At 45.3% G+C, this 72,089-nt stretch overlaps 2 protein-coding genes across 3 annotated transcripts; both read right to left on the minus strand.

Annotated features, from left to right (window-relative positions):
* Nucleotides 1–10,566: 10,566 nt before the first annotated feature.
* On the minus strand, nt 10,567–38,061 carry LOC140207634 (uncharacterized). Of its 2 annotated transcripts, none has more exons than XM_072276189.1 (14): nt 38,033–38,061; nt 35,452–35,544; nt 33,686–33,778; nt 32,418–32,510; nt 30,405–30,497; nt 29,069–29,161; nt 27,374–27,466; nt 26,145–26,237; nt 23,079–23,171; nt 21,737–21,829; nt 16,687–16,782; nt 15,605–15,682; nt 14,854–14,960; nt 10,567–10,644 (listed from the first exon to the last, which is right to left on the minus strand). In XM_072276189.1, the coding sequence occupies exons 1-14, from the start codon at nt 38,052–38,054 to the stop codon at nt 10,603–10,605; spliced, it is 1,182 nt and encodes a 393-aa protein (XP_072132290.1). In that variant the 5' UTR covers nt 38,055–38,061; the 3' UTR covers nt 10,567–10,602. The 2 variants fall into 2 exon arrangements, with proteins under 2 accessions (XP_072132290.1, XP_072132289.1); XM_072276188.1 differs by lacking the exon at nt 10,567–10,644 and adding an exon at nt 10,790–10,996.
* A 5,294-nt stretch (nt 38,062–43,355) lies between these two features.
* Nucleotides 43,356–67,969, minus strand: LOC140207963 (pancreatic secretory granule membrane major glycoprotein GP2-like). The gene is made up of 6 exons (XM_072276497.1): nt 67,908–67,969; nt 64,288–64,494; nt 50,708–50,843; nt 47,852–47,928; nt 46,177–46,341; nt 43,356–43,372 (listed from the first exon to the last, which is right to left on the minus strand). The coding sequence occupies exons 2-6, from the start codon at nt 64,460–64,462 to the stop codon at nt 43,356–43,358; spliced, it is 570 nt and encodes a 189-aa protein (XP_072132598.1). The 5' UTR covers nt 64,463–64,494; nt 67,908–67,969.
* Between the last annotated feature and the right edge of the window lie 4,120 nt (nt 67,970–72,089).

Genomic DNA, 72,089 nt, shown 5'->3' on the forward strand with positions numbered 1-72,089 from the left:
GAATAGGGACATGAAAGCAGCTGGATTGTACTACTGCACAGCATTTATTTATATCATTTAATGAGTTTCAAAATCCATTTCAGTGGGTATATCACCGCATTCTTGAGGTCCTCTCGGAATTTGCTCTGAGTCAGGGCGTAAATACACGTGTTAGTGCAGGAACAGATGATCTGCAGCATTCCCGATGTCTCTTCTACAATGTAAACGGGATTCATGACAGAATAATAAACAAAACTCATTGAAATCCGTTGATAGATATAAAATACCAAATTTGTTCCCCACAACAATATGAAACTACCGGTTATGCTGAAGAGCAAAACGATGGATTTGCGTCGGTTCTCCATCTCCCGGTCCTTGTCATTCTCTCCACTCTTTTGTCCCCGGAGCCTCCTGCGGGCTCGACTGGCCGCTAGAATCCGCCTGGCTGTCAGAATATTGAACAACAAAATCAGAAAGAATGGGACACAAGGGGTAAAAATGCGGTGAAGCATCTCAAATACCGCCCAAGAAGAAGAGTATTTGTAGCTCGATGTAGGAACACAATACCAAGGAACACCATCAATTATTACAAGAGGTTCAGAAGTAAAGCCCCAGGGGACACTCTCCAAACAGACCAGCACACTCACTGTCCCGATAACCACAGCCGCCGTTCTCTCGGTGCAATATTTTGTTTTTAGCTTCTCACAGCAAATAGCCACAAATCGATCGACGGTGAAAGCGACAGTCAGCCAGACAGAGGCCGCGGTGCTCGCAAAAATCAACCATCTGGCGAGACTGCACACAGGAGTAATGAACAGGAATGATCGGCGAAAGTAAATCCAAGCAGTCCACGTCAGCAGCGGTTCCGAGATAACGACCAGGAGATCGGCCGCTGCCATTCCCACCAGGTAGCGAGTGACACATTTGGAGAGACCGCACTTTCCACGGGAGAGGATCGCAATCGCCACCAAGTTCGCTGGAAGAGAGACAGAAAATAGCAAATTGAGAAAAAACTGAGCAGAACCCAATGCAGCAGTTTTCGGGCATCATCTAATATTTGGACTTTAATGCTGCATTTAAGGGTAGAAAGTTGAAGAGAGGTCCAAGAGCTGACTGAGTTTATACATTAAAATAAAGCCAAATGATTTGAATTTGGACTCCTTTCTGATGACCAAAATGTGAAGAGGCAGCGGAAAGATAAAGCTAGGTAACCTCACAGTCAGTACTGGTTGGAACATTTTCTATCGGCTTCATCCGTGTCTGATATGAATGAAATTAATAAATCTGGACGCTGATGGCGGGATTCTTGCATTAGACAATCATCAACTTCCATGCAACTCCCTGTCAGCGACAGAATAGCCGAAGGATGAAACAGAAATAGGAAATCCCAGAACCACTCATCCAGGCAAAATAGAATATGTGGGAAAGCAGTTAGCGTGTATTTTGTTGGAACTGTTTACAAAGAGCCCCTATGACACGACTTTCTCTTTCTATAGATGCTACTTTGTGCCTCTAGCATTCCCCGTGTTTGTTCCCTATTCCAGCATTTCTCACCTCGCTGATTTTACAACAGAACATTGTCCGAGGCAGCAGTCACAGCGAGGTCTGATACAGCCTCACAGATATACTCGAAGCCTCCGACTGAATCCATCACAGCGAAGCCGGGGAGAGGGATTCAACGTCCAGTAGCAGACCCGGTGACGCAGTGGAATGTCTGTAGAGGGGTCAGATGTGGATATGATAGAATACACTTCACAGTATTGATCAGCAGCGACGTCACTATGTTGTCCAACAACTGTTTTATTTTCTGTCACACCGCACACATTTACTAAAAATCCTCAAGTTCCATGCTGCAACATGGAACTCATCACATTTCCTAAATCGTTATCACTAATCGATGGTTTGATCATTACACGTGGCTCACACGACCGCTGACATACCAATGCAGACAAGCAATTGTTAAAATCTCCACAGCAGTATAAACACAATATTGGCAAATGCAGTGTAGCTGCTTCGAGACCAAAAGCACAGAGACCCGAGCATTACATCATTGAAACACAAACCGCTGGAAGAAATCCGCCTGCCCCACTGAGGTCCACCGATGATTTCTACAGCGTTTTATTTTTAGATCCAGACATCAGAATCCACAGTGGCTGGTTTCGATTCCATTCCGAGAATGCCGAACACTAGGACTGAGCATGTGACCGTGGAAACCAGCGACAGAAACGATCACTACGTTGGCATTTAACTTCAATTCCCACCAACGGCAGCTGATACGGCGGCTTACCGGGAATTCCAAAGGCTGAAATAAATGGATAGTAAACTTCTCCTATCCGTAAAAGGACTGGATACCCCATTTCAGGAATAATCTGCCAATTGTCTTGCTTCTGAACTCACAGCTCCTTCAGCAACTCTGAGCTAATGCATTCAAACCGGCTCTGATTTATACAAAGGATCAGTCTCCAGAGATACGGTTATGCCGCTGACGAACTGACAACAGTCACTTGAATAAACATGGTAATTCAACACCATTCATTGTCTCTGATGTCAATATTCAGCCGACTGAAGACAAGCACTTCTAAATTCCTAGGCATTACCTCAGCAGTTACTCACCTCGGGAAAGGAAATCTGCGTGACCCACTGAGGTCTATCGATGAATCCTACAGCGGTTTATTTTTAGATCCAGATTTCAGAATCCACAGAGGCTGGTTTCGATTCCATTCCGAGAATGCTGAATACCAGGACTGGACATGTGGCAGTGGAAACAACCCTGCTGACTCTCACAGCTATCTGGACTATTCCTCTTCTCACCCTGTCTCTTCTCGCAATTCCTCCGTCTCCGCCGCATCTCCTCTCAGGATAAGGTTTTTCATTCCAGGACGAAGGAGATGTCCTCCTTTTTTAAAGAAAGAGGGTTCCCTTCCTCCACCATCAACTCTGCTCTCAAACGCATCTCCCCCATTTCACACACATTTGCTCTCACTCCATCTTCCCTCCACCCAACTAGGAATAGGGTTCCCCTGGTCCTTACCTGCCACCCCACCAGCCTCCACGTCCAACATATAATTCTCCGTAACTTCCGCCACCTCCGACGGGATCCCAACACTAAGCACATCTTTCCCTCCCCCCCCGCCCCCGCCTCCACTCTCTGCTTTCTGCAGGGACCGCTCCCTACACGACTCCCTTATCCATTCGTCCCCCCACCCCCACCCTGGCCCCCATCCGCCCCCACGATATCCCTCCTGACACTTATCCTTGTAAGCAGAACAAGTGCTACACATGCCCTTACACTTCCTCCCTCACTACAATTCAGGGCCCCAGACAGTCCTTCCAGGTGAGGCGACACTTCACCTGTGAGTCGGCTGGGGTCATATACTGCGTCCGGTGCTCCCGATGCGGCCTTCTATATGTTGGCGAGACCCGACGCAGACTGGGAGATCGTTTCGCTGAACACCTACGCTCTGTCCACCAGAGAAAGCTGGAGTTCCCAGTGGCCACACATTTTAATTCCACGTCCCATTCCCATTCTGATATGTCTAACCCCAGCCTCCTCTACTGTAAAGATGAAGCCATACTCAGGTTGGAGGAACAACACCTTATATTTCGTCTGGGTAGCCTCCAACCTGATGGCATGAACATTGACTTCTCAAACTTCTGCTAATCCCCTACTTCTCCCTAGTACCCCGTCCGTTATTTATCTATTTATATACACACATTATTTTTCTCTCTCTCTCCTTTTTCCCCCTCTGTCCCTCTCACTATACCTCTTGCCCATCCTCTGGGCTTCCCCCTCCCCCATTTCTTTCTCCCTAGGCCTCCTGTCCCATGATCCTCTCATATCTGCTTTGCCAATCACCTGTCCAGCTCTTGGCTCCATCCCTCCCCCTCCTGTCTTCTCCTATCATTTTGGATCTCCCCCTCCCTCCCCCTCCAACTTTCAAATCTCTTACTCACTCTTCCTTCAGTTAGTCCTGACGAAGGGTCTCGGTCTGAAACGTCGACTGTACCTCTTCCTAGAGATGCTGCCTGGCCAGCTGCATTCACCAGCAACTTTGATGTGTGTTCTATTGAAAAGAATGTCGGAGTTCTATTGACAAAGACCTGAAGCAGCCACATTTACAGATTTCAATTTTATCTTCGCTAATTATCCATTTGTAAACAGAGTTCAACGACACGTCCGACTCCCAACTTCTGTCCCTGCGGTTTTGCACGTTCAACATCATCCTGGCCACACACACACACACACACACACACACACACACACACACACACACACATACACGGGATGGCAGTGATCAGATGATCACGATGCTGATGTACAAAACATGAGATAACCTACAGATGCTGGAAATTCAAGGCAACACACAGAAAGTGCTGGCAAAGCTCTGCGGAGAATTTTGACATGTTACTGATGTAATAGGCGTTTAAGAACATCTCAAACCTGCAAGAGATCAAACGAAAATTACAAAGAAATGCTTCGATCGGCAAAGGAATGCGAAGACCGCTTAAATATTAAAAACAGGACTCTAAATTCTGATTTGATGGAGACGGACGTGAAAGCACAGGGGAACATCTGGAGAAATTTCAGAAGCGCTCGCTCGCTGCTGTCGTTACGGCGCGGTCGGGAATCTTCCGGAGGGATGGCCTCAAAATCCCCGGCTTTGCCTGCTGTTGGCAACCGAGATTGAGGTCGAATCGTTCGTACAGAGATGGCGCTCAGTACTTGGTGTCGGAGAGCTGATTCGGAGGCTCGAAGCTTTCGGATGACTCAGAGACGGATTGTGATCGGGCATGGCAGGGAGAGTTTTTCTTCCTTCTCCCGTCTGCGTGAGATGAGGGACATTTGAGAGACTTTGAACTTTTACTGTGCACATGGGCTTCTTCATCAAGTTACAGTATTGTTGCACTGTTGTAACTATATGTTATAATTATGTAGTTTTGTCAGTTTTTTTCAGTCTTGGCTTGTCCTGTGTTTTGTGATATCACACCGGAGGAAATATTGTATCATTTCTTAATGCATGCATTACTAAATGACAGTAGAAGAGGACTGCATGTCTTCATAATCTAACAAATTGGGAGGTGAATTGATGCAGGATAGCTGAACGTGAATGAAAGAAAGACAAGCATCAGATGCAATGTTATATATGTGTGAAAGAGAGAGAGAGAGTCAGACCGACAGATTGACAATGGCACAGGCTGCAACGGCCGCTTCACAGAACCACATGACATTTACCTCTCCCTCACTGACCGAGTTTCTTTCTCGTACCCACTGGAAAAACAAACTGCAATCAACTACCATATTCCCTCCTGTCGAGGCACCAGATCAGCCGCTCCTGTCTGACACACAAGGTATGTTACAGAGCACAGAGACACTGACAGCTCATCAGTTCCACAGTTTCAGACAGCAGAGATATTCAGATTCAGTCCCACACTGAACCCAAGACCCCGACACAGGTCACCAATACAACGGTTACACTGAACCACAGATGGGTAATATTCCCATTGAATTCTGTATCAGTATCTTACAGGTAGAGACACAGACCAAGTCCCCAAATACTCACTGGGGCTAGCAGAGTCAGTGTGGATTCAGGATTGGACAAACAGACGTTTAATTGAGAACTGATGAATGTGGTATTGGAAGAACCGAAGAAAGGATCGGATAAGCACATGGGGTTCGGGACACTATGCCTGTGTGAGAATTAGTCAGCAGGTGAAGGTCAGATAGAGGAAGTAAATGGAACACGTTCAACATTTAGGTGACTCAGGATTTGTGGCTGAGACCCCAGCTGTTCATAGTCTACATTGGCGATTTGGATGTGAGGACCAACTTTATTATATCCCTGTTGGCTGTTGTACAGAGCTGAAAGGCAAGGTTTGAGAAGGACGCAGCGAGAGTTTGGGGATGCAGACAGAAGTGACGGAGTGAAGATGTGGCAGACAGACAGAATATGGGGGAATGCGAGGCCATTCATTCCCAGAGGAACAAACTAGAAAATCCACATTTACATGGGGACAGAGTGACCGGTTCATAGGGACCCGACAGTCCTTGTCAACAAATCACTAATAGTTAACATTCAGGTATCGCAAATAATTAGGGAGCCAAATGATATTCTGTGCCGTGATACAGGAGGATTGGAGAGGAGGTATAGAGATGTCTGACTGGGAGGGGTCCTACAGGGTGTGGTGAGAATGTGCGTTGAATATTAGTTCCAGGTTTTGTCGCATTTCCTTGGGAAAGTTATCCCTATTGAAGAGAGGGTGCCGAGACTATTCCTCACACTGACAGGTCTCGTTCCTGGGAGGGCACACTTGCTGCGTGCGGGGAGAGTGAGTCTGTATTCTCCGGAATTGTGAGCAGAATTGCTGGGTTATTTCAGGTCATTCAGACCAATTGCAGGGAGAATGTTTCCCCTGAATGATAACTTTAATACCATGTGTCACAGTCCCAGAATGAAGGAACGGATATTCAGGAAGGAGTGGAAAACAAATGTCCTTAATCAGTGATTCTTTCTCCAGTTAAAACATACAACACTGCAGGAAAGGAGAAGGCTATTTGGTCTGTGATGTTGGGCTGATGTAATTAAGCCTCATTAAACTAATCCCTCTGCCTGAATGCACATTGAATATTATTTCCAGGTCTAATCACAGTTCCTCACACTGACTTGACTGCTTCAAGAGATAGCAAGCTGTCTGTCTGAGGGGAGAGTGAATGAGCTAGGCCTGTATTTTCTGGAATTGTGAGGAGAATTGATGGATTCTTCCAGATAATTCGGACCGATGGCTGGGAGGACGTTTCCCCTGAATGAGAATTCTATTACCATCGGTCACAGACTCAGAATGAAGGAACTGATATTCACGATGAAGTGGAAAAGACATTTCCCTCATCAGTGATTATTTCTCCAGTTAGACATTGTAGGACAGGAAGAGACAATCCAGTCTGTGATGTTGGGTTGATATGATTTAGCCGATGATGCCTAATTATACTAATCACCCTGCCTGCGTGTTGTCTATATCCATCCTTTCTCTGTGTGTTTGTTTGTCTATCACAGAATCTGAAACACACCACTGCCTTCACTACCAAGCTAGAAATACATTCCAGAAACCGCAACTCTCGGCTTTGTTTTATATTAAACATTTCTCCGCAGACCTCCTTTGAACATTTTCCTCTCTCACCTTAACTGCGTGTCCTCTGTTATACGGTATTTTGATATTGTGAGAAAGATCACAGTTGCCTACCGCATTTATGACTCTTATAGGCCTCTCTATCTCCCCTTGGTAGCTGCCATTCTGGAAAGAATAACACAAGTTCTTGCAAATCCTCCTTATAGATCTCCTCCCTATAAACCTCTTCTTTCCCCTCTCCAAAGCCTTGGCCTCCTTCTTGTAATGGGGTGACTGCAAACTCCAGATGCAACCTAACCAGAGATTGATAAAGCTGTAACATCACTTCCTTTTATGACAATAATGATCCTCTCAGTTCTCCCCTTGGCTCCCACCACTCCGGAAAGAACAATCCAACTTTGTGCAACTCCACCTTCTAGATCTCCTCCTAAAGGTCCTCCTTACAACCTCTTCTATGCCTTTTCCAAATCCTCGGCATTCATCTGATATGGAGCGACCGAAACTAAATGCAATACCCCACGTGAAATCTGACCAGAGTTCTATAGAAAACCAGAGTTTTCCGGTCAAGAGGAACCTACGGGTGGGCTGAGTCTGCGATGTCCCGACAAGCAATAGGTGGGAGAACTGCTGGAGGATGCTTGTTCTGCACCCGGACTGGTGGATACAGTGATCAGCCGAAGTGAACGGCCACTGCACTTCCTCCCTCGAACACAAGGAGCTGGACTCCCGTCGTGGACTGAGAGGTTCATACACAGAGCCAGACGTAAGATCACCCACCTCTCCACCACAGGCCATGGAGAAATCTGTGGGACCACATCGCGATTTCCTCCCCCTATCCAGACAGGTAAATGTGGCAGCCCACACCCCTGTAGCCACGTCCACCTTGACCTTGGCGGAAAGCATCCTGATATCATGGCTTGGTACAGCAAAATACTCCTCCTGTGACTGTGAGAAACTGCAGAGGGTTACGACCACATCTCAGCATGTCACGGAAACCAACCTCCCCTCCGTGGACTCTGTCTTCACTTCCCACTGCCTTGTAGAGCAGCCAGTATAATCACTCACCCCAGACATCCTGTCTCCCCTCTAACCGGACAGAAGATACCAAAGCCTGAAAGCTGACACTGCCAGGCTCATGGACAGTCTGTTATAAGGACAATGATTATGTTTTATAATATTCTTATGCGATAAGAATATCCCTACTATAACGAGATGGACTCAACCTCAATGTACTGGATTAGCATCTTGCACCTTATTGTCCATCTGGCCAGTGATGTAGTGGCATCCGCACTGGACTTCGGGGGAGGAATGATCCTGGATTAGAATCCAACCATCTTCTTCCAAAACAGACACAAATGCTGGAGAAACGCTCTCTCGGTCGACATCTCTCTCATAGGACACGAATATATATATATTTTTTACTTCTTTTATGTCTGTTTTTTTTTTATCTTTAATGTGTTTCTGGGACAGGTAAAGGTTGTGATTTACAGCCTGGAGATGGTTTGAGTGATCCAGCGCTTTGCTGGCTCCGAGAAGATTCTGTGACAAGATCGCGCACACGGACGACCTCGATGAGAAGAAACTTTGAGTCGTGGCGGGAACTGCTGTTCGAGTCCGTATTGCCGTTTAACAAGTTGCCGTCCGGTGCGCCACAATATCGTTATTGTTTAACTGCACTGCACTTTATCTCTTTGTCTGAGGCAGTTATACTCGATTCTGCGTTCTGTTATTGATTTACCTTGTTCTACCGTAGAGCACAGTGTAGTGTTCTGATTGTTGTGTACGGTACTCAAGACAAGACTGTCACTGTCCCTCGGTACAGGTGTCAACAATAAACCAATCTTGCAAGGTACATCAAGGCGCATTGATCTTCTTGTCTGCCATTGCTGGTTTATTCCAGATTATTTAGAAGCTCGGGATTAATAGACTGTTATCCGCTACCCTCCCAGATGTTTAAGCACATGTATCCCACTGCCTCACTGCCAGGACTGTGAGTGGTGACAGGAGTGGCTGACGAAACAAAGATCCTTCCTACAACACCTGAGCCTGAACCCCTAAACTTGAACCCCACAAGGGTAGTACACAAACTTCTTCCTGATGTGCTCCTTCCCTTCTCTAGTCTGCAGGTCACCCTTGGACAACGAGTAGCAGATGCTTAACCTACCCCACCCCCTCCACCATGGGAGCATTCCCCAAAAAAGGGAGACAGCATGGTCTCCGTCGTCCATCCATCCTGATTGGTTCATCCTCATTCAATCAGTTTTCTGGTGCCCCACCTTATTTACAATCAAATTCCGGATTTACTACCCCATTAAATATTTAACGACCATGCAGGAAGAGTTCAGTTTGATTTTAGAATAGGTTAAAAGTGAACAGAAGTATGCAAGTCAACAAAATGGCGAAGGCCTGTTTTTATTGACACGCCTGTTGTTATTGGTTGGAGGTCAACAGCAGCTCCATGAAACGTTCCGGTTTCCACTTGGAATACAATTGTGCAATTCCAATCTCCCTAAGGTGACTTTCAAAATGTACAGGTAAGATTTACCAGGATGCTGCCTGTCCCAAGGTTTATAAACAGAGTTTAGAGTTTCAACAATCATGGGCTTTTATTGGTATGTTCGGGGCTGAGGGGAATCTTGATAGAACTTGATAAAATTATGGAGAAATTATCATGTAGACCAGGGTTGCCAACTTCTTTTTTCTTAACAGCCAAAACCATTAACCAAGGAGTCTGTGATCATGCAGGGGATGGGAGGGAGAGTTCAAGAAGAGTGGGGCAAGTTTTTCTGTCGATTTTCCCCAGTAATCAATATCATCCTGTAACCCAAGACTATCCTACCGATGGACATGGCCACCATATATTATGTTATCTGCAATCTATTTAGATTGGTTCCTATTGTCATAAAGTTATCTGGAAACATTTGTGCATTATTCTGTGTCTTTAGTACATTGACTTTCACAACGTAGATAAATGAGCATAATGTCACACTGAAGTAAAACGGGAACATATACCTTGTATCAACAGATGCAGACACAATTACTGAAACAGATAAGAATATCATGAATGTATCTGTCCTTGCATTCCATCATTGACAACTTACTGGCCTTTGCAGAATGGAAACACCTATGTACTTGAACAAAAAATCCTACAAAAAGTAAAGGATACAGCCTAATCAGTCAGCGATAAAGGCCTCCCAGCTATTCTGCACATCTACATGAAGTGCTATGGCAGGAAAGCTGCCGCTGTCAACAGGAACACCTAACATCAAGGACAGGTTCAGAAACAGTTACCACCCTTCAACCATCAGGCTCTTGCACCAAAGGGGATAACTTTACTCAACATCACCTCCTCCATCAGTGAAATGTTTCCTGAACCAATTGATACATTTTCAAGGGCTCTTCATCTCATGTTTTCAATATTCAGCACATTTTTATTTATTATGATCATCTCTTCATTTTGTATTTACACAGTTTGTTGTCTTCTGCACTCTGGTGAACACCTTAGTTGGGCGGTCTTTCATTGATTTGGTTATGATTGTTATTCTATTGATATGCAAGAAAGTAAATCTCAGGATTGTTTATGGTAATATATATGTGGTTTAATAATAGAATTTACTTTAAAATTGGAAAAGAATAACTTGTTTATCAAGAAGATGTAGGAAATGCAGAAGAAAGACTGCTTGGATAATTATGCATTTTTTACTTAGATTACCCCACTGTCCCACCACCATCCCTACCCCATCAATACATTGAATAGAATAATACATTCATGACCATAATCCAGTATCTTCTGTATCAACTCTTTTCCATCTTCCTGCTTTCTCTGTTCTGTTTATCTTCTGCACTTAGACAGGAAGTACTTACAGGGTGTCTGCTCTATCAGCATCTCACGTATCTGTGGATCAGGGCAATTGATGATGAGAAATGGGTGAAGAAACCCATGGGTGAAGAAACATGGTTAATTTGCACTCGTGGGCTCATGACCCCCAGCCAGACAGCAGGGAGCTTCCCTCCACTCACCATCATCCACAGAAATCCATCACTTAACACCAAGACAATCCCCTTCCTTCACACCAAGACCCACATCCCCAAAACACTGCGAGACTTAATTGCTTCCAAATCAGATTATTCATGTTCCTCATTAATCACCAACCAACTTTTCCCTCACCAGAGCAAATCACCTTCCAAAACACTAGAGAACACCCCTCCCTCACGGTTCATGGAAATCTCCCTGTGTGTACACCAGGGGAATCAACTTCCACATCACACCAAGGAATCCTGTTTTCCAAACCTGTGAAGATCCCTCACTCTGCATACAAGACTATCCTTTCCTCTGTAATCAGACACAAATCTTTGTTGGAACAAACCAATTCACACAAATAGTACCTAAAATAATTCACTAAATTAATCACAATCTGTCAGTGCAGGGATTACACTCGTGTGATGTAATGGCTTGTTCAAAATCTTTATTTTTAAATCTGTTGAAATCTGTCACTTTGGAGTGGCTAAGTGGTATTTCAAATCACAGACAATATTTTATTCATAGAGATCGTCTGTGGTGTCTGGGGTCAAATCACTGGATGGACAAAATGTCTGAAATGTGGGTTAGGTACGGCACTGTGCAGAAAATATTGTACACGGTCATTGCCGTCACTGGAGTTCCTGGTGAGTGAGCAGAGCAAGTCATGTTTGGGGTGTCTGTGTGTTAGATGGAGGAAACCTGTTTATAATAATTTTAAAAACTAGATGTAATTTAACTCCTTCTTACGGAATACGTATTCCAATTTCCCTTGACTCAGGAGAAAACAGATCTCCATCTCAAACCAATTATTCAGGAAAAAAAACAAGGGAGTATTTCCTACTCCCTCAATATAGCATATTCCATAAACCTCCTCCCCAGAAAAAAAAAACAAGGGAGTATTTCCTACTCCCTTAATATAGGATATTCCATAAGCCCCTCCAGACAGGTAAATTAATTTTCCTACATCAGACTGCCTTTCTCATTGCAATGTATTCTCGTCTCTCAAATAGAGCCACACTTGTCTTCCCCATACTTTCCTGTTTCCTTTATACTTCCAACAAAGGTTCTTTGAGATGAAGCATTAAGTCTGGTTGTCCTTCCCAGTGTTGCCTGTTCTGAAGGGTGTTTCCAGTTTTTTTTTTTTTTGTGTGCATTCTCACCCATCTTTCTACACCACAGGAAATCCAAAATTCAAAAGAGTTGGATTCCCATCAATAGCCCACCCATAACTGCATATTGCATTTGCAAATCCAGTAGAACTGTAATTTCCTTTACACAAATTGGGAGATAATTGTCCCTCCAAAATTGAAGGAAACACTTCAACTAGTACACGGATAACCTCCTACTCTGCAAATCAGAGGAACCTAATCTGCTCAAAGTGAAGGGAAAACCATGCCATTAAACACCAGAAAAGTTATAAAGTGGTCACTACCAACACCAAACTATGGCAACCGGAGCTGAGTCGAGATATCATTGGCAGAAATGTGAAGGGAAACTCTGCGGTATCAGGGAATGAGGAAGCAGGACTGACCCTGGAATGGAAAACTCTGAATATGTGGGAAGGTTAACCACAATAATGGAGAACTGAAGTAATTACTGAAGGAAATTAAGAGCAACATCTGTCTTCACAGAGTAAGGCAGGTAGCATTCTGAAAAGCATTGGGGTTCACTGGTCACCGGGCACTCTCTGCAATTGGCAGAACGAAAGAACAATTGGTTTAACAATAACTTCGAGAGAATGCAAAAGCTAAACGGATAATCATACAATTTCAGCTTATATTTCTCACTATCATCCCAGATTTCCTGCCACAGTACCACATCATCAGCAACAGCTCCCATTGTCCAGTGATACATTGAATGATCGTAATTCAGGATCCAGAGTATCAATTCTTTTCCTTCTGTTCTGTGTAACCTTTGCACTTGGACAAGACAGACCTACTCTCTCGGCATCTAACCTATTGACGAGGGCAGTCGATGGTGAGGAACAGATGAAGAAACAGAGTTAGACAGCACTATGTGGGGATGATGACTCAGAGACACCCCTCACACCCCCCCCCCATCACCCACAGACTCTGTCACCGAACATCAGGAGATTGCTTCCCCTTCACACCAGGAACCATATCCACTGTACCCTGGCAGGAATCCACTCCTTCTGAATAGGACTGATCACATTCCTCATCAATCAATATACAAATCCACCCCTACCAGGGGAAATCCACATTCACTGTACCCTGGCAGAAATCCATTCCTTCGGAATTGGACTGTTCACATTCCTCATCAATCAATATACAAATCTATCCCTAGCAGGGGAAATCCACATCCATTGTACCCTGGCAGAAATCCATTCCTTCTGAATTGGACTGTTCACATTCCTTGTCAATCAATATACAAATCTACCCCTACCAGAGGAAATTCCTTCCCACTAAAGGACACCCTTTGCTGAGGATTTATGGAAATCTCCATGGAAATCACCAGGAGAATGATTTTTCCTGTCACACCCCGGCATCTCTTCTTCCAAAACATTGAAGGCCCCACGCTGGACACATGCAGGAGATTTCCCCTCCTCCAAAAGCGTGGCAGTCTCTGCTCCATACTAGGGGTAATGCCTTCCTCTTAAATAAGGATTACATTGTCCTTTAACTGGACAGAAGAAAATTTCTATTTCAGTCCTCATATTCAAACCCTAGCCCCTTCTTCCTCAGATGGAATGCTGCCTCCAACCAAAGAAACCAGGGAATACTTTTCACCTCCCTCAGTCTAGCTCAAGTGTCCTCAACCTGTGGTCCATTGATTCCTCGATTAATGTTGAGAATTCTTATCTTAAAAAAATGGGAGCTCTTTATTGAGATGATTCCACTCACCATCATCATCATGCCAGTTCATGATCATGATTGTGTAATAGTTCAGTATGTGATGATCTATGCAACCTGAAAGTCTTACTCCCCACAGTCATTCAAAAAACAGAAAAAAACACAAAGACAGACAGAAAATTTTAAACCCCAAAACCCTGCTCACCCTCCCATGTATAAACATCAGCAAAACCACCAACAGTACTCTCATCCACTCCCCCTACCTGCTTTAGCAAAAGCATCACCCCCAGCCCCCACCACCCACCAGTGAAGCAATAACATCTTATTCTACAGAAGTGCTTTGTCACTGCCTTCTTCTGGGCAGTATCAATGAACTTCAGATCTTGTCTGCCTGGGGTTGCATGATCAGGATTTGTGATCTGCACCAACTGTTCATACAACCATTCACCGCTTGCACCCATGGTTTCATGTGACCTTAATCTGTGGGTTTATCCGAGGGTGACCTGCAGGCCACCAGAGAAAAGAAGCACCCTAACACCTCACTTGGCAGAGACGCATGTCCAAATCAACACCCAAATATGATTGCACTGAACCCCTACAACAGAAATCTCAGTGGTATCTGGGAGTGAAGGAGTAAGGCTGATGGGGGAAATTCAAACTATGAAAAGGTGAGACATTCAATCTGTGTTGATGGAGAGTTTAAGTAACTTTGATTGCGGTTGGGAAACAATGTTAGTTACAAATGGCAAACTGGGAGCAGCAACTGTTCCTCACAGAGGATGGATATCCACCATTCAATGAGAAACGGTGGTCACTGGGAATGGGAGGGGAAAATTCAGGCTCACTGGGATGGGGAGCTACAACCACAGCTACATTAGTCAGAATCTTCAAACCAGAATAAATGTGGAATAAACCTCTCACCTGATGGAGATACTCTTTGGAGTTTTCCAGGTTGTTCTGTCCAACATATAATACTAGGGCCGTGTTAATCATCTTTTCACACTCCTCCTTTGTTGGGAGTCCATTGACTGGAAGATTAACGCAGTTTTGAGTTACATTTCCACCTGGCCTGACCCAGAGGCAGCGACACTCAAAGTATGTGGGATTGTGAAGGTGGGATTGGAAATCACATTGCCAGAGAATGCAGCACATCATGATCTGCACTGAAACGTAAAGGAGGCTCAGCAGGGCAAGAAGGTTGAATGGACGGGGATGGATGAGAAGGGGTAAAGGCAGGTGACAGGGAGGGGTCTCATTTGAGTCTAATTTTGGATACAACTAATGGGATTAACTGATCTTCACAAATAAGATGTACGGACTGCCACAAAAAGGCAGTCTGGTGCAATGGGAAGCGTTTGGAATGAGGTGTGGGGTATACAGCAAGAAGATATAGAGACCATCAAAGAACAAGAGTGAGGGTGCAGAATAGGAGCTATGGGCTGAGAAAATATAAGCGGAGTGTATGCTGTGATATTTACACAAGGAATAACATAGTTTCAGAGAAGTTCCTCCAACAATGTGCAAATATGGTATTTCTTCCTGCATCCTGTGGGTAGATTACACATGATGTCACTGGGCACCAAATCTGACTGAGGGCCCTCCAGCAAACCAACTTGCATTAACCCCCCGCCACCCCGACAGACACACACAGACACATGCACACACACAATACCTGAGCAAGTTTCTTTCTCTTGGGAAGAGGATGTTTCTTGGATGGGTCCTGTAGTTGTTGACACGCTGTGTCCTTTACCTTTGGAAGTCAGCAGATGTAGACAATAAAATAAAAAAGGAACATAACAGTTCGACAGACTACAATCACTAAAATATAGCCTCAGGGTGAGATAGGAGTTGGGGGAATGCATGCTTTCCAACTGCGGTGAAATCTTTAAGACTCTATGGCATTTACTCTTGCACGACCAGATTGCTCTCCCTAAACAACTGTCACTGCTTTCAGCATGAAACAGAATGAACCTCCAGGAAGTCCAGACCATTGCTTTGAGTGATCTCAGACGATGCTGAAATGTGGCCGAGGAGGGAAATGAAAACCTGATGTCATTCACCTCTACAATTCGACCATAAGACACAGGAACAGAATTAGGCCATTCACCCCTTTGAATCTGCTCTGCTATTCCATCATTGCTGATCCTAGATCCCACTCAACCCTGTACAGCTGCCTTCTTGCTATAATCTTTGCTACCCTTACTGATGAGGAAACTATCAATTTTCACTTAAGTATCCCCATGGTCTTGGCCTACACAGCAGACTATGGCAGAGCAGCACCACACAGATTCACAACCCTCTGGCTAAAAAAATGTCTCCTTCCCTCTGCTCTATTTAAGGGTTGCCCCTCACTTTTGAGGTTATGCCTTCTAGTTCTGGACACCGCTGCCATAGGAAACATCCTCTCCACATACATCTTTACTAGTCCTTTCAACAATTGGTAGGTTTTAATTAGATCCCTCTGCATTCTTCCAAATTCCAGTGAGTACCAAAGGCCAAAAGATGCCAGATGCTCCTTATATATCAATCCCTTCATTCCCAGAGTCACCCTCTGGACCCTACAGAGCAGGGTCCTGTGTAGAGTCCTCTGGACTCTCTCCAATAACAACATTTTTTTCCTGAGATACAGGGCTTCAAACTTTTGGCAATACTGTGCACTACACTAGATGTCCAGCAGGTGAATTAACCCATGAGACATTCTTGGTGAGAGAATGGGAGAGACTGATTGAACCCCACAGACACAGGATTTGGTACCTGTCGATGTATCTCCCATTGGGACAGATGATGGTTCCTGGTTGTGTCCTCCAGTTGATGATTTTCCAGCTTCTTCACTTGTGGATATCTGGGGATCTGGAATAAAACAACAGAGAGAGTTGTGGGTGAGGACTTTGAGAATAGTCATTGGGCTGGTAGAGATGCTTGTGGAGCAGAGAACTGGCTTCATTTTATCCCTCTTACCTTCACCATCTTTCCCACACAAACAATTGATATTACCCTCCTTCTGGGCGGGGATGAATTGCAGGGAAGAAATGTGGGACCCACATTTCCTTGCAGTAATCCTCACTGATCACTCCTGAGCCTGAGGACATCACTGTGCACATGGGCAATCCCAGACCTAGTCCTTTCTTTTACTCCTGTAATCTTCGCCCTGCATCTTGGCATGGGTCCCATCTCACTTTCCTTATTCTTCTCCTCCAGGCGTAACTATTATTCTTCCTACTTATATCTGCTGAGTGGGAGATCACAGAGTGAATTTGAGTTTTTTTTTGTGGATTTCACGTGCCAGGTTTAAAAAGCAAAAGGGGCAAGTCAGGACATGCCTACGAGCAGAAGGTCACTGAGAGAGTTGGAGATGGTTGCTTGTGGACTTTATGCACCAGCTTTTAAATGTGACCGAGACCTGATAGGACATGTGTGTTGAGCAGAAAATCACCTGGATTGTTGGTGACTTTTCAAGGGTCAACAAAAAGAAACGATGTATAAGCAGAGCAGCCATTGTTGGAGTAAGAATGGTCAGGCTTTGACTCAACAGGCAGAGGCTAAGTTTCTGAGTTGTTTGAAATCATGTAGTTGATTGCAGAACTTAAGCTTAAGATGTTAAGAGTCAAAGATATCACTATTGTAGGCAGGATGATAGTTTAGGCAGTGGAATGTTCCTCCTGTATTATATGGGACCTCCGCGTACCTTAGAGACTCCCTGAACTCTACATCTGCAGGAAGTCCAATTTGAGGTCCTGACTGAGGAGATCAAGGAAATTGAGCCAGACGTACTCTGGAACATCCTGGAGGCTGAAAACCTCTTCGATGAAACTTCCACTGAGGTGTGTGCAACCTTCAGATTGTAAAATGTTGATCAGTTGGAGATCTATGGGGAGTAAGCAGATAGTACAAGGTTCCCCAGTGGCTGTGCCATACAGCACCCTGTGGGTACTGTTGGGGGGATGACCTATCAAAGCACAGTCACATCTACCAGGTCGTGGCAATGTGGCTGATTCTAAGGCTCAAAGGGAAAGGGTAAATTCAAGTTGAGCAATGGTGGTAGGACACTCAATAGTTCAGGGACTGACAGCAGATTCTGTGGCAACAGGATGGGCTTCCAGGTGCTAGGATCAAGGATGGCTCAGAGAGACTGCAAAATATTTTCAAGAGGGATCGTGAGCAGTCAGAAAGTGGGAAGGGGGCCTGCACAGAAAGTATAGGGAATTATGGAAGAGGCTGAAGAGCAAGGCAGTAATCTCTGGATAACTCCCAGTGTCACATATCTCCCATTCACAAAGCAGGAATTGGATGATGGTAGCAATGCATGAGTGGATGACGGTAAACAACCCTTACGTGGCACTGTTCATGATATGAAAGAATTTACCCTACAGTTTCAGAAGGAGAATGAAGTCAGATGCATCCATATTTCAGCAGAGTAGAGGGAATTACAGAGGCATGAGACAGGAGGTGGTGAAAGTTGATTGGAAGGGGATAGTAGCAGAGAGAGAATTTAGAAAAAGAATTGCAAGAGTTTCTCGAGGCACTTTTGAAGGTGAAGATAGATACATCTCAAAGATGAAGTAGTACTCTCAAGGGAGGGCGAGACGACTGTGGGTGACAAGGGAAGTCAAAGATGCATCGAAGGAAAAGAGAGGGCATATAACGTAGCAACGATTAGTGGAAAGTTAGATGATTAGGAAACTTTGAAAACAAACAAGAAGGCAGCTAAAAAAATATAAGAGAAAAGCTGAAATATGAAGGAAAGCTATTCAATAATATAAACGAAGATCCCAGAAGTTTCAGCTGCATAAACAGGAAACGAGAAATGAGGGCTAGTATCAGAATGCTGGAAACTGACACTGGGAGGTAGTAACGTGGGACAAAGAAATTATTTTGTGTCTGTCTTCACTGTGGAAGACAGAGGCAGTATGCCACAAATTTGAGAGTGCCGGGTGAAGGAGGTGCTTGGAGAGAAAATGTCTGAAGGTAGAAAATTCACCTGATCCAAATGGACTACACCCCAAGGGGTCTGAAGGAGGCAGCCTAAAAGATTGTGCAAGCATTAGTAATGATCTTTTAAACATCTGACTTGAGGAATGTCCATTTAGTACAGAGATGGGCGTCACAGTAGCGTAGTGGTGAGCTCTACAATATTACAGCACGGAACATTCTGGAGTTTGGAGATCAACCCTGGTGCCATTCTGTAAGGAGTTTTTGTGTCCTCCCTGTGAAATGCGTGGGTTTTCCCTCGGTGCACAGGATTCATTCCACAGTCAAAAGACATGCCGTTTAGGATAATTGGCCATTGTAAATTGTCCCATGATTAGTTTAGGAATAATCAGGTTTGTCGGTGTTGGCTGGGACATCATGGCTCAAAGTGCTGAAAGGGCTTCCTCCTCTCAGTATCACTAAATAAATGAATAACATAAAATAAGGAGGATGTTCTTCAACCAGCGGGTGGGTGTTTCTGTGAAACTCGTTGCCATGGACGGCTGTGGTAGTCACGTCATTGAGTATAGTTGAAGAGGCGGCTGATAGACTCTTGTTTATTCCAGTGTCAAACGTTATGGGGAGAAGGCAGGGAATGGAGTTGAAAGCCTTAATGGAATGGGGCTTACATGATGGGTTAAATGGCCTAATTCTGCTCTTATACGACCATTCGAGCAGAATTAGGCCATTTGGCCCATCAATTATGCTTCATTTCATCATGGCTGATACATTTTATGCTCAGCTACAAACTTCTGTCTTCATGCCCTGATGAACCATTACTGAAACTATACCCAATCACTTGACGTCCTAAGCCACCCGTGATAAAAAAACTCACAGATTTACCATTCTCTGCTGAAAACAAATCCTCTTCAATATGTTCTAAGTGGAAATCTCTTTATTCTGAGTCTGCGTCCTCTGGTCTAAGACTCCCCCACCAAAAGAAACATCCTCTCCACATCCACTCTTTCGAGGCCTTTCAACATTTGATAGGTTTCAATGAGATCCCCCCTCATTCTTCCGAATTCCAGTGGGTACATTCCCAGATGCCTTATGGTTTTAAGGACATGACAGGCAATTACTCAGCCATCAGTCCATCAATGTGAATCTGAAGACTTGAATAAATACAGCATATTTGTGTGAGTAAGTAAGACTGACAGAGAAAATCTCCCTGAAAAGATACATCGATGCAAAACTACCACCTCACTCAGAATGATGAGAACCAGCCGGGTTACTTAAGTGATCCTGAATGTTAAACAGCATCAGATGCATGTTCAGATTAATAATAATAGCACATTCACCTATGAGCTGTGGTGAGGAAACACAGCTACCATCTCTACAGAGCTTTAAAAATTCAAAGTTATTTAGTATTAGACTGGCTTCCAATGAGCTTCAGTGCAGTTTGAAGAGTTTTCCTATTTTTCTTTGCAAGAATGGATATTTCATCAAATACGGAAAATACAGTTTGCCAGATGGTTCACCTGTTTGCATATTATGCTGACTTTCATCAATCAGGGCATTGACCATAGGAGGTGACAAGTTATGCTGTAGTGCTATGAGATGGTGATGAGGCTGCACTCAGAATAACAGGCTCACAGCTTCGTCCATCCTGTTTTCGGAAAGATGTCACCAAACGAGAAACGTAGAAACACAGAAAACCTACAGCACAATACAGGTCCTTTGGCCCACAAGCTATGACGAACATGTCTTTACCTGAGAAATTACCTGGGCTTACCCATAGCCCTCTATTTTTCTGAGCTCCATATACCTGTCCAGGAGTCTCTTAAAAGACACCATTGTATCTACCTCCACCACTGTTGCCAGCAGCCCAGTCCATGAACTCACAGAAAGACTGTGTAAAATATTCTCAAGACATTTGCCTGGATTTCAGTATCAAAGTTATAAGGAGAGGTTTTGTAACCTGGGACATTATTCACTTCATCCCACAGACCAGTCCACAGCTTCACCACAGAGACTTGGGTGAGACTCCATTTCTAAAACAGCTCCCACTGACAAATGTGCTTGTAGATGTCTCTGGGATTGTGGACAAAGTCATGCTCTGCACCCTACTGTTCCCAAGAGAGGGAATGTGTGTTAAATCAGGGACACATGGTGAGTGTAGGAGAGGATGTATTGTGCTAGATTGAGATGGGAGGAGACAACAGTAATCACCACAACCAGCCTTCCATCGTACCAACACACGTCCATCACGCCCAGACATGTAAGGTTAGACAACACTCATCCAACCAACAGTCTCTGTAGACCACATCTTCCTCCCCTGAGATATCCAAAGTCATCCCAAACGAATCTCCTCCATCTTTCTACCAGATGGCTCAAAGCCTCTGATAATTTCTCCATTCCCAATCCAAGCCACATCTTCCAAATACGTCAGACACACCAGATCAAGTGTCTAGGATGCAACATCCAGGGATACTCAGATCTGACCCTAAATGTTGCAGCCCCTCAATTATCCCAAACATCTGTACAGTCATATCACTCCATATTTATCACAGCACATGACCTTCTATTCTACCCATGTACCAAACCAAATCACCTCCAACAGTCACTGCACAGTGGATATTTGTGTCCACTCCAATTGATCTAGCCCACCATGCAACACTTTTACTTGGTTCCACACCCCTCTCACTCGGTCTCTCCCATACACGTCACCCATTCCCCTCAGGCATGCCATCACCTATCCCCCTCAGCCACTCAATCATCCATCCTTCTCTGCCACTCCATCATCCATCTCCCCTCATTTAGTTGCGTGATGCTGGTGGAATCCATTGAATGTTAGTTGCAGAGGAGTCTCTGTAAAACACATCCCCATAACTGATACCTGAGCTTGTATCTGGGTCCTTGATTGTGGACAAATCATCGCTTAGCTCAGGAGTTGTCCCCTTAGTTTGTGGAGTTGGTTCAGAGGCTGGATCTGCAATAAAAATGAGCACATGTTGGGAACAGAGGAACAGACAATTGACCACCCAGTTGGGACTCCAACATCTACTCAATCACTGAAGTCAAAATAACCGGCCTATATTTTCTCTACTTCTGCCTCTCTACCTTCTTGAAGAGTGGAAATACATTTGTAATTTTACAGCCATCTGGATCCATTCCGGAATCTAGTGATTTTTGCAAGATCATTACCAATCCCGCCACCATCTCTTCAACCTGCTTTTCCAGAACTCTCGTTCATCTGTCTCATCTGCATTCAGACCTTTCAGTTTCCCAAGTACCTCCTCTCTAGTGATGGTAACACAGCTCATTCAAAGCTACACCATTGTGATTTGCAGGAGGCTCCATTTCTACAACCGCTACCACTGACAAATGTGCTGCAATTGTGGACAAAGTCATGCTCTCTGACTTACTGTTCCCACGAGACCCTGAACATGTTTTAATCAGGGGCACATGGTGAGTGTTGGAGAGGAAGTATTATGCTAGTTTGTGACAGGATGAGACAACAGATATCATCACAACCAGACTTCCAATGTACCAACAAAGGCATATCACACCCGATCATGTTAGGTTATCCATCACTCACCCAGCCACCACAGTCAGCATTTGGCATCCTCCTCCCATGAGAGATCCTGGGTCATCCCAACCAAATCACCTCCATCTTTCGATCAGATGGCTAGAACCCTCTTGGTCAATCTCTCCAGTCCCATTCTCTCATTCCTTGCCAATGCGTCATTCTCTCCAGGGATGCAGCGTTCCGGGATACTGAGATTTGACTCTGTATGCTATAGTCACTCAGTTATCCAAAGCACCTTTAAGTTGATTTCAAATCATATTATCTGAACAACCAAGCTCCTGTGCATCCCACTCACCCGTGTGCCAAGCACAGTGACCTCCACAATCCCCCCGCTGCTCAGGGCAAACCCCAAGACCATCCCGATTGGTCACACCCATCATGCAACACACTTTTACTTGCTCCCTCAACACTCTTCCCTTGGTCTCTCCCACACCCTTTGAGCCATCCCACACCCCTCTGTCCTTGGTCCATCTGTCATCGGTCTCCCACAGCCCGTCCATCACCCACCTCCCACGGTGACTCTATCACCAATCTCCCTCCATCCCTCCATCACCCATCTCCGCTCAGTCAGTCACTTGATTCTGGTTGAATCCATTGGATGATAATTTCAGAGTGATGACTGTGTAAAACATATCCCCACAACTGATACCTGAGCTTGTATCCTGGTCCATGATTGTGGACAAATCATCACTTGGCTCAGGACTTGTCCCCTCGGTTTGTGGAGTTGGTACAGCTGTTGGATCTGTAATAAACAGGGGTAAATGGTGGGAACAATGGAACAGACAATAGACTGCGGTTTGGACTCCAACATTTTCCCTACCACTGAGATTAGAATAACAGGCCTATTGTTTCCTTCTTCCTGCCTCGCTATCTTCTTCAAGAGTGGAGTGACATCTGTAATTTTCTTGTCTTTCAGAAACATGTAGAATCAAGTGATTCTTGAAAGATCAAGACTAATCCCTCTACAATCTCTTCAGCCACCTCTTCCAGAACTCTGGGTCTGGTCCAGGTGACCTGTCTACATTCAGACCTTTCTGTTTCCCAAGCGCCTCTTCTCTTGTTATGGAAACACAAACATTCAAATTTCCACCACAGAGACATTGGACAGCCTCAACTTCTACTACCCCTACCACTGACAGTGTGCTTGTAGATGGTTATGGGATTGTGGACAAAGACATTCTCTGTACCTGACTGTTCCCAAGAGACGCTGAATGTGTTTTATATCAGGAACACGTTTGGAGAGGAAGTAGTGAGTAGATTTGTGATGGGAAAACCTACAGGAATCACCAAAATCAGCATTCCATCATACCATCACAGGCCCATCATTCTCCACAATGTAAGGTTATACAGTACTCACTCAAACACCAGTCACTGCAATCCACATCCTCCTCGCATGAGAGGTCCATTCAGCTAAGTCGTCCATAACAAAACACCTCCATCCTTCTACCGGATGTATCTTTGACAATTCCCTGCATTCCCACTCTGAATCAATCATTCCTTGTACGGCAGACACTCCAGAACAATTCTCTAAGATGTAATATCCAGAGATACAGGGATCTAACCCTGTATGCTACGGTGACTTAATTATCCCAGCATCTGTACATTCATTTCAGTTCATGTTTATCACAAAGCATGACCTTCTGTTCATCCCACAGTTCCACATACCAGTCCCAGTGGCCTCCTGAACACCCACTGCTCAGAATACCTAGATATTTGTGTCCATTCCAATTGGTCAGACCCGTCATGCAACACTCTTTCACTTGATTCCACTCCACTCTCCCTTGGTTGCTCCCACACATTCTCGGCCTTCCCAAACCCCTCTGTCCTCAGCACCTCCATCACCTATCTCCCTCAGCAACTCGTTCACCCACCTCCTTCAGTAACCCTGACATCCATCTCCCTTAGCCACTCCGTCACCCACCTCTCTCAGTAACCCTGACACATATCTCCTTCAGCTAATCCATCACCCATCCCCCTCTGCCACTTGCACCAATCTACTTTGGGCCCTCCATCACACATCTTCCCTCAGTCAGCCGCTTGATGCTGGTTCTATCCATCGAATGTTAATTGCAGAGAGGAGTCACTGTAAAACACATCCCCACAACTGATACCTGAGCTTGTATCTGGGCCCTCGATTGTGGAGTAATCATCGCTTGGCTCAGGAGTTGTCTACTCAGTTTGTGGAGTTGGTACAGATGCTGAATCTGTAATAAACCGAGGCACATGGTGCGAATAGAGGAAGAGACAATTGCCCACCGCGTTGGGACTCCAACATCTCCCAATCACTGAGGCCAGAATAACTGGCTTGTAGTCTCCTTCCTTCTGCCTCTCTACCTTCTTGAAGAGTGGAGTTACATTTGTAATTTTGTAGTCATCCGGAACCAATCCAGAATCTCGTGATTCTTGAAAGATCATTACCAATCCTTCCACACACTCATCAGCCTCCTCTTCTAGACATCTGGGGGTACACAATCTCGTTCAGATGTCTCATCTACATTCAGACCTTTCAGTTTCCCAAGGATATCTTCTCTAGTTATGGTAACACAGTCCAGTCAAAGCTCCATCATTGTGTTTTGCAGGAGGCTCTATTTCTACCACCCCTACCACTGACAAAAGTGCTCGTAGATGTTTCTCAGATTGTAAACAAGGTCGTGTTGGGTACCCTACTGTTCCCAAGAGTCCCTGAATGTGTTTTAAATCAGGGACACATGGTTTGTGTTGGAGAAGATGTACCGTGAGAGCTTGTGATGGAACAAACTACAGGAATCACTACAGCTAGCCTTCCATCATACCATCACAGGCCCATCGTGCTCCACTATGTAAGTTTATAAAGCACTCACCCAACCACCAGTCACTGCAATCCACATCTTCCCCACAGGAGAGGTCTGGTCAACTGAACTAAGCCGTACATAGCAAATCACCTCCCGCTTTCTACTAGATGGCCTTTAGGCAACTCGCTCTTTTCCCAATCTGTGTCAATCCTTGCCTGTACGTCAGACACTACAGAACAATTCTCTAGGATGTAACATCCAGGGATACTGAAATCTGACCCTGCATGCTACGATCACTCAACTATCCCCAGCATCTGTACATTCATCTCACTTTATGTTTATCACAAAGCATGACCTTCTGTACATCCCGTAATTCAATGTACTAGTGCCAGTGGCCTCTCCAACACCCACTGCTCAGAATACCTAGATATTTGTGTCCATTCCAATTGTTCAGACCCAGCATGCAACTCTCTTCTACTTGTATCCTCAGCACTCACCCCTCAGTCACTCCCACACCTGCTCAGCCTTCCCACACTCCTCTGTCATCAGCACCCTCATTATCTATCTCCCTCAGCCACTCGTTCACTCACCTGCTTAAGTAACCCTTACAATCGTCTCCCTCGGCCACTCCGTCACCGTTAACCCTCGGCCGCTCCATCACCCACACCCCTCGGCCGTTCCGTCATCCACACCCCTCGGCCGCTCCTTCACCCACACCCCTCGGCCGTTCCATCACCCAGCCCCCTCGGCCGCTCCGTCACTCACCCCCCTCGGCCACTCCGTCACCCAGCCCCCCTCGGCCACTCCGTTACCCACCTCTCTGGGTCACACTGACACACATCTCCCTCGGCCACTCCGTCACCCATCTCCCTCAGGCCCTCCATTACCATTGAATGTTAATTGCAGAGAGAAGTCTCTGTAAAACACATCCCTACAACTGATACCTGAGCTTGCTTCTGGGTCATTGATTGTAGACAAATCATCGCTTGGCTCGGGAGTTGTCCCCTTAGGTTGCGGAGTTGGTACAGATGCTGAATCTGTAATAAACAGAAGTACATGATGTGAATAGAGGAACAGACAATTGCCCACCCCATTGGGACTCCAACATCTCCCAGTCACTGAGGCCAGAATAACTGGCCTGTACTAGCTTTCCTTCTGTCTCTCTACCTTCTTGAAGAGTGGAGTTACATTGTAATTTTGCTGTCATCCAGAACCAATCCAGAATCTAGTGATTCTTGAAATATCATTACCAATCCTTCCACAATCTCTTCAGCCTCCTCTTCCAGAACTCTGGAGGTACACCATGTTGTTCAGATGTTTCATCTACATTCAGACATTTCAGTTTCCCAAGAACCTCCTCTCTCATTATGGTAACACAGTTTTTGTCAAAGCTCCACCATTGTGATTTGCAGTAAGATCGATTTCTACCATCCCTACCACTGACAATGCACTTGTAGATGTTTATGTGCTTGTGGACAAAGTCATAAATCTGTACCCTAATATTCCCAAGAGACAATGAATGTGTGTTGGAGAGGATGTGCTGTGCTAGCTTGTGATGGGACGAGCCTACAGGAATCACCACAACCAGACTTCCAACATACCAACAAAGGCATATCACACCCGAAAATGTAAGGACTCACCCAAGCACAAGATTCAGAATTTCGCATCTTCCTCCCATGAGAGATCCTAAGTTATCCCAAACAAATCACCTCCATCTTTCAAACAGATGGCTAGAACCCTTTTTGTCAGTTGTTCCAGTCCCACACTGTCATTCCTTGCCAATACATCATACACTCCAGAACAATTCATGGTTATGACACACCCAGGGATAGTGAGATTTGACTCTGTATGTTACAGTCGCTCATCCCACTCACCCAGGTGCCAGGCACAGTGAACTCCACAATCCCCGTTGCTCACAGCAAACCCCACGCCCATCCCGACTGGTCAGACCCATCATGCAACACTTTTACTTGCTCGTTCAACACTCTCCCCTCGGTCTCTCTCACACCATTTGAGCCATCCCACACCCGTCTGTCCTTGGCCTATCTGTCGCCCGTCCTCCTCGTCGCAACGTCACCCATCTCTGCTCAGTCAGTCTCTTGATTCTGGTTGAATCCATTGCATGATAATTTCAGAGGGAAGTCTGTGTAAGATATCTCCCCACAACTGATACCTGAGCTTGTATCTTGGTCTGTGATTGTGGACAAATCATTACTTGGCTCAGCAGTTGTCCCTTCGCTTTGTGGAGTTGGTACAGATATTGGATCTGAAATAAACATGGGTACATAGTGAGTACAAAGGAACAGACAATAGACCACTGGTTTGGGACTCCAACATCTTTCCAACTGCTGAGATTAGAATAATAGGCCTATAGTTTCCTTCTTTCTGCGTCACTACCTTCTTCAAAAGTGGAACAATATCTGTAATTTTCTTGTCTTCCAGAAACATATAAAACTAGTGATTCTTTAAAGATCATTACTAATGCCTCCACAATCTCTTCAGACAGCTCTTCCAGAACTCTGGTGTGTACACTATCTGGTCCAGGGGATTTATCAACATTCAGATCTTTCTGTTTGCAAAAAACATCCTCTCTTGTCATAGAAACACAGACATTCAAATTTCCACCACAGACTTGAGACAGTCTCCATTTCTACCACCCCTACCACTGACATTGCACTTGTAGATGGTTATGGAGTTGTGGACAAAGTCATACTCCGTACCGTACTGTTCCCAAAAGACTCTGAATGTGTTTTATATCAGGGACACATGGTGAGTGTTGGAGAGGAAGTATTCAGTAAGTTTGTGATGGGATGTGACTACAGGAATCACCAAAATCAGCATTCCACCATGCCATCACAAGCCTATCGCACTCCACCATGTAAGGTTAAACAGCACTCACCCAGCCACCAGTCAGTGCAATCCACATCTTCCTCGCATGACAGGTCCACTCAGCTGAACTAAGTTGTTTATAACAAACCACTTCCATCTTTCTACTAGATAGCTCTTTGACAATTCCCTCCATTCCTACTCTGAGTCAATCCTTCCCTGTACGTCAGACACTCCAGAACAATTCTCAAGGATGAAACATCCATGAATACTGGGATCTGACCCTGCATGCTACGGTCACTCAGTTATCCCCAGCATCTGTACATTCATTTCACTTCATGTTCCTCACAACACATTACCTTCTGTTCATCCCGCATTCCACGTACCAGTCCCAGTGGCCTCCCCAATATCCACTGCTCGGAATACCTAGATATCTGTGTCCATTCCAATTGGTCAGGCCCATCATGCAACACTCTTTTACTTGCTTCCTCACCACTCTCTCCTCAGTCTCTCCTACATCTTCTTGGCCCTTTCCATACACACCTGTCCTCAGCACACCTGGCACCTATCTCCCTCAGACACTCGTTTACCCATCTCCTTCGGTAACACTGACACCCATCTCCGGCGGCCGCTCTGACACCAGTCAGTCAGTCCCATGATTCTACTTGAATCCCACTGATCAGAACTCCGAGATAATCCTGTCCATTCCACTTGGTCAGACATGTCATGCAATGTGCTTTAACTTGCTTCCTCAGCACTCTCCCCTCGGTCTCTCCTACACCCCTCTGTACTCAATACCTATGTCACCCGTCTCCCTCGGCCGCTGTGTTGTCCTCCGTCAGCCACTCCACCGCTCCTCTCCCTCGGTCACTGCGTCACTCAGCTCCCTCAGCCAGTCCATCACCCATCTCCCTCGGTGACTCTATCACCAATCTCCCTCCATCACCCATCTCCCCTCAGTCAGCCGCTTGATTCTGGTTGGATTCATTGGATGATAATTTCAGCAGGAAGTCTCTGTAAAACTTGTCCCCACAACTGATACCTGAGCTTGTATCCTGGTCCGTGATTGTGGACAGATCTTCACTTGGCTCAGGAGTTCTCCCCTCAGTTTGTGGACTTGATACAGATGTTGGATCTGTAGTAAACAGGGGTACATGGTGGGAACTGAGGAACAGACAATAGACCACCGGTTTGCGACTCCAACATCTTCCCAACCACTGAGATGAGAATAACAGGCCGATAGTTTCCTTCTTTCTAACTCACTACCTTCTTCAGGAGTGGAGCGATATCTGTAATTTTCTTGGCTTCCAGAAACATGTAGAATCTAGTGATCCTTGAAAGATCACTACTAATGACTCCACAATCTTTTCAGCCACCTCTTCTAGAACTCTCGGGTGCACACTATCTATCGGGTGATTTATGTACATTCAGATCTTTGTTTCCTAAAAACGTCCTCTCTTGTTATGGAAACACAGACATTCAAATTTCCACCACAGTCACATGGGACAGCCTCAATTGCTAGTACCCCTGCCACTGACAATGCTCCTGTAAGTAGTCCTGGGACTGTGGACAAAATCAGGGACCCATGGTGAGGGTTGCAAAATGAAGTATTGAGCAAATTTGTGATGGGATGACCTACAGGAATCTCCAGAACCAGCATTCAATCATGCCAACACAGGCCAAATTGTGCTCCACAATGTAAGTTTTTACAGCACTCATCAATCCACCAGTCACTGAACCCCACATGCCCCTCGCATGAGAGGGCCACACAGCTGAACTAAGTTGTCCATAACAAATCGCCTCCATCTTTCTACTAGATGGTTCTTTGACAATTCCCTGCTTCTCAATAAGAGTCAATCCTGCCTGTACGTCAGACACTCCAGAACAATTCTCTTAGATGTAACATCCAGGCATACTCAGATCTGACCCTGCATACTAAGTCACTCAATTATCCCCAGAATCTATACATTCATTTCCCTTCAGATTTCTCACAACGCATGACTTTCTGTTCATCCCACTGTTCCACATACCAGTCCCAGTGGCCTCCCCAATATCCACTGCTCCGAAGTCCTAGGTATTTGTGTCCATTCATATTGGTCAGACCTGTCATGCAACATTATTTTACTTGCTTCCTTAACACTCTCCCCTCGGTTGATCCCACACCTTCTTGGCCCTCCAACACCCCTCTGTTCTCAGCACCTCTGCTCCCCTTCTCCCTCAGACCCTTCATCACCCATCTCTCTCAGACCCTCCATCACCCATCTCCTCGGACCCTCCATCACCCATCTCCCCTCAGTCAGACACTTGATTCTGGTTGAATACATTAGATGATAATTTCAGTGAAGAGTCTGTGTAAAACACATCCCCACAACTGATACCTGAGCTTGTATCTGGGTCCGTGATCACTGTCGAATCATTGCCTGGCTCAGGAGTTGTCTCCTCAGTTTGTGGAGTTATTATAGATGCTGGATCTGTAATAAACAGGGGTACATGTTGGGAACAGAGGAACAGACAATTGACCACCCAGTTGGGACTCCAAATTCTTTTCAACGGCTGAGGTCAGAATAAATTACCTCTAGTTTCCCTTCTTCTCCCTCTCTACCTTGTTGAAGAGTGGTATGACATTTGTAATTTTCCAGTCTTCTGGAACCATTCCAGAAACTAATGATTCTTGAAAAATCATTCCAAATACCTCCAGGATCTCTTCAGCTACCTCTTCCAGAACTCCAGGGATAATTATCTGGTTCAGGTGACTTCTCTATACTCAAAACTTCCAGTTTTGCAATAAACTTTTCTCCAGTTATGGTAACACAGGCATTCAAAGTACCAGCATAGAGACTTTTGAGGCTCTATTTCTACAAACCCTACACTGACAAATGTGTTTGTAGATGGTTATGGGATTGTGGGAAAGACCTGCTCTATATCCCTACTGTTTCCAAAAGACCCTAAATCTGTTTTAAATTCAGGAATACATGGTGAATGCAGGAGAGGAATTATTGAGCTCGTTTGTGATAGGAAAGACTACAGGAATCAGCAAAGTTAACCTTCCATCACACCAGCAAATGCCCATCACAGCCGCAATGTAAGGTTATACATCACTCACCCAACCACCAGTCACTGTATTCCACATGATCCTCCAATGAGAGGTTCGCTCAGCTGTCCTTAGTTGTCCCAAACAAATCATCTCCATCTTTCCAAGTGATGGCTAGAAATCTCTTGGACAATTCCTTCCATACACACTCAGAGTCACTCCTCGCCTGTACGTCCATCACCCAGAACAATTCTCGAGGATACAAAATCCAGGGATACTCATATCTGACTCTGTACACTATGGTCACTCAATAATCCCCTACATCTCTACATTCATTTCTCTTCATGTTTATCTGAATGAACGACATTCTGTTCATCCCACTCATCCACGTATCAGGCCCAGTGGCCTCTACCACCACTACTGCTTGGAACACCTAGCTATTTGTGTCAATTCCAATTGGTCAGACAGCCACGCAACACTTACTTTCTCCCTCAACACATTCCCATTGCTCGCTTCCACACCCTTTTGGTATTGCACACCCCTCTGTCCTCAGTGCATCCATCACCCATCTCCCACGCCCACTTTCTCACCCATCTCCCACGGCCACTCCCTCACCCATCCCCCAGGGCCACACCCTCACCCATCTCCCACAGCCACTCCCTCACCCATCCCCCAGGGCCACACCCTCACCCATCTCCCACGGCCACTCCCTCACCCATCCCCCACGACCACTCCCTCACCCATCTCCCACGGCCACATCCTCACCCATCTCCCACGGCCACACCCTCACCCATCTCCCACGGCCACTCACTCACCCATCCCCCATGGCCACCCCCTCACCCATCCCCCACGGCCACTCACTCACCCATCCCCCATGGCCACCCCCTCACCCATCCCCCACGGCCACTCCCTCACCCATCCCCCATGGCCACTTCCGCACCCATCTCCCACGGCCACTCCCTCACCCATCCCCCATGGCCACTCCCTCACCCATCCTCCACGGCCACTTCCGCACCCATCCCCCACGGCCACTTCCTCACCCATCTCCCACGGCCACTCACTCACCCATCCCCCACGGCCACTTCCGCAGCCATCCCCCACGGCCACTTCCTCACCCATCTCCCACGGCCACTTTCTCACCCATCTCCCATGGCCACCTCCTCACCCTTCTCCCTCGGCCACTGCCTCATACCTCTCCCTCAGTCAGTCTGACACACATCTCCCTAAGCCACTCCGTCACCAGTTTTCCTTGGTCACTCCATCACCCATCGCCTGTCAGTCAGTTCCTTGACTCTGGTTGAATCCCTTTGATAATAATTTCAGAGAAGAGTCGGTGTAAATCACATCCCCACGCCGATACCTGAGCTTGTGTCTGGGTCCATGAACGTGGATAAATCATCGCTTGGCTCAGGAGTTATTCCCTTGGTTTTTGGAGTTGGGTCAGGTACTGCATCTGTAATTGACAGGGGTACATGGTGGGAACAGAGGAACAGACAATTGATCACTCAGTTGGGACTCTAACATCTTCCCAACCACTGATGTCAGAATAACAGGCCGATAATTCCCTTCCTTCTACCTCTCTCCTTTCCTGAGTGTAGTGATATTTGTAATTTTCCAGTCTTCTGGAAACATTCCAGAATCTATTGATTCTTGAAAGAATAATTCTGCAATCTCTTCAGCCTCCTCTTCCAGAACAATGGGGGCTACACGATCTCGTTCAGATGACTTACATTCAGACCTTACAGTTTCCCAAGAAGTTTCTCTCTAGTTCTGGTAACACAGTCCAGTCAAATCTTCACTAGAGAGACTTGTGGGAGGATCGATTTCTACGACACCAACCACTGACAAATGCTTATGGTTATGTCATTGATGACAAAGTCCTGCTCTGCCCCTATTGTTCCCAAGAGGCACTGAATCTGTTTTAAATGGTGAGTGCCGGACAGGAAGTATTGAGCTCGTCTGTGAAACGAGAATCTACAGGAATGACCAAAACGTACCTTACATGGTACCAGCAAATACCCATCACTGTCGCCATGTAAATTTATACGCAACTCATCCAACTGCCAGTCATTGTATTCCACATGCTTCCCCAATGTCTGCTCAGCTGTCCGAAGGCGTCCCAGACAAAGCACTTCCAGATTTCCAACAGATGGCAATTTCTCCATTCCCACTCTGAGTCACCCTTTTCTTCCACGTCAGTCATCCCACAACAATTTCTGAGGATGCACATCCTGGGATACTCAGATTTGACTCTGTGCTAAATTTGCTCAATTACTGGCAGTACCTGTACATCCATTTCACTTCATGTTTAGCTGAACACACGACCTTCTGTTCCTCCCATTCACCCACGTACCAGGCCCAGTGGCCTCCCCCACCCCCACTGCGCATTGCAAACCTACATATTTGCATCAATTCCCATTGGTCAGACCCGCCGTGCTGCACTCTTTTACTTACTCCCTTAATACTCTACCCCGGGTCTCCTTCACATGTTTTTGGTCATCGCACACCCATCTGCCTCGCCCCGTCTGTCACCCATCTTCCCTCATTCAGTCACTGGATTCTAGTTGAATGCATGTGATAATAATGTCAGAGAGGATTCTAAATAAAACACATCCCCACAAATGATACCTGAGCTTGTATCTGGGTCTGTGATTGTGGACAAACCCTCGCTTGGCTCTGGTGTTGTCCCCTCGGGTTGTGGAGTTGGTACAGACGCTGGATCTGAAATTAACAGGGGTACATTGGGAGAACAGAGGAACAGAAAATGGGGACACCAACATCTTCCCCACCACTGACATCAGAATAACCGACCTGCAGTTTCCTTTCTTCAACCTCTCTACCTTCTTGAAAAGTGGAGTGACATTTAAAATTTTCCAGTCTTCCGAAACCATTCCAGAATCCAATGATTTCAAATGCCAAATGCCTCCACAATCTCTTCCCCACCTCTTCCGGAGCACTAGGGGTACACCATCTCGTCCAGATGGTTTACCTACTTTCAGACCTTTCAGCTTCCCAATAAACTTCTCTCCAGTTATGCTAATACAGGTATTCACCATAGAGACTTGCAGAAGGCTAATTTTCTACAAAACCTACCACTGACAAATGGTTATGGGATTTTCAGCAAAGACCTGCTCTGTGTATGCTGTGTACTCCACTGTTCCCCAGAGACCCTGAATCTGTTTAGGAATACATGGTGAGTGCGGGGAGAGGAAGTATCGAGCTCGCTTGTGATAGGAGAAACTACAGGAATCATCAAAACCAACCTTCCATTGTACTAGTAAATGCCTATTCTCGCAGCAATGTAAGGTTATACAGCACTCACCAAACCACCAGTCACTGTATTCCCCATGCTCCTCCCATGAGAGGTCCACTCAGCTGTCCTAAGTCATAGGAAACAAATCACCTCCATCTTTCCAACTGATGGTTAGAACCCTCTTTGACATTTCCCTCCATACCTGCCCTGAGTCAATCTTAACTGTACTTCCATCACTCAGAGCAATTCTTGAGGATACAGCATCCAGTGATAGTCATATCCGACCCTCGTGGTAACAAAATAATCCCCTGCACCTTTACATTCATTTCACTTCATGTTTATCTGAATGACCAACCTTCTGGTCATCCGGCTCACCCACGTACCAGGCCGAGAGGCTCCACCATCCCACGGCTCAGAATACCTAGATAAATGTACCTGTTCCATTAGTCAGATCCATTATGTAACACTCTTCCGTGTTTCCATATCCCTCCGTCATCTATCTCACTCGGCCGTTCTGTCACCCATCTACCTTGGCACTCCGTCACCCATCTCACTCGACCACTCGGTCACCCATCTCCCTCAGTCATTCCGTCACCCATCCCCTTTGGTCTATCCGTCACCCATCTCCATTGGCCATTCCGTCACCCATCTCATTCAGCCACTCTGTCACCCATCTCACTCAGCCACTCCGTCACCCATCTCACTCAGCCACTCCGTCACCCATCCCCCTCGGTCTCTCCATCACCCATCCCCCTCGGTCTCTCCGTCACCCATCCCCCTCGGTCTATCCGTCACCCATCTCCATTGGCCATTCCATCACCCATCTCACTCAGCCACTCCGTCACCCATCCCCCTCGGACTCTCCATCACCCATCCCCCTCGGTCTATCCGTCACCCATCCCCCTCGGTCTCTCCGTCACCCATCCCCCTCGGTCTATCCGTCACCCATCTCCATTGGCCATTCCATCACCCATCTCCCTCAGCCATTCCATCACCCATCCTCCTCGGTCTCTCCATCACCCATCTCCCTCGGTCATTCCGTCACCCATGTCACCTGATTCAGTCATTTAATTCTAGTTGAATAACTTCGATGATAATTTCAGAGAGGAGTCTGTGTAAAACGTGACCCCAGAACTGATACCTGATCCTGAATCTGAGTCCGTGATCGTAGGCAAATCATTGCTTGGCTCAGTACTTGTCCCCTTCGGTTGTGGCGTTGGTACACATATTGGATCTGTAATAAACAAGGGTACACGGTGGGAACAGAGGAACAGACAATTAACCACCCATTTGGGCATCCAACATCTTTCCAAAAACTGAAGTCAGAATAACTGCCTTATAATTTCCTTCCTTCTACCTCTCTACCTTCTTGAAGAGTGGAGTGACATTTGTTAGCTTTCCAAGATAACCTAAATCTGTCTTAAAACAGGCCCACATGGTGAGTGTAGGAGAGAAATTATTGAACGATCTTGTGACTGGATAAGACTAAAGGAAAAACACTTCCAACATGCCGATCACACCCTTTCACAAACACCAATAACTATATTCCACATCCTACTCAATTGACTTAAGTCATCCCGTCCAAATCAGCTCCATCGTTCCAAAAGATGGCTAGAACACTCTTTGACAATTCCCTCCATTCCCACTCTGAGATACTCCTCACCCGTTCATCAGTCGCTCCAGAACAATCCTCGAGGGTGCAACATTCAGGGATACTCAGATATGACCCTGTCTACTGCAGTCACTCAATTAATCAGAGCATCTGTACATTCATTTCACTTCCAGTTTATCTCAACGCATGACCTTCTGTTCATCCCATTCACCCAAGTACCAGGCCCAGTCGTACTCCCCACCCCCACGGTCATGGGAAACCTATGTATTTGTCTCCATTCCAAGTGGTCAGACCTGACATGAAACACACTTTTACTTGCTCCCTCACCACTCACACCTTCCTGGCCTTCCCACACCCCTGTCCTCAGCAGCACTGTTGCCTATCTCACTCTTTTTGTTGCTCCATCATTCCTCTCCCATCAGTTTCTCTATCACCCCTGCAATCCCTCAATCATATATCTTCCTTCGGTATCTTACTCTCCCCTTACTCATTCCCTCAACACTCACCCAAGAATTACAAGATGGCGCTGCGTACGGCAGGCATGTTGCGCACTCCTTACCAACTTTACAGTGTGCTGATAATTTCTGCAATTTCCTTTGCATTTCTTGTTCAAGAAGTTGATAGTCACATCCAATCTGACTGACTAACTGTTCTGAACATCGGGAAGATGGCATTTACCCACAATGTTCTGCCTGTTCTACACTGAGAACCCCGGCTTACACGATCCATGGAAGGCTCATTGATTACACCACCGCCACCTCGGAAGCGGCGCTGGAGGACAGAGAGAAGCAGCGACATCCTGGTGAGGTTGAGACGGCGCGCTTATCAGCCGCCGCTCCGTAGCATACTGCTGGCTAACATGTAGTCCCTGGAAAAAAAGCTGTGCGAATTGAGAGGCGGAATTTCCTACCAGCAGGAAACAAGGGAATATAACATTTCAAATAATAACAAAGCAGTCTACAGAGAAGTCGTCATCACCCTGATGCACTTGTGTCAATAAAACAACCTCTCCCTCAATGTCACAAAAACAAAGGAGCTGGTTGTGGACTACAGGAGGAACGGAGACAGGCTCACTCCTATTGACATCAATGGATCTGGGGTTGAAAAGATGAACTTCAAATTCCTCAGTGTACGCATGACCACGAACATCATGTGCTTTGTACATACCAGCTGTGCAGTAAAAAAAGAAGCACAACACCACCTCTTCCACCCCAGACGGTTGAAGAAGTTTGGCATGTCCCCAAATCTTAAGAACTTTCTACAGGGGCACAATTGAGAGCATCCTGACTGCCTGTATCTCTACCTGGTATGGGAACTGTACTTCCCTCAATCACAGGAACCTGCAGAGAGTGGCGTGGACAGCCCAGCGCATCTGTAAATGTGAACTTCCCACTACTCAGGGCAGTTACAGTGACAGGTGTGAAAAAATGGGCCAAAGGGTCATTGAGGACCCGAGTCACCCCAACCACAAACTGTTCCAGCTGCTACCATCCAGGAAATGTTGGCGCAGCATTAAAGCCAGGACCAGACTCCATGACAGCATCTTCCACCAGGCCATTTTACTAACTAATTCATCCTGATACAATTGTATGCTCGTTGTACATACTATATATTATAAATTACTATAAATTGCCCATTGTACATTTAGACGGACACATAACACAAAGATTTTTACTCCTCATGTATGTGAAGGATGTAAGAAATAAAGAAACAAAGTCAATTCAATTAAATTCAATTCATCCCACACCATTAGCGTCCTCCCACACCCTGCTCTACTCAGTCCCTCCATTACCCCTCTCCCTCGGTCACTCTATCACTATTCTCCCCTCAGTCTATCTCACACCATTAGTGTCCTCCTACACCCTGCTCTACTCAGTCCCTCCATTACCCCTCTCCCTCGGTCACTATCACTATTCTCCCCTCAGTCTATCTCACACCATTAGTGTCCTCCTACACCCTGCTCTACTCAGTCCCTCCATTACCCCTCTCCCTCGGTCACTATCACTATTCTCCCCTCAGTCTATCCCACACTCTCCTTGATTCTGGTTGAATCTGACGGATGATGATTTCAAAGAGGAGTCTGTTTAAAACACATTCCCACAACTCATACCTGAGCTTGTATTTGGGTCCATGATTGTGGACAAATCATCGCTTAGCTCAGAAGTTGTTCCCTCGGGTTGTGGAGGTGGTACAGATGCTGGATCTGTAAAGAACAGGGGTACATGGTGGGAACAGAGGAACAGACAATTGACCACCCCATTGCAATGAAATTAAACTGAAGAGAACAGCCAACAATAAAAACAGGACTGCAAGTGTTGGAAATCTAAAACTGAAGGAGAAAACACAGGAATGCCTGGTCAGTCAGTCTTCATCTGTGGGAAGTTGAAATGAATCAGTATTTCAGTTTGAAGGCCATCTGTCAACAATGATTGACACCAGACTGAAATGCTCTTCAATAACAATGTGTCCTCATCCTCTAAGCATTGCTCACTCCCTGAGTCACTACAAGGCACTCACTTCATAATTTTCACATACCTCCACGTCACTGCCATACCCTGAGGATGAGCAGTATTAATCCCAGCATATGGAAAGACTGAGAGATTAAGCAGACACGAGCAGGGATGAAGGCAGAAAAAACAACTGCTGGGGTTTCTGGGACACATTTCGAAGGCACGGAAAAGATTTATCCTAAAGAATCTGTTGTACTCTGTAGGGAGAATATAGCAAAACTTACTGAGATATTGGTGGATTGGGAAGTGTTCGATTAGACTGTTTACTTGTTATTTTCTTTGTAGTTTGTATTTTTTGAGAACAACTGATATCCTTTGAATTATTTGGTATGTTTCATGTTGGCTGAAATTCCTGCCCTTCCTGTAACCAAGTCTCACTGATGTCTGCAATATCAGAGAATATATAAACCTACAGCACATTACAGGCCCCTTGGCCCACAATGTTGTGCTGACCATGTTAGCTACTCTAGATACTGCCTTGAATTTCCGTACCATATAGCCCTCTATTTTTCTAAGCTCCTGGTACTAAGTTCTAAGAGTCTCTGAAAAGACCCTATTGTGTTCGCTTCCACCACCACCACCAGCAGTGCATTCCACACACCCACCTCTCTCTGTGTGAAAAAATCTGTGTGTGAAAAAATTTCCTTTGACATCCCCCTTCTACCTACTTCCAAGCACCTTAAAACTACACCCCTTCGCGTTAGACATTTCAGACCTGGGGAAAAAGCCTCTGGCTATCCACATGATCAATGCCTCTCATCACCTTATACACCTCTGTCAGGTCACCTCTCATCCTTCGTCGACCCAAGGAGAAAAGGTCAAGTTCACTCAACCAATTCTCATGAGGCATGCTCTCCAATCCGGGCAACATCCTTCTATCTCGTCTGCACTCTCTCCATAGTATCCACATGCTTCCTGTAATGAGTTGACCAGGACTGAACACGGTACTCCAAGTGGGGTCTGACCAAGGTGTTGAAAAGCTGTGACATTACCTCACGGCTCTTGAACTCAGTCCCATGGATGAAAAAGGCCAACACATCATACACCTTCGTAACAACACTGTCAATCTGTGCAGCAGCTTTGAGTGTCCTGTATACATGATCTCGCTGATCCCCCACACTGCCAAGAGTCTTACCATTAATATTATATTCTGTCTTCATATTGGACCTACTAAAATGAACAGCTTCACATTACTTGTGTTGAACTTCATCTGTCACTTCTCAGTCCAGTTCTGCATCCTACTGATGTCCCAGTGTAACCTCTGACTACCCTCCAGACTATACACAAAACACCCTAACCCTTGTGTAATCAACAAACTGACTAACCCACCCTTCTACTTCTTCATCCAGAGTATTTATAAAAATCACAAAGAGGAGTCGTCCCAGCACAGACCCTTGTGTTTACCTTCATCCACCTATTCTCATAAGGCATGCTCCCCAATCCAGGGAACATTCTTGTATAGTCCCTCTCCACCTTTTCTATGGTTTCCACATCCTTCCTGTAGTGAGGCGATCAGAATTTAGCAAATTAGTCCAAGTGGGGTCTGACCAGGGTCCTATATACCTGTAATATTACCTCTCAGCTCTGAAACTCAATCCCACGGAAAACCAATGCACCATATGCCTTCTTAACCACAGAGTACACCTGCGTAGCAGCTCTGAGTATCCTATGGACTCGGACCCCAAGATCCCTCTGATCCTCCACACTGCAAAGAGTCTTATCATTAATACTATATTCTGCCATCATATGAACCACTTCACACTTACCTGGGTTGAACTCCATCTGCCACTTCTCAGCCCAGCTTTGCATCCTATCAATGTCCCGCTGTAACCTCTGACAGCCCTCCACACTATCCACAACACCTCCAACCTTTGTGTCATCGGCAAATTTACTAACCCATCCCTTCACTTCCTCATCCAGGTCATTTATAAGAATCACGAAGAGTAAGGGTCCCAGAACAGATCCCTGAAGCACACCACTGGTGACTGAGCTCCATGCAGAATATGACCCATCTACAACCACCCTCTGCCTTCTGTGGGCAAGCCAGTTCTGGATCCACAAAGCAAGGTCTCCTTGGATTCCATGTCTCATTACTTTCTTAATGAGCCTCACATGGGGATCCTTATCAAACGCCTTACTGAAATCCATATACACTACATCCACTGCTTTACCTTAATCAATGTGTTTTATTACATCTTCAAAAATTCAAACAGGTTTGTAACACATGACCTGCCTCCCTCAGGTTCGTAAGGCATGACTTGCCCCAAGAAATAATACCAGGTGTTAATCTACACCCTGAGCTTATCCACCTTTCCTACAATATATGCAGCTCAGGGCATGAGTTGCACCATACTCAACCTATAGATTCTTGACTTTGTCTGAGATCTTACCAACATCAGCCTCCAGATCCTTTCACTAACTGTTCTGGCATTCTGGTTCCCATTCCACTGCAACTCCAGATTAAACCATACACGCAGCGTTAACAAAACTTCCTGATTGGATATTAGTTTCCTTGCAGTTCAAGTGCAAACCTGTCCCACTGTCCCTGGAAGAGAGCCTAATGGTCCAAAAATCCAACCCCTAGACAAATATTGAACTGTATAATCGTCCTAGTTCTAGCCTCATGATTACAACCCTGGAGGTCCTGTCCTTTAACTTAGCACCTAACTCCCTGAACTCCCAATGCTGAATCTCATCACCCTCCCACTTAAGGATGTTCAGCACTAATCTGAGTTGTTCTGGACTCTGGCACTCAGGAGGCAAAATACCATCCAGGAATCTTGTTCTCGCCCACAGAACTTCTTTTCTGCTCCCCTAGCTAATGAATCCCCTATCATCCTCACCTCTTCTCTCCAGTTCCCTTCGGAGTCACAGTGGCAGGCTTGATTACAGAGACTTTCCACTGCTCAGTCATCCACCAGCCACACCCCAACAATATCCAAAGTGATACACCCGTTGTTGAGGGGTTGGTCACAGGGGTACACGGCACTGGCTCCTTAACCCCTTTCCCCTTCCTGACTTTCGCTCAGTTTCCTGTAGTTCCAGCTCCTCATCGCTGATTGTTAGAAGCTGCAGCTGGGTGTTTTTCTGGTAGTTGTCAGGGACACTGGAAATGTCTCCTCACATCTACTTTTTCTTGAAATCACAAGCAGCTAAAGCCTCAAAATCTCCACTCTAACTCTGTCCACTCCAACGATGGCTGCTCTGCTTGCCCTTGCCTTGCTTGTTCTTGCTAATCACTCCTGAACACTGATTGGCTGTCGCGGAGAGCATGAAAAAAACACCATGTTGTTGTTTTTTATACTCAATCAGCGAATCTGAGTGAATTATATCCTCTCAAGCTTCTGACCTCTTTGATTGGCCGCTGTTCAAAGCTCCGAAAAAATGCCGAGAGTCACTGCTCTTAATACTTGATCAGTGAGCCTGAATAGCTTACGTCCTGTCAAGATTCTAATCTCTCTAACTGGCTGCTGCTCCAAGCTCCAAAATACTGCCAAGTGTCACTGCCCTTAATACTCGATCAATGAACCTGAGTGAATTATGTCCTCTCCAGCTTCTGATCACTCTGATTGGCCTCTGCTCAATGATTTCAGAAGAGGAGGCATTTGCAGACCTGAGGAAAATTAGGGTGGATAAATCCCCAGGGCCTGACAAAGTGTTATTTTAGACCTGTGGATGGCAAATGCAAAAATTGCTCGGGCCCTAGCAGAGATCTTTAAATTATCCTTCGCAACAGGTGAGGTGCTGGAGTATTGCAGGATAGCCAATGTTGTTATGCTGTTTTAGAACGACTCTAAAAATAAACCTGGAAATTAGAAACCAGGGAGCCCGATATCATTAGTGGGAGAGTTATTGGAAGTTATTCCAACAGATAAGTATTTGGATAAACATGGTCTGATTAATGACAGTCAGCATGGTTTCATGGTGGTAGATCTAGTCTAACCAATCTTAAATTGCTTTTGAGGAAGTTTACGGAAAAGATTATGAAGGCAGGGCAGTGGATGTTGCCCACATGGACTTTAGGAAGGCATTTGATAAAGCATGGGAGTTTGGTCAAGAATGTTCAGCTGATCAACATTCAAGATGAGGCAGGAACTTGAATTAGACATTGACTTGCTGGGAGAAGCTGGAGAGTGGAAGAAGATGGTTGCCTCTCTGACTGGAGTCTTGTCACTAATGTAGAGCCGTAGGGATCGATGCTGAGTCCATTGCATTTCGTCATCAATATCAGCAATCTGGATGATGAAGTGTTTAACCAGATCAGCAAGTTTGCTGATGACACCAAGACTGAGGGTGCAGTGGACAGTGAGGAAGGCTATCATGGCTTGCAAAGGAATCTGTATCAGCTGAAAACTGGGCTGAAAAATGGAAGATGGAACTGAATGAAGATGTGAGAGGTGTTGCACTTTGGTAAGACCAACCAGCGTAGGACTTACACAATGAATGCTGGGGCGTGAAGGAGTGTGGTAGAACAAAGGGATCTGGGAATACAGATCCATCGTTCATTCAAAGTGGCTTTATAGGGAGATCAAGCCGTAAAGAAAGCTTTTAGCACATTAGTCTTCATAGATCGAAGTAGCCATTGTATGTTAATGTTAACATTATTGTTCAATGTGACCCCTGGTGGGGTTTGTATAATTCCAGACTGTTCTGGAAGTTTCTGTGTTGCTGTGCTATTTGAATAGTAGTATCTAACTGGTTGACTTTTATCTGCATATTTGAATGGAACGTTTCTTCGCCATGGGGATAAAAAGAGCTGACCACACAGCAACATTGTCTGTTTTTGCCTCTTTTTCTGCTACTAGCAGGTGACTGTCCATTTTCAATCTTCCTTTGTTCTATCAATATTTAATAAGATGACCATGAAGCAACAAGTTTTGTGCCTCTTTCCTGACATCCAAAAGGACAATGATTTAAAAAAAATCAGAATCCAACAGAGGCTTTAAAAACAAAAACAAAAGAAGACAACTTAAAAAGCCATTAGGAACAAAAATATGAAACCTGAAGTATAACATCAAGGATAAAGTATAACATCAAGGGAATTGGACTTGCTGTGTTGCCTAGAGGACAACTCATACAAGATGCTTCTTCAGTTCTGATTCACTGTGGGTAATTTTCCAGCTTATGAACTCTCTGAGTTGCTTAAAGATATAGCAATCTCATAAGGGTTAATACAAGCCATAGAGGTAAAGAGAGGGACATTAGTCTTACCTTGTTATCATCCTTTAGGTGTCGATATACAGCTGATTCCTGACTTGAGGTGCTAGTCCTCCTATATTGGACCATCCATTTGTGAAGTGGTTGCTCTGTCTCTCCGATGTACAAATCTGTGCAGTTCTCATATACTCAGCTGCATATCTACACCTAAAGGACAAGGACACTCCTTTGATAACAAGAACAGGGAAGACAGGTGGTTTGAAAGAAGTGCTAAAGAAGCCATCTTCGTCAAACTGGAAAACCCATCCCTGAGGAGGGGGTGGGGTACGACACCACCTCTCAGCTACTTACAGTGCAGTCCTGTCACCTCTACCCCAGCGTCTCCACAACAGTTCACATCTCCATTCACGCAATGACCCCCTCCTTACCTTTACAACCCTTAACAACCCTTGTGTGATTGCTGTACCTTTAAACAACTCACAGAGTTTATAAACTGGAAATCTACCCACCATGGATCAGAACTGAAGAAGCCTATTCAATAAATGATGAAATGTCTTCCAGACAATACAGCAAGTCCAGTTGCCTTGATTTACTACTGCTTGATGTTAATTGACCTAGATGACTGAGAACCTTCATAGACATGAAATATGAAGGTAAGGTCACCAATAATGTAAGTGAGGATAGAGAAAACACTCCATAAAGAGAAGAAAAAAGTGAACGTGACTATTAGATCACTGGATAATTATGATGGGGAAGCTGTAATGGGGGACAAATAAATGGTTGTTGAACTTAATAAGCATCTTGTGTCAGTCTTCACTATGAAAGACACTGCAAACGTGCCAGAAACTTGAATTTGAGGGGGCAGAAGTGAGTGCAGTTGCTGTCACTAAGGGGAAGACAACTGCAGGCGGAAAGTCTGAGGCAGTTAAGTCACCTGGACCAGGTGGATAACACCTCAGGGTTCTGAAAGAGGTAGCTGAACAGATTATGGAGGTATTAGTGGTAATCTTTCAGCAATCACTGGATCCTGGAATGATTCTGGAGGACTAGAAAGTTGCAAATGTCACTCCACTCTTTCAGAGGGGAGAGAGACAGAAAAAAAAAGAAATTAGAGGACAGTTAGCCTGACTTCAGTGGTAGGAAGATGTTCAAGTCCATTATAAAAGATGAGGTTTTGAGGTATCTGGGGCCACGATAAAATATGCAGAAGTCAGCATGGTTTCCTTGAGAGAGAATGTTGTCTGACAAATCTTTTGAGGAAATAACAGGTAGATCAGACAAAAGAGAGTCAGTGGATGTTTATTTAGATTTTCAAAAGGCCTTTGACAAGATGCCACACATGAGGCTACTTAACAGGATCAGTGTGCAACAGGAAAGATACTAGCATATGTAGAAAATTGGCTGACCAGAAGGAGGCAGAGCAGGAATAAAGGAGGGCCTTTTCTTGCTGTCTGCCGGTAATTAGTGGACTAAAACCTACAGAGTATCGGAAGTATAGGTAAAGTGGGTGTGGAGAGAATGTTTCCTATTTTGGGCAAGTCTAGGACAAGCATCCAAGTAGAGGGGTATCCATTTAGAGCAGAGATGAGGAGAAATTTATTTACTCAGTTGGTGTGAATCTGGAGAACTCATTGCCACAGATGCTGGTGGAGCGATGATATTGGGTATATTTAAAGTGGATACTGATAGATTCTTGATTAGTCAGGGTGCTAAAGGTTACTGGGAGAAGGCAGGAGAATGGAGTAGAGAGAGAAAATGAGTAAACAATAATTAACTAGCAAAGCAGACACGGTGGGCAGAATGGCCTAATTCTGCTCTTGTACCTTATGGTCTTGTGGTAGAGCTGTGGCTCAGATGCTTTGCAACCAGGCTTCAATCCTAACTTCTGATGAATCTGTGAAGAAGTTGCATGTGACCATCTGGTTTCCTTTCACATACCAAACATCATTTATTCCACTTGGGAAGGGGAAAGAGGGAAGGATATGACCTGCCAAAGGGTCTCAGCCCAGAATGTCAACTGTACTTTTTTTTTTCCCCCATAGACACTGCCTGGCCTGCTGTTCCTCCAGCATTTTGTGTGTATTGCTTGGATTTCCAGCACTTGCAGATTTTCTCTTGCTCATGATATGTTCCGTCTTGGAGTTTGGTTGGGGAAGAAGAGATGTTGGCACAGTCAGCGGGTTGGAGGATGGGCTTTGTATGGAGGTGAATGATCTTACCCAGAGGAAAAGTGAAAGAAGGGAGGCAGGGCAACCTGGTCCTCAGAAAGATGGAGGAGTCTGCTTGGTGTTTATGGGAGAAGGAGGGGTTGACTCGAGATTGGTGCTCAGCAGTCATGTGGCACAGACAGTGGATGGTTCATGTCAGTCTCGGTGTGGGAGAGAATGTTACATGTCAGACCAGGAGAATGAGATTCTGACATGGTAGATTGACTTGGAGTGTGGGTACAGGGGAAATGACTGAGATGATCCACTAATCTGGCAATAGACTGGAATATTCAGTAAACTGTGTGTTTTGATCACTTGGGATGTCTCAGAATTTCTGAATAACTCCCCCCCCCCCGTGTTAATGTAGAACGGTAACGTACCTGTACAGTAAACTTTGTTACAGCAGAGTGTCGGTTTCAGCCAGTAGACAAAGAAAACACCACAGTTTTTGATCTTGATTGTCCGCTTCGTATTGCAGTTGTTTTGCTCCCAGCTGAAGCAGACAGTCCTGTTGACCTCCCCCTCTCCCACGCTGGGATGGCAACCTGGAATGGGGTTTGTGAACATTCCGTAATATACCTGTCTCCACAGTGCAATAGGAAACGTGCAACCAGACCCACTGCAAATCCATTGTTCACTACCCACATTGTCTGACCAGGCTCGGTCAGTGAGAGCTGCTGTCCTCCCCACAGCCACATCTCGTCTCAGAGGACGGACTCTTGTTGATGAAACCTTGTGGGTCCCTGTCCCATGAAACACAAGTCCCTCCCCTGGTGCTTGACAATGATGAAACTATTAGCAAACTGACCCACTGTTGAATATCTCCAAAGTGAATCAGGGACATCTGCAAGCTTGGAAAATATACAGACCTGATAAAAATTGCAGTGGTGGTAAGTTGTTTATAATTGTCGGATATGTTCAAATATAAACATAACATAGACTTAGAAAAGAAACATGAATTTTAAAATAATTGCAACATGGAAACTAAGGACTGTGTTTAACTGAAAACACTGCAGTTTTATCAAGTAGTAATAAATCAAGGCAACTGGACTTGCTGTGTTGTCTAGAAGAAAATAAAACAAGTCCCTGTGCTTTTCAGACTTACAAACATACTCAGAAACTCATCCACCTCAGGGATCCTGCACCCAAACACAGACAGAACAGTATTGTATCAAGCAATGAGAACCGCACAGATCTGTATATCAGTGAGACAAAACAACCACTTCACAAGTGGCTGGCCCAATGTAGGAGGGCTAACACCTCAAATAAAAACTCAGCTGTATGTCTACACATAAAGTACAAGGAAACCCCTTTGATAACAAGGACAGGAGGATGGGTGATTGGAAAGATGGGTTAAAGCCATCTTTGTCAAACTGGAAAACCCATCCCTGAACAGAGAAGGTTGGGTACAATACCACATATCACTACTCACAATACAGTCCTAACGTGTCTATGCCAGCACACATCCATTCACACAAAGGTAAAACTAATGATCCCCTCATTACCTCTACGACTCTTAACAACCCCCATGTCATCGCTATATGTTTAAACAACTCAGAGTTGAAAAGCCGGGAAACTGCCCACCATGGATCAGAACTGAAGAAGCCTCTCGGATGGGTGGTGAAATGTCTTCCAGAAAACACAGCAAGTCCAGTTGCCTTAATTTGCAACTGCTTGAAATGCAATGACCTGGATGACTGGGAACCTTGATAGACATTACAGATTCATTGAGAAATTACATTGACTTATTAATTACCTCATGAACTGTGGGCTGCTGTGGATTACACTCGACTCCCTGGGTGCTGCTCCTTCACTGAAATTGCATTGGGTCTTATCTGGAGTGGGCTTGACCGGCAGATCCAGAGACCAGCTACATGTACCAGGAATCTCCAGGAAGCTGATGCACCACTGTCAGATTCCATGTGGGATCAGAACTGCAACATGACTTAAGTGTCTGTGGGGAGCATTTCTCAGGGATGTCGAGACCTGTTTCTGTGTCGAGTCTGCCTTACCTGAAACGTAACCAAGCCCCACTGTCGCACACTATGACCTTACCTTTTAACCAGCCTGGACTTGTCCCGGAGCACTTGTATGGTTGAACGATAGTCTCAGGAATCCTCCAGCCCCCAGAACTGGAAAAGAAAGCATCAACGTCTCAACTGAGCATCCACTGAGAGAATGAGCAGGAACTGGAGCCCATTCCATCGGTTTGATATTCTCCCTAATCTCAGGAATCATAAAATATTCTGCTGATGCAGGAAATCCTGAGCAACACTCATGAAATGCTGCAGAAACATAGTAAGTTAGGCAAGGTTCAAAGTAAAATTTATTATCAGAGTACATACCGTAATCACATACAAATATGCAGGCATATTTAGCAAATCTTTAGAATAACTGTAAACGAGGAATCTCTAAACTGTAAACATCAGGACTGTCAACTGTAAATAAGCTGCAAATGCAGATAATAAATGCAACATGTGTTGGCAATAAACTCATGACATTTTCAGCTGAGAACGTTCATCCAAACTGGAAGGAACAGAAATAGAATGTAGCCAACTCACACTCTTCTCTCCTCCCTTGCCTCATGTCAATGCACCACCTCCCTCTGCCTCCCCACCTCGTTCCCTTTACTGCACTGTCCACTCCTATCAGATTCCTTCTTCCTCTGGCTCTTCTAACCATCAAATTTATTAGACTTTATTACTTGCATCCTTCATATACATGAGGAGTAAAAATCTTCACGTACGTCTCAGTCTAAATGTGCAATGTGCAATTGGAAGTAATTTGTTATGAATAGTATTATGAATAGTATGTACAACAGGACAGTCAAAATAACATAGAAATACAGTTGTGTCAGCATGAATTAATCAGTCTGATTGCCTGGTGGAAGAAGCTGTCCCGGAGCCTGTTGGTCCTGGCTTTTATGCTGTGGTACGGTTTCCCGGATGATAGCAGCCGGAACAGTTTGTGGTTGTGGTGACTCGGTTCCCCAATGATCCTCCAGGCCCTTTTTACACAAGTCCTGGTAAATGTCCTGAATAGTGGAAAGTTTACATTTCCAGATGCGCTGGGTTGTCTGTAACACTCTCTGCAGTGCCCTGCGATTGAGGGAAGTACAGTTCCCATACCAGGCAGAGGTTCATCCTATCAGGATTTTCTCAATTGTGCCCCGGCAGAAAGTTCTTAGGGTTTGGTGAAAGTGCCTTTTTCACCAATCAGCCAGTATATACAGAGCACGTGAGATCTTCGGTGATGTTTATGCTGAGGAACTTAAACTGTTCACTTTCTCAACCCCAGATCCATTGAAGTCAATAGAGGTTAGCCTGGCTCCATTCCACCTGTAGTCCACAACCAGCTCCCTTGTTTTTGTGACTTGAGGGAGAGGATGTTTTCTTGACACTGTTGTGTCAGGATTATGACTCCTCTATAGTCTGCCTCATTATTATTTGAGATCAGGCCAATCAGTCTAGTGTCGTCAGCAAATTTAATTAGCAGATGGGAGCCGTAATTGGAGACACAGCCATGAATATATAGAGAGTAAAGGAGGGGACTTAGAACACAGCCCTGAGGGCACCAGTGTTGAGGGCGATCTGACAGGAAATCCAGGATCTATCTACACAAGGCAGAGTGAAGGCCGAGGTCTCTGAGCTTCTTGTTGAGCCTGGAGGGAATCAAGGTGTTGAATGCTGATCTGCAGTCCAAGAACAGCATCCTCACACAAGCATCCCTCTTCTCCAGGTGTGTAATGACCGTGTGTAGAGCTGTGGCTATTGCATCATCTGTTGATCGGTTGTGTGGGTAGGTGAATTGTAGGGGGTCCAGTGTGGGTGGTAGCATGCTGCAGATGTAGTCCTTGACCAGCCACTAAAAAACTTGCTTATTCTTGAGGCGAATGCAACAGGATGTTCAAACATGTTGTCTTGGTCTTTTTCGGTACCGGAACAATGGTGGATGTTTTGAAGCAGGAAGATACTCCACACTGGGAGAGAGATTAAAAATGTTTGTAAACACACCTGCCCGTTGAGTACTCGCCCTGGGAAGCCGTCCAGTCCTACAGCTTTGTGACTGTCCAATCCTTGGAAACACTTGCGTACTTCGACCTCAGATGACCAAGCTGCCGGTCACATCAGCAGCTCTCTTCAGGGGCTCAGTGTTGGCAACATCAAATCGAGCACAAAAAGAGATTTTGCTCATTTGGGAGAGGGGCAGCATTGCGGGAAACTCTACAGCATTTAGCTTTGAAGTCTGCGATGGTGTGCTGACTTCAATCCCAGCTTCTCACATTGTCCCCACCTTCCACGTCTCCTGGCCTCATCTATCACCTTCAGCTTGTTTTCCACTTAAATCCCCCCTGCACATCTTCTTAAACTGGATTTTACCTCCTTTCTTCCCAGTCCCGATGAAGGGTCCTGGCTTAAAATGGTGAGTATTCATTCCACATCAAAGACGTTGCTCGACCTGCTGAGTTTCTCCAGCATTTCCCATGTGGTGTCCCTTTTATACTTCGTGCTTTTCTCTATATCATCAATGCCCCATCACCAAGGAAAGGGATTGTGAGCTTCCCACTTCCTACGTTCAGTCTCTGCCAGATCTCAGACTTCCTGCACCCACTCCCTGTTCCATGCCTGTGACTGATGATCCCACTCCCTGTTTGACTGATACCGACATCTCTATGTATCCACAACTTGTCCCATTTCTTTCACCAATAACTCCAAACCCTGTGTATCCATTCTTTTCTACATGATGACCCCAGACAACCTTATCCATTCTCTGTCCCAGACACAAGGATGTTTATGGACTCTGCCACATAATTGTAACAAAATAAACAAATTTCCCTTTACATTCCCCTTGTTTCCCCGCATATTATCTGTTTGATTGACTGATATTAATTTAATTGTCTCCTCCCATTACCTCTTGAATCGGTACCATCCTTCTGTCCAGGTTCGATCATCCATGTATTTACTGCATTCTTCCGATGAACAATCCGTGCTCCTCCAGGGCTGATCCAGGACAGTGTGGTTTACACACGGATCACCAAGTGTGGAAACTGCAGCAGGAGTATGCTCAGTGTCAATGGTATAAACAATAATCTGAATTCACAATATTAATTAACACTGTTGATATTAATGCCTCTTGTAACTCACCCCCACTCCACCAACCTCTCTAAAATATTGATCACATACTCACGTAAATCAGTGCAGTTTCATCTTCCAGCTCTCTTTATTGAATTGGTGGCAGTAAAACTGAATCATGCTGTGTATAAACATCCATACTGACAGTGGCCACCCCTCAGTCCTATCAGTCCCAACCTGGTCCATGGCCCTTCTTTGCTGAAGTGATTCTTACTCAGCTGGACACACAAATTCTGTCAGCAACCACTCTCTGAGGCAGTGCATTCCAAGCATTTGCTGCTCCAGGGGTTAAGATCTGCTTCACAAACCCTCTAAACGACTGCTGCACATTCCCTAGTTTTATCTATCTCTGATGTAAGATCATTAGCTAGAGGAGTACAATTAGGCCACGTGGCCCATTGAGACTGCTCCACAATTACAAGGTGGCTGATCCATTTTTCCTCTCCTGCCTTCTCCCCATATCCCTTTGTGTCCTGGCCAATCAAGAATTGATAAATCTCTGCCTTAAATATATGTAAAGGTGGCCTCCAGAGTCGTCTGCAGCAACAAATTCCACAGATTCACCACTCACAGGCTGGAGATATTCATCCTTATCTCTGTTCTAAAAGGGAGACCCTCTGTTCTGAGGCTGTGTCATCTGGTCCTGGGCTCTCTCACCAGGGGAACCATCCCTACCATATCCACTTTCAAAAGCAGATAGGTTTCAATTAGGTCACCCCTCATTCTTCTAAATTCTAGTGAATACAGGCCCAGAGCAATCATGACACACTGTCCAATCCTGGAATCATTTTCATTAATCTCCTTTGAACTCTCTCCAGTTTCAGCACATCCTTTCTAAAATAAGGTGCCCAGACCCGATTACAATACTCCAAGTGATGCCTTACCAGTGTTTCATAAAACCTCAACATTATATCCTTGCTTTTCTATTCTAGTCCTCCTGAAATGAGTGGTAACATCGTATTACCTTCCTCACCACTGACTCATGCTGGAAATTAAAACTTTTGGGAATCCTGTACAAAAGCTCCCAAGTCCCTTTGCACCTCAGATTTTTGAAATTTCACTCCATGTTAAAAATGGAGAGAACCTTTCATTTCTTCTAACAAAGTACATAACCATACACTTCCCGACACTGTATTCAATCTGCCACTTCTTTGCCCATTCTCCTAATCCATCTGAGTCCCTTTCTCACCTCTGTACTTCCTCAGAACAACTTGCCTCTCCACCTATCATTCTATTGCCTGTAAACTATACAACAGCCATTAATTCCATATCATTGACATAGTAAAGGTTACTTGCAGCCGACCCTATCAGTATCCAAGCAACACACATCAAAGTTGCTGGTGAACGTAGCAGGCCAGGCAGCATCTGTAGGAAGAGGTGCAGTCGACGTTTCAGGCCGAGACCCTTCGTCAGGACTAACTGAAGGAAGAGTGAGTAAGGGATTTGAAAGTGGGAGGGGGAGGGGGAGATCCAAAATGATAGGAGAAGACAGGAGGGGGAGGGATGGAGCCAAGAGCTGGACAGGTGATTGGCAAAGGGGATACGAGAGGATCATGCGACAGGAGGTCCGGAAAGAAAGACGGGGGGGGAGGGGGGCCAGAGGATGGGGAAGAGGTATATTCAGAGGGACAGAGGGAGAAAAAGGAGAGTGAGAGAAAGAATGTGTGCATAAAAATAAGTAACAGAAGGGGTACAAGGGGGAGGTGGGGCCTAGCAGAAGTTAAAGAAGTCGATGTTCATGCCATCAGGTTGGAGGCTACCAAGACGGAATATAAGGTGTTGTTCCTCCAACCTGAGTGTGGCTTCATCTTTACAGTAGAGGAGGCCGTGGATAGACATGTCAGAATGGGAATGGGACGTGGAATTAAAATGTGTGGCCACTGGGAGATCCTGCTTTCTCTGGTGGACAGAGCGTAGATGTTCAGCAAAGCGGTCTCCCAGTCTGTGTCAGGTCTCGCCAATATATAAAAGGCCACATCGGGAGCACCGGACGCAGTATATCACCCCAGTCGACTCACAGGTGAAGTGTTGCCTCACCTGGAAGGACTGTTTGGGGCCCTGAATGGTAGTAAGGGAGGAAGTGTAAGGGCATGTGTAGCACTTGTTCCGCTTACACGAATAAGTGCCAGGAGGGAGATCAGTGGGGAGGGATGGGGGGGACGAATGGACAAGGAAGTCGCGTAGGGAGCGATCCCTGCGGAATGCAGAGAGGGGGGGAGGGAAAGATGTGCTCAGTGGTGGGATCCCGTTGGAGGTGGCGGAAGTTACGGAGAATAATATGTTGGACCCGGAGGCTGGTGGGGTGGTGGGTGAGGACCAGGGGTACCCTATTCCTAGTGGGGTGGTGGGAGGATGGAGTGAGAGCAGATGTACGTGAAATGGGGGAGATGCATTTAAGAGCAGAGTTGATAGTGGAGGAAGGGAGTTCAGGAATGTCCAGGAATGTCCCATTCCGATTCTGACATGTCTATCCACGGCCTCCTCTACTGTAAAGATGAAGCCACACTCAGGTTGGAGGAAAAACACCTTATATTCCGTCTGGGTAGCCTCCAACCTGATGGCATGAACATCGACTTCTCTAACTTCTGCTAGGCCCCATCTCCCCCTCGTACCCCTTCTGTTACTTATTTTTATGCACACATTCTTTCTCTCACTCTCCTTTTTCTCCCTCTGTCCCTCTGAATATACCCCTTGCCCATCCTCTGGGTCCCCCCCTCCCTTGTCTTTCTTCCCGGACCTCCTGTCCCATGATCCTCTCGTATCCCATTTTGCCAATCACCTGTCCAGCTCTTGGCTCTATCCCTCCCCCTCCTGTCTTCTCCTATCATTTTGGATCTCCCTTCCCCCTCCCACTTTCAAATCTCTTACTCACTCTTCCTTCAGTTAGTCCTGACGAAGGGTCTCAGCCCGAAACGTCGACTGCACCTCTTCCTACAGATGCTGCCTGGCCTGCTGCGTTCACCAGCAACTTTGATGTGTGTTGCTTGAATTTCCAGCATCTGCAGAACTCCTGTTGTTTGCCTATCAGTATCCTTTCATTTTATACACCAATATGATATTCCTTTTCACCTCCTTTGCTCCAGAACATGCCTAACCTCTCCGCTCTTTCATCATAACTGAAACATTCCAGCCTGGCTATCTGCCATTGCATCACCCCTGCATTCTTGCCATGCTCTGGTGACCAAAATTACCACTGATGTCTGACAAAAGCTTTAGAAAGTTCTGTATTCTGTACTCCGAATAAAAAAGGTCTGCATCACATCTACGATCACAAGTAGCAGCCTTGTCATTGCCAATAAATGCCCTCATGTTGTCCTTCTATCCACCCTCGTACTCGAGCATCCCTGGTGTGCATTAGTCTTATCAATATCCGAAACTGCATGTGTAGGTGTAAATGTGATTAACAGATTAATCTAAATTGTATTAAGTTCCATTTGCTAGTCCATGCAGCATCTTCAGACATCTTTACAGTACCAACACATGGATCTCTCTGTGTAATCTGACAAACTCCAGCACCGTAAAGCACTTACTAATCTTCATGTCATCGGCAATTTACTAACATGTCTCACATGTCTACATTCAAGTATATGCATCTCCATTTGATTCAGTGTATGGTGGGTACATGGTACACCCTAGCAGGGGTGGTAATAGAGACAGATACATTGAGGACATTTAAGAAACTTAGAAACAAAGGACAGTCATGTAGGAGGGAAAGATTGGGTTAAAGGTCAGCACAATGTCATGCACTGAAGAGCCAGTACTGTGCTGTATTGTTCTATGTTCTGGAATTACACTCCATTCCCAATGATATCTCAGATAATGCTGCAGAGCAGATTTACTGGGCAATTGCCTGGTACGGGATGTGACAGTTTGGGTTTGAGTAGCCAGTTTGGGTTTCCATGCATTAGAAGCTGCCAATGGAAGATCTAATGAAGAGACAAAGCAATGAGTTTCATAAACAGAATAAGTACGAAGAAGCCAGTTTTCAAGGCTGAAGTATCTAAGAGGAGGACTATAGATTTCAGGACTATGAGTTTCACAGGGAATACCAAAAAAAAGTCTTATCACCCTGTGAGCGTCTGCACTTTGAACCACACTGCCCGAGTTGTTGGTGAACAGACACTCATTCAGGACTAGTCCACCAATTGTGTTTCTTTGTTTTGTGGCTGCCTGCGAGAAGATGATTATCCAGTTCATAGATGGCAGACATATTTTAATCATGAATATATTTTGAACTTTGAAATTGCCAGGACGTTGTCAGCTATGAACCAAATGTTGGGAAATGGAATAGTAAACAGTGGTCAGCATGGATATGATGGGCTGAATGGCCTGTTTCTGCTCTATGGGAAATGGAATGACACCCAACGCTCACCATGGATCTGATGAACTGAATGGCCTGTTTCCATGCTCCATGGGAAATAGAATGGTGCACAGTGGTCAGCATGGATATGATGGGCTGAATGGCCTGTTTCTGCTGTATGGGAAATGGGTAAAGTCAAAAAGTATGTTGGATGGAGACAAAACATCTATGACTGTGTAGCTTTGACCTCAATCATCAGAGGAAATCATATTGAAACTCATCTTCTCAACTCACAGATTTCTTTCTCTCCAGCCCTTCATCTTTCCCAGCTACCCGGCTTCACCAATCATCTTCCTCCTTTTCCTCACCCTGGTCTTTTTATTCTTCTGTCTTCCCCCTTCTTTTCCAGTCCTGAAGAGGGTCTCGGCTCCAAATGTCGACTGTTTATTCATTTTCACAGATGCTGCCTGACCCGCTGTGTTCCTCCAGAAGAGGAAGAGAGAGAGAAAGAGAGAGAGAGCCAGAGAGAGAGAGACAGAGAGACAGAGACAGAGAGAGAGAGAAAGAGAGAGAGAGAGTGAGAGAGTGTGTGTGTGTGTGTGTGTGTGTGTGTGTTGATTTACACACATGTTCAGACATATCTGGGCCGTACAAAAGTGCTAGATTAATGATGATTGTTGATTTCAATCCCCCTGTCACTATTGTGCAAGAACAGAAGGAAGGGTAGGAAAAGAGCCAAGTTGTGGAATGTGATTGAGAGCAGTTTTTAATTAGTACGTGGCAAACCGAGCAGGAAAGGAGGTGATTCTGAACCTATACTGTACTTAGAAGATGAACTGTGTCAGACAGAGAAGTTGCTAGTGATATATTGTGCGGGGGGGGGTGGATTAAACTGGAGAGGGGGCAAATGTATTTCAAAAAGGATTAAAACCAGACTAGATTCAGTGATAAAAGAAATTGAGAACAGTCAAAGTTATTGAAAGATGAGATAATGAAATGCAAAGAGAGAAACGTCCCATTTGAAAACAGGCGTAAAGCCCAATGCCCATATACATTTATCAATCACCCATGGATTGATAAATGTATATGGGCATTGGGCTTTACGCCTGTAATAAGGTGGCGGCTCAGGACAGATACTGACAGCTGATGACCAGATGTGTGCAGGAGTGAGACTAAAATTGAAACTGGAATGGCAAAGTTTGCAAGAAAGCACATTCAGCTAAAATCAAATGCACCTTTTGATGTTGGATTGGTATTGAATTTGGGCCCTGTTAGTGACCATCGGTGGAGGGGACAAGATACAAGTAAATACCTCAACCACTTGCTTGCATCAGTCTCTGTGTAAGACGGGACTGATAATAGCATTTCACTAAATGCTAACGTAAAGCTGATGCAGGATCTCCAACCTGAAATGTTAGGATCACAATCAGGTTTAATATCACTGGCAGACAGTATGAAATGCTATGAAATTTGTTGTGCGCCAGCAGTTTTGGTTCAGAATGTTGTTTGCTTCAATTGTTTGTATGATTTGTTTTTTTTCTCTCTTGTGCATTAGGTGTCGGTTTTTATTTTGTTTTAATTTGTATTTTTTTTTAAATTGGGTCTTGCTTTGTGGCTACCTGTTAGCAAACCAATCTCAAGATTCTATAATTTATACATTCTTTGATAATAAGTACACCTGATTGACTTGAAATTTGTTGCTCTGTGGCAGCAGTATGTGACAATACATAAATACATATTTACTCTAATTGATCATTCTTATTTAGAAGTTAAATTAGTACAGAAAAAGAGAAATAAAGTAGTAAGGTTGTGTTCATGAGTTCAATGTGCATCCAGAAATCTGATGGCAGAGGGGAAGAAGCTAATCCTGAATTGCTGAGTGTGTGCCTTCAGGCTCCTGTTTCCCCGTGTTACTGGTGTCATGAGCAGTTATGCTGTAAGGAAGGTGAGGACACATCAAGGTTGCAGGATCTTCATGTTGGAAACCTGCCAGACCAGCACAAAGTCCATCCTGTCCTTTAAATGAGGCTAGAGAGGAAACAGGGCAAGCTGTATTTTCCAGTGCTCAAGATATAATAGTGTGGTATGTACATAGGGTATGATACTGGCATGGTACCAGGGTACAGATGTGGCACGGTAATTGCAATGGCAGAATGATTCATTGGCTTTAGAAAACCATTTGAAAACACTTGCAAGTGCTAAAGTTGGGGGTCTGTTAGGGTGTAAGCTCATCAATTGCAGTCAACACAAACCTGCAAAGGGATGTTATCCTCAACAATGCTAACTCATTGTTCTTTTGAGAAAGTCATTCGGATGGATTGATGGTGATAGTTGATGCACAGATTCTGACTGATTATCCAAAAGCACAGATTCTGACTGATTGTTGCCCATGGTATCCAAGGGAAAATAGCACAATAAAAATGTAAGTGAATGAAAGGATGCTTCAGCTGGTGTTCCGCATGTCTCAGGAACTCGCTGGTCCTTTACTTCATGCAGTTAATATGAAAAATGTAGCTAACAGGTTTTCTGATACCAACAACATTCTTTGAGGAAAACACTATGGAACGTTTAGACGGGAACACAAGCAGCAAACAGAAATATTTCTGGAGAAATCCAATAAAATCAGCACAGAGATATCGATACAAGGTGAGGCAACATGGGATCACTGAAGCACAGCAAGAAATGTAGAGGGACAGAGGATCTTGAATGCATTTAATCCTGCAGTCTTGCAGCTCCAAGAGAACAGAACCCATTGAAGAAAGGGAAGAGGCAGGAGCACCAGAAGGTAATAGGCAGGTAAGGAGGTGAGATGAGAGACAGAAATAGGAATGGGTAAATGGTGAAAGGGAAGTAATCATGGAAGTTAAACTGTGGAACCAATGGAGGATAAAGTGGGACAGAGTGTAAACAATCTCATCAAGGTAGGTCTCTGAAGAGAAGTCTTTGAAGAGCATAGCTTCCCTTTGCACAGTAGGGGACTGGAGCCATTTGGCATTACAAGAATAATAATGAAGAATCTATGGTAACAGTTACTGTACTTTAATTCTGAGTATTATTGGCCTTTTATGGATAGATTATATTGATTATTAATATCAGTATTATTATTGTGAGATTAGAGATTCATCATGCAAATACGGAGTTTCAACAAACACAATGATACCAATTTGTCAATATCTGTAACCACTGGTCAATTTCTATATAGAAATGGCATTTCTGTGTTCAGACTTCAGAACAGTGTGTGGTGCCAGGGACCAGGCTGTTCTCATTGTGCATAAGTAAATGAAATGTGATTGAAGAGTTAATTGGCGACGACAAAGCCACCACCCAGACTAAGCAGATAAGAATGTCAAAGACTATTGAGATTCACTGATATTCAGAGACATTCACTGGTCTTGAAATCATATTGTGGTGAAACACAGCTGTAAAGGTTCTGCTGCTACTGAATATTGAGGGACTTGACCTTGTTTTACAACCTCTCAATGTTTCTCCAGTGCAGAGAGAGTCAGTGTGGAGACTTCACTGATGAATTGGGAATCCCCTGTGCTCTAGTTTCTTCCCTCATGCTGATGAAATGCGAGTAGGTGAAATGCATCTTGTGAATTCCCCATCATTCCATGCTGATGGGAAACAAGCACAGGGGAACTCTTAGGAAACTATGAAAAATAAAAAGTGGCAGGGTTACAATGAAATAAGCAAGAGAGGGATAACATAGAACACTGAAGGCTAGCATTAACACAACGGGAGGAATGGCCTCTGTCATTCCCTGAAGGCGCAGTCAGTCATTTAGGAACAGTTTCTTGCCTTCTGCCATACGAGTTTTAAATGGACCTTGAATCCATGAACACTACCTCACTACTTCTTTTTAATATATATTGTTCCTGTTTTTGCACTCTTTGATCATTTAATTATGTATATACATACTACTGGAATTGACTGATTCTTTTATTTTTTTTCTTTCTATATTGTCCTGTACTGCTGCTGCTAAGTTAACAAATTTCACGACACATGCTGGAGATAATAAACTAGATTGTGATTCTGACATGACATGTACAGAAGGCAATTGTTCAGTGTTCATGTTGGAACTATGAGTCACTCCACCAAAGAAAAGATGCAATGGTAAAATTGAATGTGCAGAATCCACATACAAGGAAGCACTCTCTTGCTTGGATTTTAGACTTACCTGTAACAAATTATGACAGTGTAATTGTAAGGATCTAGCCACATATGCAGACAACCTGCTGCATCAAACTGTACATGCTAACAACAGGAATTCTGCAGATGCTGGAAATTCAAACAACACACATCAAAGTTGCTGGTGAACGCAGCAGGCCAGGCAGCATCTCTAGGAAGAGGTGCAGTCGACGTTTCAGGCCGAGACCCTTCGTCAGGTCTAACCGAAGGAAGAGTGAGTAAGAGATTTGAAAGTGGGAGGGGGAGGGGAGATCCAAAATGGTAGGAGAAGACAGGAGGGGGAGGGATGGAGCCAAGAGCTGGACAGGTGATAGGCAAAATGGGATACGAGAGGATCATGGAACAGGAGGTCTGGGAGGAAAGACGGGGGGGGGGGTGAAGAACCCAGAGGATGGGCAAGGGGTATATTCAGAGGGACAGAGGGAGAAAAAGGAGAGTGAGAGAAAGAACGTGTGTATAAAAATAAATAACGGATGGGGTACGAGGGGGAGGTGGGGCATTAGCAGAAGTTAGAGAAGTCGATGTTCATGCCACCAGGTTGGAGGCTACCCAGACGGAATATAAGGTGTTGTTCTTCCAATCTGAGTGTGGCTTCATCTTTACAGTAGAGGAGGCTGTGGATAGACATGTCAGAATGGGAATGGGATGTGGAATTAAAATGTGTGGCCACTGGGAGATCCTGCTTTCTCTGGCAGACAGAGGGTAGGTGTTCCGCGAAACAGTCTCCCAGTCTGCATCGGGTGTCGCCAATATATAGAAGGCCACATCAGGAGCAGCGGACACAGTATGTCACCCAGGCCGACTCATAGGTGAAGTGTCGCCTCACCTGGAAGGACTGTCTGGGGCCCTGAATCAACGACTGCATTGGCGCTGCTTCCTGCACGCATGCTGAGCTCGTTGACTTTATTAACTTTGCCTCCAACTTGCACCCTGCCCTCAAGTTTACCTGGTCCATTTTCAACACCTCCCTCCCCTTCCTAGATCTTTCTGTCTCTGTCTCTGGAGACAGCTTATCCACTGATGTCTACTATAAGCCTACTGACTCTCACAGCTATCTGGACTATTCCTCTTCTCACTCTGTTTCTTGCAAAAATGCCATCCCCTTTTCCAAATTCCTCCGTCTCCACCGCATCTGCTCTCAGGATGAGGCTTTTCATTCCAGGACGAGGGAGATGTCCTTTTTTAAAGAAAGGGGCTTCCCTTCCTGAACTATCAACTCTGCTCTCAAACGCATCTCCCCCATTTCACGTACATCTACTCTCACTCCATCCTCCCGCCACCCCACTAGGAATAGGGTTCTCCTGGTCCTCACCTACCACCCCACCAGCCTCCGGGTCCAACGTATTATTCTCCATAACTTCCGCCACCTCCAACGGGATCCCACCACTAAGCACATCTTTCCCTCCCCCTCCGCTACTTTCCAGAGGGATCGCTCCCTACACGACTCCCTTGTCCATTCATCCCCCCCATCCCTCCCCACTGATCTCCCTCCTGGCACTTATCCTTGTAAGCGGAACAAGTGCTACACATGCCCTTACACGTCCTCCCTTTCCACCATTCAGGGCCCCAGACAGTCCTTCCAGGTGAGGCGACACTTCACCTGTGAGCCGGCTGGGGTGATATACTGCGTCCGGTGCTCCCGATGTGGCCTTCTATATATTGGTGAGACCCGACACAGACTGGGAGACCGCTTTGCTGAACACCTACGCTCTGTCCGCTAGAGAAAGCAGGATCTCCCAGTGACCATACATTTTAATTCCATATCCCATTCCCATTCTGACATGTCTATCCACGGCTTCCTCTACTGTAAAGATGAAGCCACACTCAGGTTGGAGGAACAACACCTTATATTCCAAAAATAACAGGGTTGTTATCATGGGTGACTTTAACTTCCTGAATATTGATTGGCACCTGATTAGTTCCAAGGGCTTAGATGGGGCAGAATTTGTTAAGTGTGTCCAGGATGGATTCCTGTCACAGTATGTGGACAGGCCGACCTGGGGGAATGCCATACTAGATCTAGTACTAGGTAATGAACCGGGTCAGGTCACAGATCTCTCAGTGGGTGAGCATCTGGGGGACAGTGACCACTGCTCCCTGGCCTTTATAATTATCATGGAAAAGGATAGAATCAAAGAGGACAGGAAAGTTTTTAATTGGGGAAAGGCAAATTATGAGGCGAGAAGGCTAGAACTTGCGGGTGTGAATTGGGATGATGTTTTTGCAGGGAAATGTACTATGGACATGTGGTCGATGTTTAGAGATCTCTGCGGGATGTAAGGGATAAATTTGTCCTGGTGAGGAAGATAAAGAATGGTAGGGTGAAGGAACCATGGGTGACAAGTGAGGTGGAAAATCTAGTCGGGAGGAAGAAGGCAGCATACATGAGGTTTAGGAAGCAAGGATCAGATGGGTCTATTGAGGAATACAGGGAAGCAAGAAAGGAGCTTAAGAAGGGGCTGAGAAGAGCAAGAAGGGGGCATGAGAAGGCCTTGGCGAGTAGGGTAAAGGAAAACCCCAAGGTATTCTTCAATTATGTGAAGAAAAAAGGATGACAGGAGTGAAGGTAGGACCGATTAGAGATAAAGGTGGGAAGATGTGCCTGGAGGCTGTGGAAGTGAGTGAGGTCCTCAATGAATACTTCTCTTCGGTATTCACCAATGAGAGGGAAGTTGATGATGGTGAGGACAATATGAATGAGGTTGATGTTCTGCAGCATGCTGATATTAAGGGAGAGGTGGTTTTGGAGTTGTTAAAATACATTAGGACAGATAAGTCCCCGGGGCCTGACGGAATATTCCCCAGGCTGCTCCACGAGGCAAGAGAAGAGATTGCTGAGCCTCTGGCTAGGATCTTTATGTCCTCGTTGTCCACGAAAATGGTCCCGGAGGATTGGAGTGAGGCGAATGTTGTTTCCTTGTTCAAAAAAGGTAGTAGGGATAGTACGGGTAATTATAGACCAGTGAGCCTTACGTCTGTGGTGGGAAAGCTGTAGGAAAAGATTCTTAGAGGTAGGATCTATAGACATTTAGAGAATCATGGTCTAATCAGGAACAGTCAGCATGGCTTTGTGAAGGGCAGATCATGTCTAACAAGCCTGATAGAGTTCTTTGAGGTGGTGACCAGGCATATAGATGAGGGTAGTGCAGTGGATGTGATCTATATGGATTTTAGTAAGACATTTGATAAGGTTCCACACGGTAGGCTTATTCAGAATGTTAGAAGGCATGGGATCCAGGGAAGTTTGGCCAGGTGGATTCAGAATTGGCTTGCCTGCAGAAGGCAGAGGGTGGTGGTGGAGGGAGTACATTCAGATTGGAGGATTGTGACTAGTGGTGTCCCACAAGGATCTGTTCTGGGACCTCTACTTTTCGTGATTTTTATTAATGACCTGGATGTGGGGGTAGAAGGGTGGGTTGGCAAGTTTGCAGATGACACAAAGGTTGGTGGTGTTGTAGATAGTGCAGAGGATTATCAAAGATTGCAGAGAGACATTGATAAGATGCAGAAGTGGGCTGAGAAGTGGCAGATGGAGTCCAACCCGGAGAAGTGTGAGGTGGTACACTTTGGAAGGACAAACTGCAAGGCAGAGTACAAAGTAAATGGCAGGATACTTGGTAGTGTGGAGGAGCAGAGGGATCTCGGGGTACATGTCCACAGATCCCTGAAAGTTGCCTCACAGGTGGATAGGGTAGTTAAGAAAGCTTATGGGGTGTTAGCTTTCATAAGTCGAGGGATAGAGTTTAAGAGTCGCGATGTAATGATGCAGCTCTATAAAACTCTGGTTAGGCCACACTTGGAGTATTGTGTCCAGTTCTGGTCACCTCACTATAGGAAGGATGTGGAAGCATTGGAAAGGGTACAGAGGAGATTTACCAGGATGCTGCCTGGTTTAGAAAGTATGCATTATGATCAGAGATTAAAGGAGCTAGGGCTTTACTCTTTGGAGAGAAGGAGGATGAGAGGAGACATGATAGAGCTGTACAAGATAATAAGAGGAATAGATAGAGTGGATAGCCAGTGCCTCTTCCCCAGGGCACCACTGCTCAATACAAGAAGACATGGCTTTAAGGTAAGGGGTGGGAAGTTCAAGGAGGATATTAGAGGAAGGTTTTTTACTCAGAGTGGTTGGTGCATGGAATGCACTGCCTGAGTCAGTGGTGGAGGCAGATACACTAGTGAAGTTTAAGAGACTACTAGACAGGTGTATGGAGGAATCTAAGGTGGGGGCTTATATGGGAGGCAGGGTTTGAGGGTCAGCACAACATTGTGGGCCGAAGGGCCTATACTGTGCTGTACTATTCTATTATATTCCGTCTGAGTAGCCTCCAACCTGATGGCATGAACACCAACTTCTCTAACTTCCGCTAATGCCCCACCTCTCCCTCGTACCCCATCTGTTATTTATTTTTATACACACATTCTTTCTCTCACTCTCCTTTTTCTCCCTCTGTCCCTTGCCCATCCTCTGGGTTCCCCCCCTCCTTTGTCTTTCTCCGCAGACCTCCTGTCCCATGATCCTCTCATATCCCCTTTGCCAATCACCTGTCTAGCTCTTGGCTCCATCCCTCCCCCTCCTGTCTCCTCCTATCATTTTGTATCTCCCCCTCCCCCTCTCAAATCTCTTACTAGCTCTTCCTTCAGTTAGGCCTGACGAAGGGTCTCGGCCTGAAACGTCGACTGTACCTCTTCCTAGAGATGCTGCCTGGTCTGCTGCGTTCACCAGCAACTTTGAAACTGTACATGCTGGGCAGTTTGCTTCAGAGGGATGTATGGGGCAGAGTCCATTACGGGTACTGATAACTCAGAATATCACAGAATTTCCCCTCACCCCTGACACCTCTGTGTGAATGAGAGCAGTGACATACCTGTGCAGTACACAGTGTGATTACTAGGTGTCGGCTTCAGCAGATACACAAAGTAGCCAATGCAATTTTTGATCTTAATGTCCAGACAAGCATTGCTGTTTTGACTCGTGCCCTGTCCAGTCACAACAGATTCAGGATTGGTGTTTCCATTCTCGGTGAAGCAAACTCTTCTCATCACTTCCTCCTCTGCCACAGCGGGATGGGAAACTGGAATAAGGTTAATACAAGTTTAATTATTATTCAACCATCCATGAATACAGCCATAAAAACAATGTTACTCCAGGGCCAAAGTGAAAGAAAACAGTGCCAACAGAAATACACAGCACAAGGCACATATAACATATATATCAGATAGCAGTTAAACATACAATCACTCAATAATATAATATAGCCCAATTTCCCAAGCCCATGAATGTGTTGGCAACAGCAAGTCCGCAGCAATATGCAGTCGAACCCAGTCCAGCTCATCTTCCACTGAGTGGCCACTGGAGGGCAGCACTGATGCCAACATGGTCGCCACAACACACCGTCTCCAGCACTGACTCCGATGTCTCTCTCCTGGACGGCTGCAAACAGGCGACACCACAGCATGATGCCCGGTCCTCACTACAGCTGATCCCACCAATAAACCAGTGAACCAGACATTCAGCATTCCATATTACCAATGTCCAACAGGGCCTTGCGATCACAGGAGACGCAAGTAAAACTCTATCACAGGCTGTTAGACTGCACAACACCTTTGCAAACCAACTCTGACAGCAACACGGACCCAACAAGTCCAGCTCCTCCACCAAGGAGCAACACGCTGATGGAGTAGACCTGCAGTACTTGAAGTAATTCTGAATGTCCAGCTTGTGATTGAAAGAAAAGATGTTTTAAAAAAGACAGATTTTATTGGCTCTGCATCTGTGTGTGCTGCCATCTTACCAGACGGCAAACATAGTAAAGTGTACCCAGCGCAATGGGGAATGTGAATGGGGACCATTCTAATGCAGGTTTCAGATTCACCCATGATCTGCTCTGGCCTCAGTCAATAGCAAGCTGTTACCACCCCACCCTGCAATCCAAACTCCCTGTTACAGATCCAGGTCCCTGAGACCAGCTCCTGCTGGTGAGAGCCTGTGGGCCCAGGGCCTGGACAAGAAACTCCAGCATCACCCCTGATGCACATTGGACAGCTGGTGAAGATGCACCACCAGGCCAAATGATCACATTTCAAACAAAACATTGTTTCACAGAGAGATGGTCACTTGTTGAACACATATTGCAGTTAACCATAATACAGGACCAAAATAAACATGATCAGTTCACCCTCTGAAGTTGGCTCCAGCTGCTAAGGGCTTGTAGTTCTCCAGGTGTACCTTGGCAGTCAGGGAAGTTTTGGAAGATGCAGCAAGGCAAGGGTTAAGGTAGTGTTCAGGCAAAGGTAGTTTATGCAACGTGCAGAAAATGCTGGAGAAACTCAGCAGCCCAGGCAGCATCTATGGAAAAGCGTAAGTGATTCAGGCCGAGAATTTTCATCAGGACTGGGGAAAAGAAAGATGAGAAGATAGAACAGTGAGGTGGGGGAAGGGAGGAAGAAGAACAAGGTTGTAGGTGATCGGTAAAACCGGGAGAGGGGGAGGGTTGAAGTAAGGAGCTGGGAAGTCGATTGCTTAAAGACATAAAGGGCTGGAGAAAGGGGAATCTGACAGGAGAGGGCAGAAGCCCATTGAAGAAAGGGAACGGGGAGGAGCACCAGAAGGTAATGGGCAGGTAAGGAGGTGAGATGAGAGAGGAAAACAGGAATGGGTGAATGGTGAAAGAGGGAGCAATTAAGGAAGTTAAAGTGTAGAGCCAACGGAGGATAAAGTGGGATAGAGCAAGATGAGTCTCTGAAGAGAAATCTTTGAAGAGCGTAGCTTCACTTGGCACAGCTGGGGACTGGAGCCATTTGTCATTACAAGAATGCAAATGAAGGATTCTAGGGTAACAGTTACTGTATATTAATTCTGAGTATCATGGGTCTTTTATGGGTGGGCACATAGCCAAGTTGTTAAGGCATTGGACTAGCGATCTGAAGGTCATGAGTTCGAGCCCCAGCTGAGACAGCGTGTTGTGTCCTTGAGCAAGGCACTTAATCACACATTGCTGTGCGATGACACTGGTGCCAAGCTGTATGAGTCCTAATGCCCTTCCCTTGGACACGATCAGTGTCGTGGAGAGGAGAGACTTGCAGCATGGGCAACTGCCGGTCTTCCATACAACCTTACCCAGGCCTGCACCCTGGAGAGCGAAGACGTTCCAGGTGCAGATCCATGGTCTCGCAAGACTAACAGACGCCTTTTTTTTTTAAAATGTATTGGTTATATTGATGATTAATATCTGTATTATTGTTGTGCGATTCAAGATTCATCATGCAAATAGGGGTTTGATCAAACACAATGTTACCAATTGGTCAATATCTGTAACCACTGGTCAATTTCCATACAGAGATGGTATTTCTGTGTTCAAACTTCAGAACTGTGGTGTGCATAAGTAAATGAAGTGTGATTGAGGAGTAAACGGCGACAAAGCCACTACCCAGGCTAACCAGATAAGAAAGTCAAAGACTATTGAGATTCACTGATATTCAGAGACATTCACTGGTCTTGAAATCATATTGTGGTGAAGGACAACGGTAAAGTTCTGGTACTGCTCAATATTGAGGGACCTGACCTTGTTTACAGCCTCTCAATGATTCTCCAGTGCAGAGTTGAAATGTGAGGGACCTCCACTTATCACAAAGTAAAGAAATTAATTTTGATTTTATTTTTACTTACAACATACCCTGACCATACTTACTGCAAATATTATAAATATATGTGTTTCTGTACTTGAGAAAACATTTTACATTTAATCTTAAAATACAAACAATTTAAATATAAATTTAACATAAAAACAAATTGGAACACACAGATTAAGAGAGCACAAATTAAAGACAGATAATCAACAATGAAAAGCCGAGTTTACATGATTTGAAATAGAAACAGCATCACTTTCAATAACTCTATTAGTTCATGATCTCTGGGTGCCCTGAGACAGGCCGGGCTGCTTGGGAACTGCTCCTCTACTGCAAGCAATGGAGCCACAAAATCTTTCCTGGGTCTGATCTGGAGTGATGTCAAAGCTCAAAGTACATTTAATAGCAAAATATGCACACTGTAAAGAACTGTGAGATTTGTTTCCTTACAGGCAATCCCAAACAATAGAAAAAAACTATAGAACCTGTTTTTTAAAAAAAGATTGTCAACAATCCAATGTTGCAAACAATAAAAGTAAGCAGATGGCATTCTGAATTGAAGTTTACGAAAGTGAATCCACAGCTGAATCAGGAACCCAGTTGTTCCAGTCCGTAGTCTCAGGGTGGTCAGCAGGCAGACCCACAACGCCACCGCCAGAGAAGAACGAGAAGGTGGCACTCCACTGCCAGACTGCATTTGGATTCAGGGCCAGTGTATGGTTTGAGTGACTTTGGGAAGCATCTTTGACAGACCTGGAGATCAGTGTCCATGCTTACACGCCTGTGCAGAGACCTGGGTCATCATTCTGACCCTCCTGAAAGGAAAATTAAGCCCAACTGTTGTGAACTCTGAGCCTACCTTCCAACCAGCCTTGTCTCTTCCTGCAGCAACAACCCTGTGGAACTGCTGTCTCGGGGATTTTCCATCTGCCGGAACTGAAATAACAATTGGAGAATGGATTCCTAAATTGAGGCAGAGGATTCACTTTGAGAATTGAACCCTATCCTCACCCTGTCTGTCTTCAACCTTCCCCCATGCCATCTAATTTTCTCTTTTAATTCTCCATCTCCATTTTCCATTTCTCGCTCCAGGTCACTCACTCACTCCGTGCAGAATGTGTCAGCCCTCTTATCCCTACAGTTGCCCGCTGCCCCATTGTAACGACCGGTAATCTGGTCTTCCAGCAATTCCCCTTCCCACACCCTTCAATCTCCCTTCATGCTGGGTTTGAAGTCATTATTCCCTCATTACCTGCTGAATCTGTACCATCCTTCTTCAAGATTCCTGTCAGACATACATTCTCCACTCGTGCTGGGAGAATTCATTCTCCTCCAAGATTGATCCAAGATGTTGTAATTTACACACGGATCACCCAGTGCGGAGTCTGTAACTGAGGGACAGGGTGACAATGAATAGTTTTTAGGTTCACCTGATATCACAGAACATCTTAATCACACAGCCCAGTTCCACCATCCCCACAGGACAAACAACAGTCTTGTTCTCCAATCAGTGATCAATCCCACAAATAAATGGTGGAAACTTTGCCTCATTCCACAACTTGGCTCCATTGCACTTGGTCCATCACACCCACAAACTCACACCAGTGAGAAACTGATGGGGAACAGGAAGAGCAGCCCAGCCATTCTCTCTGGGTGTACTGGTGAATGTTAGTCAACTGCACTCAGAGTTGTGGTAATGCAGGAAGCCCCATCATCAATTTCTGCTAAAATGGCCACCTGCATTCTGCACTCTGATGCTGATCAAAGTCCTGAGGGCCATGTCACCACTTCCCACCACCACTCCCCCGTGTTATCCTCATCCCCAGCTTCACCCTCCCCCAGCGCTCTCTCCCCTGTAACAAGTGCCATCCACACTCTTCCTCTCACCCATCAGCCCACCTCTGTTCCCTGCCACACTCCTGCAACCTCTCCTCAATCCTGTCCATCGCTTTGCTACTCTTCTCTGTCTCTCCTCCACCATTCCAACGTCTCTCTCCTATTCTCAGATTTTATTTATTTATGTTTCCATTTTTATTTTGTTTTGATACAGTGTGGAGGGGCCTTTCCACCCCATCATTCTGCATCAGCAAGCATGTCTCAATTTAACCTGAGCCCAACTGTGGGACAATTTACAATGACCAGTCGGTACATCTTTGGATCATGGGAGGAATCTGGAGCACTCGAGGAAACCCGTGCTGTCACAGGAGGAACGTACACGCTCTTGCAGGCAACATAAGACCTGAAGATATAGGAGCAGGATTAGGCCATACACCCCATCTAGTCTGCTCTGCCGTTGTATCGTGGCTGATCCCGGAGCCCCTCTCACCATATCCTTTGTCACCCTGACCAATCAGGAAACTACCAACTTCTGCAGTCTGTGGCACAGCATTCTTCAGATCCACCGTTCTCTGGCTAAAAAAATCCTCCTTGCTTCTGTTCTCAATTTTGAGCTGTGTCCTCTAGATCTGGATACCTCCACAGAGGAAACATCCTCTCCACATCCACCCTATCTAGTCCTATCAACACACGGCAGGTTTTATTGAGATTCCCCTGCATTCTTCTAAATTCCAGTGACAACAGGCCCAAAGCTGCCAAATGCTCCCCGTATGTTAACCCCTTCATTCCCAGAATCATTCTGGTGAACCTTGCTCAACCTGGGTTAAAGGTACTGTAAAATGCTGTGCTATCCTTTGTTACCGGGCTGACAATCACTCATGATTGTCATTATCACCACCCCCTTTCACCTCAGCACTTAGACCTCCCATTTCTTCCCTTCCCCTTGGGAAGGCTAATGAACCAATTTTAAACCCGGTCATCTCTCATATTTGCCACCTTCTGTTAGTAACCACATTTCACCTGGTGCTTTTTTTTTAAATATGTAGATTAAAAAGCCACCATATACTGCTCTGGTATATGGTCGAGTGACGTGCATGTAGGGAGAGCGAACTGTAATCTATGCAGCATTGATGAGAATGGGTCAGCACATTCTTAATGGACCGAAAGGCTGGTGTCCCTGCAACAATCGTCTATAACTCACCAACGTAATTAGTGTTCAAATGCACCATGACAATCTACTGCCCCACAAATAAGAGTTAAAAAAAATCAATCCTGAAACAGTAAAATAAAGCAGAGATAAACACTGCCAGTGATGTCACCATAGCCCGTCTCAGTGGATGTGATCAGTCGTAGGGGAGTCTAGAACAGAGGGCACAGCCTCAGAATAGCCATTTGGCAAACGGTACCATAGCATTAAGGCCACGACCAACAGGATCCGGGACAGATTCTCTCACCAGGCAATCAGCTTTACATTGATCTGATTGTATATCTGATGGTACATTGATCTGACTGTACATACATGTATACACAACATTTAGGTATGCAATCCTCACAAAATGCTGGAGGAACTAAGCATGCCAGGCAACGTCTATGGAAACAAATTACAGTCGATGTTTTCCCCATCCCCTTTTCCCTCTCTCCTTGCCTGCCCATCACCTCCCTCTGATTCTCCTCCTCTTTTCATTCTTCCATGGCCTTCCATTCTCTCCTAGACTTCCACTTCTCCAGCCCTGTAACTCTTTCATCTATCAATTTCCCAGCTCTTTCCTTCATCACTCCCCTTCCGGTTTCACCTGTGACCTTGTGTTTATATCTCTCCCCTCCACCCACTTTTTAAATCTTCTCATCTATTTTTCTCCAGTCCTGCCAAAGGGTGTCAGCCTGAAATGTCGACTGTACTCATTTCCACAGATGCTGTCTGGCCCACCGAGTTCCTCCAGCATTTTGTGTGTGGTCCTTGGATTTCCGGCATCTGCAGATTTTCTCTTGTTTGAAATATACAGTGCTAGTGTTGGGCAATATCCTCCCACATTTCCCTTCTTTATAGCTTGTACAATGCGCTGAAGATGCAACATAAAGGTGTTTAGTCCCTTGGATGGAAGAAATAAAATAAATACAAATACAATTTGCCCATTTATAACCATATAACAGGCCATCTCGGCCCTTCTAGTCCATGCCGAACTCTTACTCTCACCTAGTCCCACCGACCTGCACTCAGCCCATAACCCTCCATTCCTTTCCTGTCCATATAGCTGTCCAATTTAACTTTAAATCACAACATCGAACCTGCCTCAACCACTTCTGCTGTAAGCTCGCTCCACACAGCTACCACTCTCTGCGTAAAGAAGTTCCCCCTCATGTTACCCCAAAACTTTTGCCCCCCCAACTCTCAACTCATGTCCTTTTGTTTGAATCTCCCCCACTGTCAATGGAAAAAGCCCATCCACGTCAACTCTATCTATCCCCCTCATAATTTTAAATACCTCTCTCAAGTCCCCCCTCAACCTTCTACGCTGCAAAGAATAAAGACCCAACTTGTTCAGTCTTTCAAATGAAGACCCAACTTGTTCAACCTTTAAAACGGAGATGAGGAGGAATTTCTTTCGCCCAGAGAGTAGAGAATAGGTGCAATTCATTGGCACAGTAGGGTGTGGAGGCCGTCATTGGGTATATTTAAGGCAGAGGTTGATAGATTATGGGCATGAAGGCAGAAGATTGGAGCTGAAAGGGAAATGGATCAGCCACAGTGAAATGGCAGAGCAGACTCGATCAGCCAAATGGTCTATTTCTTCTCCTATATCTTACAGTCCTATGGTGTCCACTAAACTCAAAGAACAGCCTCTGCTTCAGCTCCCATTCTGTGTGTTCACTCTGACAATGATCTCCCACACCAGGAAACAAGACCTACATTCGCATTTTGTACTCCAGTGTAGGAAGCCCTGCAGGGAACAGCCACCCTCTCCTAGTTTAGCTATTAGTGTACATGGATATCAGGACAAAGTTCCTGCCTAATAGTCATCCTTCATTGATGTTTTCTGCTGGAGTGCTTGGTGTGCTTTAACTGTGTTAAACGTGGTTCAATAAAACTGCTGTATCTCAGATTCCTTTAAATTTTCACAAAGTTTCAATCCCTGAAACTTTCAGACAAACTGATACAGGAAAGAGACAGTACACTGTTAAGGGTAAGGTCCTCAGCATTGTTGCT

This window comes from Mobula birostris, chromosome 13, assembly GCF_030028105.1.
Source record: "Mobula birostris isolate sMobBir1 chromosome 13, sMobBir1.hap1, whole genome shotgun sequence".
Lineage (NCBI taxonomy): Eukaryota > Metazoa > Chordata > Chondrichthyes > Myliobatiformes > Myliobatidae > Mobula > Mobula birostris.

What these genes read in the sequence shown, in the direction of transcription:
- LOC140207634 (XM_072276188.1), bottom strand. Translation starts at nt 38,054, where the DNA reads ATGGACCCAAATACAAGCTCAG. An exon ending in GGACCCAAATACAAGCTCAG is followed by an intron (nt 35,545 to 38,032) that starts GTATGAGTTGTG and finishes TGTTTATTACAG; the next exon opens with ATCCAATATGTGTACCAACG. An exon ending in GGACCCAGATACAAGCTCAG is followed by an intron (nt 16,783 to 21,736) that starts GTATCAGTTATG and finishes GTTTTATTCCAG; the next exon opens with ATCCCCAGATATCCACAAGT.
- LOC140207963 (XM_072276497.1), bottom strand. Translation starts at nt 64,462, where the DNA reads ATGAGAAGAGTTTGCTTCACCGAGAATGGAAACACCAATCCTGAATCT. An exon ending in TCACACTGTGTACTGCACAG is followed by an intron (nt 50,844 to 64,287) that starts GTATGTCACTGC and finishes CTCCTGCTGCAG; the next exon opens with TTTCCACACTTGGTGATCCG. An exon ending in GGATGGTACCGATTCAAGAG is followed by an intron (nt 47,929 to 50,707) that starts GTAATGGGAGGA and finishes TTTCTTTTCCAG; the next exon opens with TTCTGGGGGCTGGAGGATTC.